The sequence below is a fragment of the Glycine max genome, chromosome 19 (assembly GCF_000004515.6).
Source record: "Glycine max cultivar Williams 82 chromosome 19, Glycine_max_v4.0, whole genome shotgun sequence".
NCBI lineage: Eukaryota > Viridiplantae > Streptophyta > Magnoliopsida > Fabales > Fabaceae > Glycine > Glycine max.
Window position 1 is genome coordinate 4,250,749 of NC_038255.2, and position 71,762 is coordinate 4,322,510.

The 71,762-nt window shown below is 33.0% G+C and overlaps 6 protein-coding genes, 1 long non-coding RNA gene and 2 pseudogenes across 11 annotated transcripts in view; 4 read left to right on the top strand and 5 right to left on the bottom strand.

Annotated features, from left to right (window-relative positions):
• Positions 1-11: 11 nt before the first annotated feature.
• LOC106797279 (receptor-like protein kinase FERONIA) lies at positions 12-6,647 on the bottom strand (annotated as a pseudogene).
• A 3,012-nt stretch (positions 6,648-9,659) lies between these two features.
• LOC100790235 (receptor-like protein kinase FERONIA-like) lies at positions 9,660-16,970 on the bottom strand. The gene is made up of 6 exons (NM_001254519.1): positions 16,859-16,970; positions 16,243-16,425; positions 15,890-16,188; positions 15,642-15,858; positions 14,548-14,692; positions 9,660-12,264 (listed from the first exon to the last, which is right to left on the bottom strand). Exons 1-6 carry the CDS (start codon positions 16,968-16,970, stop codon positions 9,660-9,662), a joined length of 3,561 nt encoding a protein of 1,186 aa, NP_001241448.1.
• Positions 16,971-21,103: 4,133 nt separating this feature from the next.
• LOC121174203 (uncharacterized) lies at positions 21,104-21,684 on the bottom strand. The gene is made up of 3 exons (XR_005890076.1): positions 21,604-21,684; positions 21,317-21,430; positions 21,104-21,226 (listed from the first exon to the last, which is right to left on the bottom strand). It is a non-coding gene; the product is annotated as an uncharacterized lncRNA (long non-coding RNA).
• Positions 21,685-37,149: 15,465 nt separating this feature from the next.
• On the top strand, positions 37,150-39,575 carry LOC100527159 (uncharacterized). 2 transcript variants are annotated; one of them, XM_006603618.4, is made up of 8 exons: positions 37,150-37,353; positions 37,462-37,583; positions 37,715-37,767; positions 38,069-38,132; positions 38,291-38,333; positions 38,423-38,470; positions 38,905-38,956; positions 39,068-39,471. In XM_006603618.4, exons 1-8 carry the CDS (start codon positions 37,261-37,263, stop codon positions 39,268-39,270), a joined length of 678 nt encoding a protein of 225 aa, XP_006603681.1. In that variant the 5' UTR covers positions 37,150-37,260; the 3' UTR covers positions 39,271-39,471.
• A 623-nt stretch (positions 39,576-40,198) lies between these two features.
• Positions 40,199-45,740, bottom strand: LOC100814858 (solute carrier family 25 member 44). 2 transcript variants are annotated; one of them, XM_014771423.3, is made up of 6 exons: positions 45,592-45,740; positions 44,362-44,708; positions 43,031-43,227; positions 42,393-42,531; positions 41,302-41,455; positions 40,199-40,554 (listed from the first exon to the last, which is right to left on the bottom strand). In XM_014771423.3, the coding sequence occupies exons 1-6, from the start codon at positions 45,623-45,625 to the stop codon at positions 40,520-40,522; spliced, it is 906 nt and encodes a 301-aa protein (XP_014626909.1). In that variant the 5' UTR covers positions 45,626-45,740; the 3' UTR covers positions 40,199-40,519. The 2 variants fall into 2 exon arrangements, with proteins under 2 accessions (XP_014626909.1, XP_003554927.1); XM_003554879.5 differs by having other exon boundaries at positions 44,362-44,743.
• Positions 45,741-47,124: 1,384 nt separating this feature from the next.
• On the top strand, positions 47,125-48,231 carry LOC100815388 (uncharacterized; annotated as a pseudogene).
• Positions 48,232-58,090: 9,859 nt separating this feature from the next.
• On the top strand, positions 58,091-62,725 carry LOC100815926 (protein COBRA). The gene is made up of 6 exons (XM_006603862.4): positions 58,091-58,352; positions 59,346-59,425; positions 60,086-60,542; positions 60,977-61,136; positions 61,228-61,514; positions 62,089-62,725. Exons 1-6 carry the CDS (start codon positions 58,262-58,264, stop codon positions 62,376-62,378), a joined length of 1,365 nt encoding a protein of 454 aa, XP_006603925.1. The 5' UTR covers positions 58,091-58,261; the 3' UTR covers positions 62,379-62,725.
• Positions 62,726-63,020: 295 nt separating this feature from the next.
• LOC100798678 (COBRA-like protein 4) lies at positions 63,021-66,105 on the bottom strand. Its single transcript, XM_003554908.5, has 6 exons — positions 65,856-66,105; positions 65,676-65,755; positions 64,670-65,126; positions 64,430-64,577; positions 63,814-64,091; positions 63,021-63,558 (listed from the first exon to the last, which is right to left on the bottom strand). The coding sequence occupies exons 1-6, from the start codon at positions 65,905-65,907 to the stop codon at positions 63,278-63,280; spliced, it is 1,296 nt and encodes a 431-aa protein (XP_003554956.1). The 5' UTR covers positions 65,908-66,105; the 3' UTR covers positions 63,021-63,277.
• A 5,287-nt stretch (positions 66,106-71,392) lies between these two features.
• LOC100800256 (probable tRNA (guanine(26)-N(2))-dimethyltransferase 2) overlaps positions 71,393-71,762 on the top strand; it is a 7,318-nt gene continuing 6,948 nt past the window's right edge. For all 3 annotated transcript variants that reach the window (XM_006603863.3, XM_006603865.3, XM_006603864.3), the window contains exon 1: positions 71,393-71,762. This exon is cut by the window's right edge and continues 1 nt beyond it. In XM_006603863.3, coding sequence (XP_006603926.1) covers positions 71,473-71,762 — 290 coding nt within the window. In that variant the 5' untranslated portion in view covers positions 71,393-71,472.

The following is a 71,762-nucleotide window of genomic DNA, read 5'->3' on the forward strand; positions in this document are numbered from 1 at the left end:
CTCATCGTCGTTCATGTGGACCACGTATTCTTTGAAGATGGTTTCTGTGTTTCGGCATTTAGAGAGGCATTGAAACCATTGAGGAAGGTGAATTCGTTGGATTGGAAGGTCAAGGATGCGTCGTTGCGGGAAAAGGAAAGGTAGTAATTAGCCAGGTAGAAGAAGAGGCGAATGAATTTGGAGCCTGCAGTGACGGGGAAGGAGTAGTTCAATTAGGAATGGGACAAGCGTGCAATGGTGAAGGGGACTTGAACTTTTTCATAATATTTGAATATTTATACAATATTTATAACATGGAGTTTGCAATTTACCTCAATTAATTTCAAGCTTAAAATTCAACAACAATATGATATCTCATATCCAGAGAGTATTTTAGGGAATCTAAATTTTTTACATTTTGGAAACTACTTTTCAAAATGTAAATTTTTTAACACCATTGGAAAGTATTTTTTTTGTAACATTAAATTTTTTGCACTTCTGAAAAATATTTTCCATAATGTGTTAAAATTATAAAAAGTACTTCCTGGAAGCCAATTTCTAGAAGAAGAAAAAAGGGAACACCAATTGTCTTTACGTTGCTCTGCGTTCAGTGTGTATTGATATGATATACTCACTTTCTCAATTTCTTTAAAAGAAATGCTAGCAAACAAAAAATGAAAATATCATATTCTAGAAGCATTTGTAGGAATATGAATCTCGTGAATGCATCAGCACTCCAATCACAGACCACAATGATATGACGAATCTTCCAAGTGAAGCAATTACCAATATCATGCCCAATTTGCCAATGGAGTCACTCCTCCAATTAAGGAGAAGTCAAATTTTCATAACGGAAAAAGCACAACCAAGCACTTGGTTTATTTGCAACTACAACATCACCATGAACTATCCTAAACAATACAAAGGTTGTTAAAAATTGACTTTCAGAAAGTATTTTCCATAAGGTTACAATTTTAAATCTTCTGTGTAAGTATTTTTTGGAATATGTTAAAAAATTTACTTCCAAAAAGTAATTTATGAAATGTGTTAAAAATTTAATATTATGAAAAGTACTTTCCAAAAAAAGGATGTTTTTGAAAGAATATAGAAAAGGAAGGTACATAATAACAATTGCCACCAAATACTCTGTTAAAACATCTACCATGTATAGTTTTTTAGATGAATTGTTTAACATGATTTTGTGAGGTCTTACAATTCCATATAAATTTAAACACTCTACATGAAATTTTACTCCAATGCTAAGGTTTTTGAAGTTAGTGATTAACTTAATTTTATGGGTCCTATTATGCTTAAAAATATTCAATTTAAGGTATAATTTTTTTTAAGCAACGGTTGCTTATGTAAGCAACAGTGTATAAGCAATGTCATGTCATATGCTCTAGTGAAAAAAATGTTAAGTAACATTGTTTAAAGTTAAACAATTCATGTAAGTACTCCCATTGGAGATGCTCTTATTAGAACCGGATCGCATAATCCATGCATATTGGGCCAATTAACACTCTTTGATAAATCAACCCACACAAAGAAAAATAATATACATAAAAGGGCAGTTTTAAAAATGCACTCCCTAAACAATTGTAACATTTTGTATTTTAAGTAACTCTTCCTTTCTTAAGTTATAGATTTCCTTAAACTATTTGTCACTAATTTCCTCTTTTTTCATTAATTCACTCGGTAAGGTAACAATACCAGCATTCTTGCATTGCTCTACATTCTCTTGCAGTTGCAGTGCAAAGTCCAGCTCCAAAATGACGTCATTCATGGAAGAAGGCCTCTGCATCCCATCCTCTGACAAACAACTCACCCCAATCTTGCAGAACTTTCTGAAGCACTCAAGTGCAATCTTCCCCTTCAACATGGGGTCCACAATCAGAGCCATAGTCCCAATTTGTTAACAACATCTGGCCCAATTAGCAAGTGATACTTGTTGCATCTCCATGGTATGGATCTGAGGCGGTCAAGTGCATAGTATCTCAAGCAGCGCTACTCCAAAAGAGTATACATCAGGCTTCTCAGTCAAACGGTAGCATATATAATACTCTGAATCCAAATACCCAAAGTTGCCTTTCACAATGGTGTTGATATGGGCCTCGAATGTGCCCGTGGGCCCAATACTTGAAAGCCCAAAGTCAGAAACCTTGGCCACCCACTTGTCATCCAACAAGATGTTCTTGGTTTTCATGTTGTGGTGGATGATCATGTGTTTTGCGCTTGAGTGAAGATAATGCAACCCACGTGTTGTCCCAATGCAAATCTGCAAGCATTGCTTCCATAAGAGAGAAGGGTTATTGGTGTTGTAGAGATGTTCGTGTAGGTTGCCATGTGCCATGAATTCATAGACGATGGTCATTTTCGTGTTATCGCAATAGCCGACAAAAATGGTGATATGATGGGGGCAGAGCTGTGATAGCATCTCGATCTCATTCTTGAATTCGCAAGCCCCCTATTGTGAACCCAGTTTGAGACGCTTGATGACAACAGGAGTGGAACCGCTATCAATGTAGCCCTTGTACACATGGCCAAATCCCCCGACATTGGCGATGAAGGCTTTGTTGAAGTAGTTGGTGGAACCATTGATTTTGATGAGGGAGAAGCGGCGGCAAAGATGGGACGGTTGCAATGATTGTGTGTGTTGGTTGTCTTGGTGGTTGAGAAAGAGAATGGAGCACACTTGGAAATTGCCCTCGAGAAGATGAATATAATGACAAGACAAATTATTATTGTTTTGGTGCTTCTGCTACCCTTGGGGGAGGGTATGAAGCTCTGTAGTTTTGAAGATATCAGGGTTATATTGTCACTGTAAAGAATATTGTAGCTAATGATTTTGAAAATCTTGAGACCGTTCAAGAATGGGCCGTTGTATTTTTATCCTTTGCACTTTTATCAGGTTGCAGCTAAAGTGAGAGATTAACCTTTTTCTGAATATCATTCGTAGAAATCATAATGATGTAGTCTCTGTGCACAGCCAGACTTTTTTGTTTTTGACTCCATTTCATAACAGAGCTATCACCAGCTAACTCAGTTCCTATGTAAATGATGAACATCCTCTCACCAATGTCATTAATATTCAGGTCAAGCTCACAAAAGTGGAGCTTGACCATGTAAACAGAGAAAGAATGAATGGGGAACTCCCAAGTCAAATTAAGGCTTTTGTTCAAATTGGTATTCCTGCACATGCCATGGGATGTTTTGTAAATTTCCTTTGGTGCCACATATTTAGGATTCACGGTTATGTTCATCTTACCATCCATGTCACCCATTAGATTGTCCCATAGATTTTGTGTCACTAAATATTGTTCATCATGACCAGCCCAATTCCTGAAGAGTCTCATTTTGTGGAGAAATTCCTTGTCCTTCTCTCTGTCACACCCTCTATCCCAACATGCATATAATTGGAAAAAAAACATATATAAAACATGGAATCTAATTAAATCAATTTTATTCAATAAAATCGTATGTAAATTCACGTGGGTAAAAGGTTCACATTCGCTTTATTATTACCAAACAATTTTTTTTTCAAAAATATTTCCAGCTTAAAACAAGGTCATTCAAGTTTACAAAGAAAAAACTCAAGTTAAGCAGCAGAATCAAATAAAGTAAAATGGTATGTTTGGAACATCATGCAATTAAAACAAAAACTCATGCCCCAATGTCATATTCTATCAGACCATTGTGTCTTGGCATTCTCCAACACAAGGTTCCTTAAAGTAATTCACCTAACCATTTGTTCTCATGAACACAAAGTTCGAAATCATCATAGGATTCAAACACAATAACACACGGGACGTAAGTTATCACATTCATAAACAGGTATAGATAAACGAAGGCGTATATATATAGTATAAATATCACAAGCTCAACTTAACATGATTCGCATCATTTCACCACTCATTGCATAACATTACTTGTCCCAAGTATTTAATCACAAACTCACATTCCACACCTCCACATTAATCACGTGTTCAGAAAAACACATCTCAAGTACAACACTATGTCTCACACTCATACAATTCATTACCCACCATCACATAGCAAGTCATAATGATCATTACACAGATGTTATGCAACAGATACACTAAAACTCAATACTAAATGTAATGTGTTATCATGTCAGTGAAAAACAATACTAAGGCGCCTAGGAGTACATAACAAGACATGTCACACAATGGGTATGTCAGATTACTCTTACTAAGTGAAATCATAATGTTATTAGTTAAGGTCACTCTATTTTATGAGAATGCTCTAACCATATGGGATCAACATAGGCTTAAAGGAGCACTCAAACCAAGTGTATTTACCTCCAAGGCCTAGGCTCCGAAGAATCTGTTAGGGTCTCACCTTCCTGATTTAGGTTTAACCCCTAAAATAACTTTTGCATGCAAACACTGCTTATGAATTATACAATACCCATGATCTTACACTTATTTTCAAACACGTTTAACATAATGTGTTACAATTTAACACCTCTGGTTCTTAACTTGGAACCCTACATTTTTTTAACACCTCATGCATTGCGCTATCATTTAACACCTCAGGTTCCTAACTTGGAACCCTACACTTTCCTTGTAACACCTCACGCATAAACACTTTTCTCAAGGTAAACACTAGTCGGATTATTGTATAATTCATAACTCAAAGCACAAGTAATATCACATCAAGTATTAACAACAAACTTATTCACAACCATATCTGATGTCCACAATTTAACACCTTCCAACGTCACAATCCACCATCACATGTTCACGTGTATCTCACAAATTAACATATGCTTAACTTGTTACTTATACTCAATCTCAATCACAATTCATAATATACAAATAGTATTACATATATAAACACACACAATATATAAATAACTAAACACACAAAAATTTTAATCATGAATTTACAAAGTGAAATATAATCAAACAAAACTGCACCAAAAATTCTCTAAAACTTTCAAAGAACCTTATAGTTGAATAGACTTTGGCCAATTTTAAAGAATAACAATATGAAACAATATATAAACTCATACTAAATATTAAAATTAAAATAATAATCGAGAATGTAATTTTGTTAGCCAGTTCTAATTCCAAATTATAATATCAATTTCAAACTATAAATAAAAAGACCCCTAAAAAGCACGAAAAGGGTAAAAAAATACAAAATCAATATCTCTCTCTTGCGATAAATCTCTTACTTAATTTCATCAATTCACGCTTATTAGAAAAGGTCCAATTTCTAGGTTTCACTCAACATAAGAATATATTAATTTTCCAACAATTTCGCATCGAAACATCAATTAGTCTATCAAACACATTCAACTCGTGAATAAAAAAATAAGAACAAAATTGAAATTCATAAAACATCCCAAAATAACCTAAAATTTATCCTCTGGGGATTCCTACACATGTTCATTTGAATCCCCAAACGTGAGTAACTCATCTCTTACCTCTAAGCAGGCTCACGTGTGTAATCCGACAGTGGTAGCAATGTCTTTAGTGGTTTCCTAAGATTCCTCAAGTTTTTTTCCTAGTTGTTCTCTTAGGGTTTTCCAGCGTTAGAGAGAAGGAAAAGGAATTGGAGCCTCAATTTCACTGTCTCCATGCGATGGACATTTCTCTCTTTACAAACATTATTTTAGAAATCCTAATAGTGAAAATGTGTAAAATTGAGTTCTAAAGGTGGTGTCCAAATTTCAAGGCAATCCAACGGTTAATGAATCCGGAATTGTAATTCTATTGCGACAGATTTGAGTGTATACGGGAAAAGGAGAGAGTTTGGGGAGAGGAAGAATGGAGAACAAATTTGGGAGGAAAAGAGTGTAGGAACGTATCCTAAATGTAAAAATTGACCTAATATGTCTCTATTTATAACTAGGATATCATGAACTTGTTATTTATTTTATTTTTCTTTATTTTATTAAAAAAGAACTTTATTTTATTCTGTCATTAAATAAATAAGCAATTAAAGCATTCTTTTATCTTCTAAAACATCATTTTACTCTATTCTATTTATTTTCTAATACTATGAAACTCTTATTTTAATTTAACTAAAAATTCTTTTCTCTCATTTATTTAATTTCTAAAAATTCTATTAATTTTTAAATAAAAATTTTTATTTATTTTACAAAAAAAACGGGATGTTACACTCTCATTTTGATTCTATACTCTGGCTCGAGCAATGTAGACCAATTCATCACCTCCTAGGGATTTGAATTTTGTGTAGTTTCCTGACATGTAATACAGATCACTTGGAATGGACAATATTTCAATTCCGTTGATGAAAGCGTTCGAGTTTGGATGTGATGGAGTGGAGCTGAGGGTCAGCATCTCATCGTAATTCACTTGTATCACATACTCTCTGAAAATGCTTTCCGTGTTTTCAGCTTCGGTTTCCATAGAGCTGTCAATACTGTCAAGGAGGATGAGTTGGACTGAACAGTGAAGGGGTGCCTCAGTGCAGGGAAAGGAAGGATAAGAAGCAGGGTGGAAGAAGAGGCGAACGAATTTAGGGCCAGAGGTGACGGGGAAGTAGTAGTTCAAAGATGTTCTAGTTGCACCACAGCTGATGGTGAAATGTTCCAGTGGCCTGTATTTGTATGCTTGGAGGTGTATGGAGAGGAAGAGAATGGTGACTGCTATGCAGGTGACACTATTGAACCTCATGGTTAGTGGCAAGACCCTTCAAGTCAGAGTAGTTGTGAAGATTTATTGTAATTGCTAGCTCGTAGTTGCTAGGAAGTCCAGGAGAAAGGAACCTTGAGAGTGTTTGCTGATCAAAGTAGTGGCATGTATACGTAGTTAATGATGGTTTAGTAGACATAGTTCCTTTTGGCATCCTAATTTGGGGGAGGGAGGGTTCCCTCATGCCCTACTGTTACTCTAAAGTCTAGGGGAATATTAGTTTATCATTTTATTTTATAAAATAAAAGTTTAAATATATTTTTTATCCTTAATAAATATTCGATTTTTATGTTTTTTTAATATATTTTTGTTTTGCATTGAATTTTTAATATAATAATATTTTTGTTTTGGTCTTTGACACTTATTTTTAGTTTATGATAAATTAATGAAATTTGTGTTTGCTCGATCCCAGGTAATTTTTTTTCATTTGCTATTAGTTGGAACTAAAGAAAAAATCATTAATTTATGAAAAAACAAACATAAAATTTGTTATTTATCATGGACTAGAACAAAATATCAAGGACCATAAATAAAAACATGTTATATTAAAGACTCGACACAAAACTGAAATATATTAGGAAATAAACACAAAAAATAGAGTATTTATTATGGATCATAAGCATATTTAAACCTAAAATAAAATAGAAATTCTAATGCAGCATAATGCTGGTATTATAATTAGAATTAACAACCCTATAATAGAGGGAAGGAAATGTGGATTGTGATGAAGAATAAGTATTGGATTCTAAGGCATGGCAAGAGCATTCCAATGTCCCAAACGAGAGGCCTCATTGTTTCCTCCATGGTTTGGTTGCCTTTGATCTTTTCTTCCTTTTAAATCATATCCAATTTTTTTAGTTACTGATGGGTTGCGTTGACAAACTTGGATGGCAGGAAAATGGGAAGTGAAAGATGGGGAAAAGCCTTTTTCCCCCCTTAAATTAAATCTTAAAAGTCAGATTTATCATGCATATAAATTCTGTATTCACTACATATAGATATTTATTCTCTGGTATGATGCCACTGCTGATGACTTTATAGATGTCACTGTAGGCAGTGAAGTGCATATGCTGTGAACAAGATTTATCATATCTATGCTGTGACCAATTGATTATATCACACTTGATGAACTGAAGATCTTGGATAAGCTATATCATTACTGCTCAATCAGGTAATTCTTTAAATCAAATCCTTCTTCCAGTAAAAAAATAAAAAATAAGAAAAATTGTACATCCTTGTGTGAAGGCACTTAGAGGATATTATATGTCTTGTTTATCAGTATGGTTTTGGTATTTGATTTTGGATTATTCTCAGGATATCCTCTGTTTGATTTTGGATTATCAGTATTTTTTGTTCTTATCTCTATTTTCAATGTACTGTGAATCTGTGATGTCCTCTCCTGTGTACTAATGACTAATGATATTGAAGGAAAAATTCAAATATGAAAGGGTAGACAAGGTCGACAAGAGTATTCATGATACTCTTGGTTCAACTGATCTATGGTGGTTGTAAAGACATGCATTTTTTTGGCTTAAATTAGCCTTTCTAGTTAACTGTACAAAGTCACTTCCTATCATGTATTTGTTGTTTGCAGATTTTTCAATTCTTCAAAACATGAGTTTGAACATGACACAAATTAATAAAAGAAAAAAAAGTTAACTGTTCAAACACTATCATTTGAATTCTCTTTATGCGGAAACTTTCAGTAATGAGATTGTATGTCAAGCGTGGGACTACTACTCAGATGCATTTGCAGAGATAAATCTATTGGAAAGAGTTCACACTCATTTCAACACATAAATGAGTCTAGTTGCATTTATGTACTGTTTAACTAGAGCATTATATTTTTCATGTTATGGTAGAGTTAACATGGATTCACGGAAAGAATCACGTTCAAAACTTCATCAATAAGGCAAAAAGAACATGATGTTGTGAAGAATTTGGAGCTGCAAAGTAAAACAATGATTTATCATAATGGATGTAGCCTGCAAATGGGACTCAGGAAGGGACTGAAGTTTAGTGTCACCATTTAGATTTAGATACTGCAAGTGTTTCATTAATTTTCATGTTACCAATGCTATTTCGTAAAAGCTTTAACAGTACACGCAAGTCAATATTTCTCAAGTTACAAGAGAAGTGTTCTAAGCTTTTGTAACTAGAGAAATTGACTTAGATCTATTGTAAGGTCTTGATCCCAAAATGGCACATGCCTCAAGCTTTTAGACATGCTTGTAGCATCAGATTTAACCATCGAGATTGTGCAATAGATCATGCATTCTGCAGTCTGCACTTCACTATTTTAGCTTTGTGATTTTCACACACGGTACCATATCAAAATAGCCCTTGACATAAATTCATTAATCTGAAAATGTTGTTAGACTGAAAAGTCAATGCCATAACTGAATTTTAATTTCACCTTAAAGAGTTAATATTTATGACTAAAAGCTATTTCTTCAGGTTAATTACCTCAAGGCGCTGGGTATACCAATGGTACGCATCATCAAGGAGTGTTGATTTCTCACTCATCCTAATTCTTAAATTCTCATATAGAATTGAGATTATAATCATATTAGAAAGGAGATAGCTGGGGAACAACGTATACAAATCAAATAGGAATAGAGAAGTGGAGAATGAGATGGGGACCTATGGAATTGAGATTAGAATCAAATTGAAAAATATTGATATCACTATTTTATGTGTTGGCACTTTTGATGCCATTGGAGAGACATCAATATCATGCAACTTCTAGGAAGTTAAAAGGCTTGCCACAAAATATAATACATGCTCATTCAAAGGTATATACTACCACCAAAGAAAAATAGGAAAACTTGATTGAGTTGCAGCATGTGTTTTTAAATCAAATTACAAGTTTCTTTTAAGAGAGGGAAAACTGAAAAGATTTAATTATTTGAGATTAATAGCTTACCTGCTGTCATCATAAGTTATCAATTATAAAAAGAAATCTACGGACTATTATTTACAATTTGTTATTTGTTACAATTTGTTTTTGCCCATGCCCCTCAACCAAGCAAGTATATCAATCCCTGCATAGCTATGCTCTTCGCTGGAACTACTTGTACTCACATTCACACTCACTGCACTACTACTCTTGTTAATATTAAACGTATCATCACTAATTTCCTCTCTTTTCTCATTAACTTCTTCAGTAATAACAATACCATCATTTTCGCGTTGCTCTGCACTCTCTTGTAGCTGGAGTGCAAACTCCAGCATCCAAACGACGTCGTTCATCGATGGCCTCTGCCTCCCATCCTCTAACAAACAACTCATTCCAGTCTCACAAAACTTCTTAAAGCACTCAGGCGCGATCTTCCCCTTCAATGTGGGGTCCACAATCCGAGACATAGTCCCACTTTGGTTACAGCACCTCACCCAATTAGCAAGTGACACCTGTTCTATCTGTGCACTATGGATTAGAGGTGGCCGAGCGCACAGTATCTCAAACAACACTACACCAAAAGAGTACACATCAGACTTCTCTGTCAAACGGTAGCGTTTGTAATATTCCGGGTCTAAATACCCAAAGCTTCCCCTCACAACAGTGCTGACATGAGACTTGTCCACGCCCGTGGGTCCAATTCTGGAAAGCCCAAAGTCTGAAACCTTGACCACCCATTTATCATCCAATAAGATATTGGTGGTTTTTACATCACGGTGGATGATCATGTGTTTCGCGCCTGTGTGAAGATAATCCAGCCCAAGCGCTGCCCCAATGCAAATCTGCAACCGTTGCTTCCACGAGAGAGGGGGCTTATCGGTGTTGTAGAGATGGTCACGTAGATTGCCACGTCTCACGAAATCATAGACCAAGATCATTTCCTTATTATCGTTGCAGTAGCCGATGAGAGAGACGAGATTGAGGTGACGGAGTTGCGAAAGCATGTCGATTTCATTCAAAAACTCACGTGCCCCTTGCTGTGAACCCGGTTTGAGGCGCTTGATGGCAACGGGGGTAAAACTGTCATCGATGTAGCCCTTGTAGACATGGCCGAATCCTCCCACGCCGATGATGAAGACTTCGTCAAAGTTTTGGGTGGCGGCTTTGATCTCGATGAGGGAGAAGCGGCGGCAGAGATCGGATGGCAGAGAGTAGTTCTGCTTGTTGGTTGACCTATCCTTGGTCTTCATAGCAGTGGTTCTCTTGCGCCACAAAATTACAACAAAAAGAATGACAACGGATATCAAAACAACCCCAGATACCAACCCTGCAATGACACCAATTATGGTCATTTGGCTCCCGCTGCTGCTGTTTCCCTTTGGGGCGGGTATGTTGTTGTGTGGAGTCAGAACTGGGTCTGGATTAGGTCCAGCAAGGTTGTTTGACTTGGCTTCGCTGATTTTGAATATCTCGAGACCGTTCAAGAACGCATCTCTATATAATGTTTTATCATCAGTTTGAGGATGCATTTGGAGCAACAGATTAACCTTTTTCTGATTATTATTCTTGGGAATCAAAACCGCATAGTTTTGATGCACAGGGAGACCTTTCTGTTTCTGGGTCCATTCCATAACATCAGCATTGTCTTCTGCCAACTGGCTCGCTATGTAAATTAAGAACACCCTGTCCTTGATGTCACTAATATTTGGATCGAGCTCGCAAAAGTGGAGCCTGATCATGTAAGTAAAACCAGAGTCAACGGGGAACTCCCAAGTCAGGTTGCTGATTATGTTCAGAGTGGTGTTTGTGCCCATGTTACGCGCTGTTCTGTATAGTTCCTTGGGTGCCACATGATCAGGATTCACCGTTATGTTCATCTTTCCATCCGTGTTAGCTGGTAGATCATTATTCTCTGGATTTTGCTTAATTAAATAATCTTGTTCATCACCAGCCCATTTCCTCAACAAACCGGTGTCGTTTTGTGCAGAGATTTCTTGCCCTCCGGCTTTGATTCTATACTCTGTTTGCAAGGCAAAGCTGGTTCTGAGGGTGTACTGCATGTTTCTTCCCACGAACTTGAATCCAACTGCATCCACTGTCGCTGATGTGTAATAAAGATCAGTTGGCATGGAAAGTACCTCAATTCCATTGATGAAAGCGTAGGAGTATGGTTTCGACGGAGTGAAGCTAAGGAGCAGAATCCCACCATCGTTGACGTTGACCACATATTCTCCGAAGATGGTTTCCGTTTTTCCTGCATCCGCATTTAGAGAGGTGTTAAAACCTTTTAAGAGGGTGAATTGGTTGGATTGAACGGTGAAAGAGGCATCAGTGCGAGGAAAGGAGGGGTAGTCGGCAGGATAGAAGAAGAGGCGAACAAATTTGGGGCCAGCGGTGACGGGGAAGGAGTAATTGAATTGAGAACGAGACAAGCGTACTGAGGTGTAGGGGACTTGTTTGACAGAAGGAGATTGTGTTGTTGCTTCAGTTGAAACGGTGTCATCTTGACCACCAGATAAGTACTTTTTGTGTATGTCCCCTGTCCATGTCCTTTCACCGTCGAAGGATGTCCCGGTGGTGCCGCAACTGATGCTGAAGTTGTCTTCCGGAGTGTACGCTTGGATGTGTGTGGAGAAGAGGAGAAAGAGGAATAATGCTACAGAGTTGATACTGAGGAACCTCATGGTTTTCGGTGAGACACTACAAGTCAGTAAAGTTGTAAATGATTTTTATTATTATTAGCTTGTAGTTGCTAGGAAGCATGGGATAAAGGAACATTCAGAGTGTTTCTTAGTCAAAGACTATTTGAGTGCAGTTGTGGAGGTGGTACTGAGGCACCTCATGGTAAGTGTTAAGACCCTTCAATTCAGTGCGGTTGTGAAGACTTATTCATTGCCAAGTCTTAGTTGCTAGGAAGGCCCGGAGAAAGAAACGTTCATTGTTTGTTAGTGAAAGACTATTTGAGAAAAGTCAAGTGTCAAAACAGGGGAAATAAAATATAGAAGACGGTGATGATGACTTTGTCGAAGGGCTATTTGGGTGATGAAATTGGCATTGTGCTTGGAGAGAGTGAGGTGGGTTGGTGGTTAAAATTAGAGTTAGTTTAGGCAGTGCATGGTGGAGGGCAAAACCGGAAACATGAAAACCAAATCAAACAAATATAACAATTGGTGGTTTTGGATATTTGACGAAACAATCATGTGATTCTAACTAAATTGAGGAATATAGGGGTTGACTAAGATTAATGTTTGCAATCTCTATACGTAAATGATATGATACTTACCTGGGAAGTACTAGTTCACACACACACAAAAAAAAAAAAAAAAATCTGGAAAATTCTTAATGCATGGCACCCATGCCTCCTCACCTTGCAGATACTTGACCAAAACAATATGATACAAAAATAAAGTAGAACTAACTATAACATTATGTTACTGCAAAACTCAACCACAACATCATTTGCTAGTGGCTGATCCACGTCAAAGAATCTTGCAAAACTGTTACTCTGTGTTTGGATGCTAGGGAGAAAAGAATATTCAGATTGTTTTTTCGTAAAAGATGAATGACGAGTTGAGAGAAATATTTACAATTTAATCATATTTTTATCTTGTTAGAGTTTTGATGTTATAAGTTAATTAACTAGCTATCTATTAGTTGATAGTGACTTGGTTTGAATATAAACAGTATCTTACAGTGGTTGATAAAGTGACATGTGAATTAAGTGGTTTCATTCTTCTTTTTACATAATTGATCTTGGATGCAATACAAAAGCTCTTTTGAGTAGATTATACTTTAGTAACTTAATTTGCAATAAGAAGAAATTTTCTTTAACCTCTTTATTATATATATCATGTTGAATATTGTGACAGACTGAAGTATTTTAGATTTTATAGTCATTTTCTGATTTGAAATTCTTTGTTTTACAGGTTTCTGTCCTGTTACTATTATCGTCCATGTTATGTTTGTATTCTTCTATTCTCTCTTTTGCATTTTGATTCCATTTTTTTTTACTGATTTGACATTGTTTTGGGACAAAGGTTATGTGATTTATTGACATTTTGTTATATTTTGTCTTGAAAGCAAAATGAAGCTTGCTCTGTTTGGTGCTCATAATGTTAACTAACACATGGCAATGGGTTGCTGTTACATTATTTGTAACCTTTGTTGTTGTCTTCCGGAGAAGTTATATGAATAAATTTGATTTTTTTGTGTTTCATATTCGTTATGTGTGTATATCTTTTCTTCTAAATGTATTATTCTCTTCAATTGTCTTCTAAATCACAGACTCCAATATCAGTCACATGAAAAATAATTGAGATCCACTGCATTTTTTTCTGAATAAATTTGAAGAATAAATAAGGATTGTGGGACATTCATCACTAGCATCACAATAGTTAAAGTAGGCTTAAACTCATATGTGCACTGGTAACAATGTGCCCTCACATATTTACATGTTTGCAACGTGCTTGTGTGTGCTTGTATCAGAATCTAATAATTTGTCTTTAAGAAATAGATCATCATATGGGTAGAGAGGAGAGAACCACTATGAGTCATACACAGATAAGCAATTGTTGTAGTTTCAAGGCTGTTATATTTTGATTTATTTGGAGCTGCTTATGTTATTGTCTTATTTCTCATTTATTATTTTGTCTTTGGTTGTTGTAAATGGTTTTAAATGCTAAATGATGAGCTGGCTGAAGTGAATAAGACAATGGTGGATAATTAACTAACTGACTATATATACACAAAGAGAGAATGTTTTTAAATTTATTTCTAATTTTTTCAGCAATCAAGTGTAACATAACTCCCGATAAAATAATAGGAATTTTAAGCAATTAAGAATGGAGCTGTAAGTTATTGGACGGGGAAATGCTACAGTAACTGAACAAGTAACACAGGCTGATAGCAAAAATGTTAATTCCAGACAACAACGTATTATAATTATCATTATAACTATAGCTATGCTCTCCGCTAAATACCCACTTATCATCCAACAGGATGTTGGTGGTTTTCAAGTCATGGTGGATGATTGTGTGCTTCGCACCTGTGTGGAGATAATGCAGCCTGCATGTGATGCCGATGCAAATCTGCAAGCGTTGCTTCCACAAGAGATGTGCGTTATTGGTGTCTTAGAGATGTTGGCAGAGGGTGCCACACGCCATGAAATCATAGTCAAGGATCATTAAATTGGATAAATTAAGCTGTTATACATCTCTATTCGTAATGCAATTTACTATTTTAGTTCTGCAAAGGAATTTGAAAGAGAAAAATAGATAAATTAGGTTCTTTCATGCGGGGACCAAAGTTAGAGTATACTAGTAGATACATGTATAAATTGAAATAATTAAAATTAAAATTATATCAAAGAGTGACTCAGGTAGGCTAAGTTCTCAATATGCTCATCTTCTAAATTTTCTTCTACAATAATATTAGATTTTCTTATCTTTTTTGTCTTTAATTAATCAATTTCATTTCTTGTTTAAACTTTCCTCTTGTTTGATTTAATTTTCTGTCAATTTAAATTAATGTTTTTCAACAACTTTTCCAAATCTTTTTCTTAATCCAATATTCATCTACATAAGTACAAACAAAGTCTATGTGATTGTGATATTCAGACTTGTGTTTTAACTTTATTACTTGTGGGATATTAGTTGTTAGTAGTTGGTAGTTGGTTGATATTAGCTATGTTAGTAGTTGGTAGTTGGTTATGGTTGTTAGTAGTTACTTAGCCATGTAACTGACTTCTAGTTATGGTTGTTAGTAGATAGTTAGGATTGTAACTAACTACTTCCTCTCTGTATAAAAGTTGTACCAATAACCAAACCAATAAGTGGCAATAATTCACTAAAAATTGTTTTCCAAATTCATTTCTTCTTCCTCTACTTCTGCTCTTCTTCCTTCATGCTTCCATTCGAATTTTTGAATGTTGGTGGTTTTCAAGTCGTGGTGGATGATTGTGTGCTTCGCACCTGTATGGAGATAATGCAGCCCGCATGTGATGCCGATTCGAATTTGCAAGCATTGTGTCCACAAGAGATGTGCGTTATTGGTGTCTTAGAGATGTTGGCGGGGGGTGCCACACGCCATGAAATCATAGTCAAGGATCATTTCATAGTTCTCATTGCAGTACCCGATGAGGAACACAAGATGAAGGTGGCAGAGCTGTGAGAGCATCTCAATCTTGTTCATGATATCATTTGCACCCTGCTGTGAATCTAGTTTGAGGTGTTTGATAGTGACTGGGGTGAAACCGCCTTCAAAGTAGCCCTTGTACACCTTTTTCTGAGTATTATTCTAGGGAACCACAACGGCATAATCTTTATACGCGGAGAAACCTTTTCTGTTTCTGTGTCCATCTCATAACATCAGCGCGATCATCAACCAAGTGGCTTGCTATGTAAATGAAGAACACCCTGTCACCGTCTATATCAAGATTGGGGTCAAGCTCCCAAAAGTGAAACCTGAGCACGTAAGTGAAGCCAGCATCAACGGGAAACTCCCAAGTCAGGTTGCTGATTATGTTCAGAGTGGTGTTTGTGCCCATGTTATGGGCTGTTCTGTACAGTTCCTTGGGCGCCACATGATCAGGATTCACGGTTATGTTCATCTTACCATCCGTGTTAGCTGGTAGATCATTATTCTGTGGATTTTGCTTAATTAATTAATCTTCTTTATCACCAGCCCATTTCCTGAACAAACCGGTGTCGCTTTGTGGAGAGATTTCGTGCCCTCGGACTTGAATTCTATACACCGTCTCCAGTGCAGCAATGCTTTCAATGCTGAACAGCATGTCGTGTCCCACAAGCGTGAATACAGTGTCAATTGCTGACATGTAATACAGATCGGTTGGCAGGGAAACTGCTTCAATTCCATTGATGAAAGCATAGGATCAGTTTGGTTGAGACGGAGAGAAGCTGAGGATAAGCCTCTGATCATTATCCACATAGACAACATATTCTCTGAAGATGGTTTCCTTGTTTGCAGCATCAGCGTTGAAAGAGGCATTGAAACCATCAAGGAGGATGAATTGGTTGGATTGAACAGTAAAGGATTTGTTGGTGCGGGGAAAAGAAGGGTAGTCAACAGGGTAGAAGAAGAGGCGAAGGAATTAGGGGCCTGAGGTGATTGGGAAAGGGTAGTTGAATCGAGAACGGGACAAGCGAGCTTTGGTGTAGGGGACTTATTGATAGTAGGAGATTGGGTTGTTGCATTAGCAGTAACGATGCCATCTTGGACAGATAAAAGCTTGAGTCTGTGTTCCCTGTCCATGTCCTTTCCCAGCCGGAAGATTTACTGGTGGTGCCACAACTGATGGTGAAACAGTCCACTGGGTTGTATGCTTTGAGGTGTGTGAAGATGGGGGAAAGGAGGAAGAGTGTTAAGGAGGTGATACCGAGGAACGTCATGCTTTGCGGTGAGAAACTGCAAATCAGTGAAGTTGTGAAGACTTATTCTGATCATTTTTTTTTTTCACCTACTATGATCATTGTTGTAGTAGTTGCTAGGAAGCACCGGAGAAAGGAACATTCAGAGTGTTTGTTAGTGAAAGACGACTGCGACAAGTCAAATGGCAAATATGTGCAGTTGACTTATTTCTAAATATTTTAAATTTCGACAAACTCGTCTGATTCATCTACGTATTAACAAATAATGTACTATTTTCCATACAATTCTATTTGGTATCCTAGCTACTTTGGATTTTCTCCCAATAAGGAGTGATGGAAGAGCAGCAGGGGGTCATTAGTTTGAATAAGCCATGCGTATATGTTATTGTCTTTGTTGTCTTTGGCTGTTATGTCCTTCAGATGACCAGAATCATATGTATATACGTTTTAATGTATTTCAATTAAAATATATTGACTGAAAATTTTCTAGTTTTTTTTATTGTCTTTTCTTCATAATATTTTTCCTCTTTGATGAATTAAATTCATTTCCTGACTGGAGATTAAAAAAAAGAGCCACCAAATCTGAGTTTTAGGAAGATAAAGATGGAGTCAATTCCACCTAAATTGCCACAAACATACATCTGGAACTTGAGACTGCGAAAGCTATACACAGTGAATACAGAATTCACAACGCAACTCTCAAATATGATGCCCTGTATGCCAATGAAAAATCATAAAAAGTTTGTACATTCTTATGTAAAGGCACTTAGAGGTTATATGTCAAAAAATTCGGAATGCAGTGGAAAACTATTGTATTATACTATTATTGGAAGGCACTTCCAGTTTCCCACATAACTTACGATGAAAAATTGGATAACTATTGTACATCCTTAATTGTGTGGAAAAATTGGAATGATATAGTGTTCAAATATGGAAAACTGGAAGTTGATGGGCTATTGGATTACATAAGGTTCAAATAGTGATCTTTGTTACGGGTGCAAATCAAAGGATTCTCATGCACTCTCTTCGAATGGATTAATAATCCTCTGTTATGTTTGAATGGTATTGCAAGGTGCTAAGGCTGTCGAAACTATTCCACTGTTAGTTGTTATTCACGTTGTAGGGTGGGTATGTAGGTGCCTCGGGTAGTCAGCAAATAAACAATTGGCTTAGGGATGCTCTGTCTTCTGGTTTTAGTTGTATTTGTGTTCTGTTGTACTATCTTTGTTCAGGTTAGGGCATTTTCTTTCATTTTTTTTTAACTTAAATATGTTTTTGATCCCTAATAAAAATTTAATTTTGTATTTAATTTTTAATAAATTTTTGTTTTGCGATGATAAAACAACCATTTTTTTTTATTCTTGATACTTATTTTTAACCCTTAATAAATTAATAAATTTTGTATTTGTTTTATGATAAATATTTCTTATTTGTTATTAATACATACTAAAATAAAATTTATTAATTTATTAGGAAGCAAACATAAAATTTTTTAATTTATCCAAGACTAAAACAAAATATTAAGGATAAAAAATAAAAATATTATTTTATTAGGGACTCAATACAAACCAAAAATTTATTAGAGGACAAACACAAAAATAAAATATTTATTAGAGATAAAAAATATATTTAAGTTTTTTTTTTTTTACAAAGTGTTGGGGGAGAGTCTTAATATATTATTCTTAGCCTATCAAAAAATTCTACACATGCTAATTGTTATTTGCAATGATGAGTTATTGTGGATGACTGTAATTATACTAATAATAATTATGTATGTTATATTGCGGGGTAAGTAATTATTTTGGTCCTAAATGGATGACAATTTAATATATTAAAAGTGTAAATAATTTTACATTTTCAATCAATTATAAATTATCATAGATTTTTGAAAAAAAATATATATTATAAAAGTTAATAATTTTTTATTATATCAACTAAAAAATATCTTTGGGTTAATACTATATAATTTTGTATATGATAATTCTGGCAAGGGTAATTGATTTAAAATTTCAAGGTACTTCAATTGGTACTATCACAATCTCCACCTGAGATCACAAAACATGCTTCCTAGCTTCCTGCACAAAACCTCCAACATAAGTCTACACATCAGTTTTGTGTGATATATAACCATCCAGAAAGATGATACCTTGGTCTGTTAAGTTCCACGTATTCCAAACTAACCTCCATGTTCTCCCTTGCAATTGTGATCTTTGCTCTAATTTCTTATTTTGATTGTTGAAATGGTCGACATCAATTTTCAAAGTAAAACATTTCTCGATCTCTACAAATGTGCTTTGACGACGTAAAATCCAACACCCATTTTGTTTTAGCAACTTCATCATTTGATGTCAAAAACAAGTCATCTACATCTTCAACACTTTTTACTACATTAGCTTGGAAGTTGGGGTCATCTTTATTCACATCTCTTAATTTCTTCAAGTCTTCCTTCATTTGTTTGCATCTCACTTACACATGATCATTCTCACCGCAATAGTAACGTTACATGTTACTCATATCTCGTTGATGACGCAATTATGATTTTGATCTTTCTCTTGCTCCATCATGTCTCCTTGAATGATTCTTCTTTCGCTTAGACTCCACTATGACTAGTGAATGGTGTTCATCATCAACATTTTCAGTTCTCATCATTCTCTCATTTTCTCTAAGAACGACGGTCATCTTATCCAACTTCAAAGTTGATCTTTCCACAAGCAACGTTTGAACCAAAGCTTCCCACTAGCAGGACCAAAGTTAAGATTCAGAATCAGCTACACCACCCAAAAGTTATTAAGTTCTCCCTCAACTCAACTCTTGGTGGTTTTGGCATTGAATCCCTTGGGGACTTCTTGCAAAACTCAAAATCTGCCACTAGGCACCAAATTCAGGGCCAAAAGAATGTTGCTTGATTTCACTGTATGGAGTATGATAGGTATGTTGGTTCCAAAATAGATGTAGTGTATGTAGTACACGAGCCACCCCAATGCAGATGTGGAGTCTTCGTTTCCATGACAAGGGAACAACAACATTGCTATTGTTGGTGTCATGCAAACAATCATAGAGGCTTCCATTAGGGACATAATCATACACACACAACAAGCTTGTCATTTTGTGCTCACAGAAATTAGTTTGAAATACATGGAGCTGGAGGAGCATCGTCCTATTACAGTACTGGATGGTTATCAGAGAAATTGATCTGATGTTTACTTGTTTGGTGTGGTTATATTGGAGGCTTAGTGCTGCTATGCTGGAAAGAAATGTGTTTTTTTTTTACTCTTTTGGAAGATTGCTACGGTACCTTGTCAAAGAAATATGTTCAAGGTCTATAATAAATTATTGAATTTTTGTACTTAATCCTTAAATAATATTTGGTTGTTTTGACTTTCCAATATATTTAAACTTTTATTTTGAATTTTCAATATATTAAAACTTTTATTTTAAGTCTATGTCAACAGTTATGTGATGTCAATCTTTAAAGTAACACATCATCACTCAATTAATGAAAAGAACTCAAAACAAAAGTTTTAATATATCAAAAACTCAATAACAAAAAAAATTATTTGGAATCCAGAACAAAAATTCGATCATTTATTATAAACTTAAACATAATATTAAGTCTTTCCCAATTTTTGTAAATATTCAAGTTTGTTCTTATATCACGCTAAAGTATCAAAAGGATCTAGTTTAATTAGTTGAATAGAGTTTGTAAGTATTATAAATTTTTTTATACTGACATAGTGTCATACAGATAAAAAAAACAAATCAAGTTTTATTAGTTACAAAGAAAATTTGTCTCTACTTAGAGCAAGTGCTCTACATAACACTGTCAAACAAGAAAGTAAAAGAATTGCATTGACACAATTAAGTTAGCACACTACAAGAAAAATGACCTATACCTACAGACAAAAATTGTCACTATAAATAAAAAATCCGTAGGTAAATGTATGATTGACTTTGTCCTACGGACGTTTCTTCCGTCAACTTTGACGGGGTGTATAATGACGGCTAATTGTCTGTCACTATAGGTTTTACCTACTATGTATAGTGTGTAGGTAAAAGTCATTAACTTCTACTTACATCTCCTAACTGTAGGTAAAAGTCTTTAATATGTATCTATCATCTTCAATTGTAGGTAAATGTTTAGATCTTAGAGAGAGCTTAGAACATACATAATTGAATGTGGGCAGTGCAGCAACCCAACGATCCTTCTAGCTCCAACTCCAACTAGCCTTGCCAAGTAGTTCATAATTACCTAGGCCTTGGCTAGAGCAGGCCCTCCACTATTTTTCATAAGATATTCATATGATTTTAATTAGAACCAAGGTGAAACATGGTAATGTGACTACAACTCATGATTAAGATTAACCTACCTGATGAGAGAAGGCATATGCCATGGTTCTTTCCCTCTTGACTGCTGCTTCTACTACTCATGAGGTTTGCCAATTGGATAGCACCATATTACTAAAGACACCAATAGCAATCACCTTTGCAAGCATCAAATGGAACTCAGCTCATCCACAAAAATTAGACACAAATTTCAATTCTTACTATAAAAATCACTGTCTATCTCTTTGTTGCTGGATATGTAAAATACTTAATTGTAATTTGTAAGTAATAACATACTGACAGACAACAATTATTGTGTGTACAAACTTACTTGTGCTCTGATTCATCTTGTATGAATGCATGAAGTGCCTCAACTGCTAGGGAGAATGACATAATCAAAATAAATAGTTGTCTACACAAGCAACTGAACAAGAAAATTCAAGATGTTAGTGCATATGATGTAATGTACCAAACAGGAGAAAATATTGAATTAAGTTTGCCATAGTTAATTCAAAACAATGTCATACATAATTCTTTTAGCCTCATACAAGCAGTAATTTAAAGACTCAACATTGTAAAATTCAAACCAAAATGTCATGTATTATCACTTCTTTAACAAACTAAATTGCCTTGGTAAAATATATATATCTTTGGGCAACTCAATATAGTTAAACATGCCAATTCAGAATTTTTTTTACCATTTATTATGCAATATCATTTAGCATTTTACAAGATTTTTATGAAAAATAGTTCTACATAAATATAAAAATTCTGTTTTGTGGATATTTACATTCGGGATAAAAATTACATGTCAAGTTGTCAAAAACCTCTCAAAAGGAATCAGACCTGATTTGTAATCAACTGTAACACTATAATCTCTACAACTTACTTTTACTTTGGTTCCAGCCAACATATATATCAGCCAATAGACCAGCATATATATCAGCCAATATATATATCTGCCAATAGACCAGCATCAATAGAGCATAATAGGTTGGACTTAAGTGCCTAATATTTTAGTGAAGTTAAAATATTTAGATTATGAAAATGTAAAGTTGATAAGTTTTTATTTTAAAAAATTATTTGCTAATTATATAAACAAATTGAAACTGAACTTGAATATTTTAATAAGAAAGATTTCAGATTTGAGATGGAAAAGAATGTGACTAAAATAGGAGACATTGAAGATAGCAATTATAGATGCTTCACAACACTAACAAAGGTGCCTAAAAAAATACCAATACCAGGAGAGAGAAAAAACAAACATAAAGAAAGAAATAGTAATTAGCTCTACTCAGCAGGCAAATATCATAAAAGAATGAAATAGTTGTTTTCCATCATCAGTGAAAAAACCGCACTTGCTCCGACAGTTTTTTTGTTCTGTACATTGTATCCATACACGATAATATAATTGATTAATAACAATGGATTTTCTTCCCAAAATTGGAATGACAGACATATATACATTGAATCGTGTTTCATTTGGCATTATATTATTTGACAATTTTCAAATAAAATGGCACTGCAACTTGTAGTAGGCTCCTGCAACCATATTTGCTAGAAAATTTGAGTGGAATAAAGATAACAATAACATTTTTTTTAGGGAAAGAGAACAAGAACATAAAATCATTTAATTGTAACTACATAATAAGCATAAGGTGAGAATAATTGGTAAACGGGTCAGCTCATGCTGTTTAAGATTTGTTACAAGTGATCCATATTTTAATTGGTCCACATTGTAATGGATTAGGCTAGAATACAAAATAAATTATTTTTATTTTCTTAATTTATGCCTGCTAGTATTCTTTATATTGATTATTACAAATATTTACTTATTTATTAACTCATATAAACTATTTTAATTTCATTCTATCATTTTTCTATTTAATATGTCATATCCTCCTCATTTTCACATCTTTTTGTAAATATAAATTTTTAATATATAATAAAAAATAAAAATGTGGACAGACATGTGTTTGTCTCTCCACTAGTTTAATAGGAAAAAAAAATCATTAGAGCAACAAAACTAATTAAATATAAAAATTAGACACCAATTTTAACAAACAGAACAAGATTGCAATACAAGCTGATTGTAATTTCAGATGTTTGGTTTTGTTTTTCTTTCGTCCAACTAAAAAAACACAAGCGGATTGTAGCCAGCCCGGCCCACTAGTCTCCTATCAAAGTTTCAGTTGTTTTAAAACGACGACGCATATTTTAGAATTCTACCTTTCGTATTGATTCAAACTGTATACTATATTTTAGACAAGTGCTTATTACTTTGACGTTTAGCTCTCATTGAAGGTTTTACTTTTAAATCTTAATTTACAATTCAAACATTTATTAGTTAACATAGAAAATATGAGATTCGAATACATGCATGTTAATTACTTGAAAATCCTAACATTCAAATAATCCCAAATTTCCAAAGAAGGAATACAGGTTGACAACATCTCTAAACAATTATTTTAAAAGTGTCAAGTCATAAACATAGTTTAGTTTGACACTAGTTTTAATTTAGCTTAAATTTAGTTCGGCAAAAAATTAAACCAATTTAAATTGAAAAAAATATGTATAATTAAATGAATGATTTCTTTAAGTATATTTTCCCCAATATCAATGAATGTTTCGCTCTTTATTATTAGAAGATATTTATTAGTTCAACAAATAATGTGAGCAACACCCCAAGATTCACTCATTTCATTCTTCTCTATTTTCGCCACCAATAATTCCAATTGCAAAAAGGCAACTTGGCATCCACAGACTCACACAAACATACATATTTGAAAACAGCAAGGTGACAGTTTTGTAAATTAAAAGTGAAAACTGAAAAGGAAAAAAAAGTAAACAAAATGAACTCAATAGCCTTTGGTTTGAAATATCTAAAGAAAAAAAAGAAACAAAATAACATCTGATTACTAATATTTGTTGGATTAAGTAAGGAGTCTAACCTGTATAGTTCTGAGTTTCTGTACACATTGATGAAGTTGACCTTAAGAGATGCTTCTATGCCTGCTGATGTAACTTCCAACATCCAGGTTGCAGGATTATAACCTTCTTTGATCTTAGGAACTCCTTGAATAGCCTACATCAATCATGCACTATAGTGAATATGCTAAGTTCCCAATGCTACAGAAGCATCATATGTTATATGTGTTAATCTTGTTTACACTAAATTCGCCTCATAGTACAGAATCAGATCAGAACAGTGGTGGCCTAATGGACCAGCATATATTTGCTCCCCTGCCAACTTCAAAAGTAACATCCATTAATGTAGTCTTACCGGCACCACTTACACCCATCAGAGCTGTTAGTACTCTTAGCCTAAAGACACCACTAACACCCTTCAAAAGTTCTCGACGTTCCTCAAAAACTCCTTGCTTTTTCATTTCCTACAATCAAATAAACACTCAAATATATTTTAAATATAATCAATACCATACAAATAGAAAGATTACATTTTTAAAAAAAATGTGTAAAGTAGCTGTGGCATGTCTAAAGAATATTTGATCTCATCAAATGTGAGAGATAGAGGTTGAAAAGGAAGAACCATACCCTTCCTTCCACTTTTGTTAGCTTTATCATCGCAGCGAACAAGCTAAACCATTATATATAGAGAGAGAGGTCATATTGCTTGATCCAATTTACGATGTCTTTTAATTCCTTCGTATTTCTTATCGCTCTCAAATTCTAATAAACCTTGCTAGACATAATTTCTCTTCACGTCTACAACTTTATTGAAATCTCCATTAATTTACCAATAATTAATGTTAACTAATCAGCGAGAAGAAGGCAATGGTTCTCCAGTATTTTGTCTCCTTAGCAAATCAAAGTTCCATTAAAATATAGACAGAAGACAAACATACGCAATAATACATTTTGGAAAGGCAAACCTAGAACAATAATTCAAGGAATCATATTACCTGATCTAATTTACATTATCTTAAATTTTTTACATTCGTATGGCTTAGATTGCAACAATTAATAAACGCACCACACCTACAACTTGATCGACTTTTCCTTTGATTTACTAAAAGTCTAAACTAAATAGAAAAAAAAAAAGACAATGATTCTAAGGATTGTGTCTTCTTAACAAATCAAAGATCCATTAAAAAACATACACAGTACATTACAGAAGCGTGGACCTAAAACAATAATTCAAGGAATCTTGTTGGGACAACATGTAGATAACAAAAGAAATTTTATACAAAAGAATTAGAACCAGTAAACAAAATGTGCATCTGCCAAAGGGCACTGGTAAAGCAGAGTCGCTAGATGCTTGCATATAGGATATATGATACAATTTTGGTATCTCGTTTATGTTAGAATTAATGTCTCATGTGAGAGGTATATGACTTAGTAGGGACTAATAAATAAATAATTAACGATTAAGGGTTAAATTATAATTGGGCTTAATAGGAGAAGTTTCTAGGGTTAACTGCTACTTGATGGGAGTAGTGGTTATAAAAGGGGCTTAATACCCACTAACGTGAAATAAGGTCCCCTTCCTGACCAGAAAGTGCTCTTTTCTCACCCATAGCCATCACGAACGGAGAGAGACAGAAAAGAAACGCACTCGTACGACTTAACCCTATCGTTTCAAGGAAATCAAAGTGCACTAGAGAGAAGTTCCTGAAGAGAAAGGTACAAGTCTTCCTATGGAGAAAGGTACACATCATTATCTATTGTTGTTTATTGATTGGCTCCTTGAAAGAGGGGAGAAATAAGATTTCACTTCCTTTGGCCTTTCTTTTCTGTCTCTCTCCGTTTGTGATGGCTATGGGTGAGAAAATAGCACTTTCTGGTCAGGAAGGGGACCTTATTTCACGTTAGTGGGTATTAAGCCCTTTTTATAACCACTACTCCCATCAAGTAACAGTTAACCCTAGAAACTTCTCCTATTAAGCCCAATTACAATTTAGCCCTTAATCGTTAATTATTTATTTATTAGTCCCTACTAAGTCATATGCCTCTCACATGAGACATTAATTCTAACATTCTCCTACTTGGCTCATGTGACATTAATAAACATTATAGACTAAATAAATAAATAGATTAACTAACATAATGCGCATTAAAAATTGACTAAATTGTTCTATACATTGGGTACATCATAATTTCATGATTAAGAATAAGAACCAATTCGAGTCATGGCGGTTGTACATCATCTAATCGACATAGTCCCTTCCATGTACTACAAATTAGTCTTCTCCTTAATATGACCATTAGTTAGGAGTACATAATTGGTCCAACATAATGTCTTCATTCAAGACAAAACCTGTTAACATTACTTTAACACAAACATGCATGCAAACATAGAGAACAGGTAATCAGAAACATCATAATTGAGCTCAGAGTGTCAGCAAAATTACATAAGGTGAATTACACTTAATGATCATCAATAACAATAATGCTCATACTTTCAACATGTTCTATAAATGTCTTGGGCGGTAATCCCTTTGTCAAAGGGTCAGCTATCATAAGCTTTGTGCTAATATGTTCTATTGACACAATTTGTTTTTGAAATTCTTCTTTCACGACAAAGTACCTCAATTTCATATGCTTAGCACCCTTAGAGTACTTGTCGTTCTTACAAAAAATATTGCTGCGAAGTTATCACAATACATTTTCAGCGGCCTAGCAATACTGTCGACAATTCCAAGCCCTGAAATAAAGTTCCGCAGCCAATTAGCCTGAATTGTAGCCTCAAAACATACTACAAATTCAGCTCTCAGATGCAACAACAACTCATGCACACAAAATTACTTTCATTTGTTTTCGTTCCATATCATTTCTAAGACATTGTGTGAGACTAACTTTGTCTCATTTCTAAATGAGAATAGGCGATGTTAAACACCTTTCCATCTTGAATCTCTCTAGCACTTTATCGATATATATACTTTCTGAGATAAGCCTAACAATCCTTGTGATCTATTATGGAATATTTCTATCCCTATCATATAACTTACCTCACCCATATCTTTCACTTCAAAGTTTCTAGAGAGAAATTTCTTAGTCTCGTGAAGAAGACCAAGATCGTTTGTTGCAAGCAAGATATCATCAATATACAAAATTAGAAAATAACCTTACTCCCACTGACCTTCAGATACATACATTGATAAACAGTATTTTCCTTAAATCTAAAGGAAATAATGGTATCATTAAACCTCAAATACCATTGGCAGGAAACTTGCTTTAAGACTGTATATTGATTTCTTTAGTATGCACACCATATGTTCATTTCCTTCAACTGAGAACCCCATTGGTTGGTCCATACAAACTTTCTCCTCTAAATCTCCTTTCAGAAAGGCGGTTTTCACATCTATTTGATGTAGCTCCAAGTCATAACGGGCTACTAATGTCATGATAATCCTGAAAGAATCCTTTCGAGACCAGTAAAATGTCTCTTTATAATCAATGTCATCTTTCTGAGTAAATTCCTTAGCAACAAGTCTAGCCTTGTAACGTTCAAGGTTGTCATGAGAGTCACGTTTAGTCTTGAAGACCCACTTACAACCTACTCCCTTACAACCCTTTGGTAATTCTACAAGGTCCTAAACACCATTATGTTCCATGGAATTTATCTCTTCTTTCATGGCATTTAACCACTTCTCAGAATTATCACAACTTATAGCTTGTGAAAACGAAACTCGATCATTATCATTAATGCTTAAGTTTGTTTCTGTTTCATGTAAGTATACCACATAATCATTCGAAATAGTTGGTCTTCTTTCTCTTTGAGACTTCCTTAATGCTACTTCCTGTGGTTCTTCCACAATGGGTTCATTATGTATCATGGGCTCATCATTGTGTTGTACTTCTTCAGTATTGTTTGTAGCAATAACTGAAGTAGTAATCACCTTACTGCTAGAGGCAAAAGCTAAAGGAACTTGCACTCTAACTTCTTTAATTTCCATTTCTCGTGGAACTGTACTCCCACTGATTTCACCGTTTTCAATGAACCTTGCATTTCCAGTTTCGACAATTCTCGTACTATGATTAGGACAATAAAACATATACCCCTTTGACTTTTCTGGATAACCAATGAAATTTCCACTGATTGTTCTTGCATCCAATTTTCTTTCTTGCGGATTATAAATCCTTATTTCTGCCTGACAACCCCAAACATGCAGGTGCCTCATACTAGGTGTCCTATTTGTCCACAGCTCAAAAGGTGTCTTTGGAACTGCCTTATTAGGAACCCTGTTCAACAAATACATGGCAGTTTTCAAGGCATACATCCACAAAGATACGGGTAAAGTCTAATTGATTAACATACTCCTAACCATATTCATTAAAGTTCTATTACGCATTTCTGATACACCATTTTGTTGTGGTGTACCGGGAATTATGTATTGCACACAAATGCACGTTTCTGAACAAGCTTAGCAAATGGACCTGGGTGTTGCCCAGTTTCATCATATCTTCCGTAATACTCATCACCTCTATCATATCTAATAATTTTCACATTTATGTCTAATTGCCCTTTTATTTCATTGTAGTAAATTTCTAAGGCATCCATTGCCTAAGAAATCTCGGGCAGTAAGTAGACATAACCGTAACGTGAATAATCATCAATAATGGTGATAAAGTATCTTTCCTTTCCGAAAGAACTAACATCTAAAGGTCCACAAATATCAGCATGCACAATTTCAAGAAGCTGAGTGCTTCTTGTAGCTCATTTTTTTGTATGTTTTGATTGTTTTCCCTTAATACAACCCACACAAATATTTAGATCCGTAAAATCTAGATAAGGAAGAATTTCATTCTTTATTAATCTTTCCATCCTTTCTCTAGAAATGTGACCTAAACGTTTATGCCACAAGAAAGCAGATCGTTCATTCACTAAACTATGTTTAGTGCCAACATTATGATGTAGAGTTAAAACAGTTTCAGCATACAAACTGTCTATTTCCAATTTATATAAACCATCACAAGAATACCAGTACCAATGAGATGATTATGCTTAAATAAATTGAAATATCCATTACCAAAATTAAAAGAGTATGCAGTAACTTCAAGTTTAGATAATGAAACTAAATTCCTAGATAAACTAGGTACATAAGGAGTTTCCAGTAAATCTAAACGATGTCCAGTGTTGCGTTTTAAACAATAAGTTTCAACTATTTCCACTGGAGCTTTCACTTCATTCTCTATGAAAATGAACTTCTCATTTGGGCTTATGGTTTGGATTGTAAGGAATCTCTGCATAGTATTAGAAACATGAGTTGTACATCTAGAATCAATCCACCATGTATTATGGGGAACTTCAGTTAAGTTTGATTCAAAACATACAAGAGCATTGAGCTCACCTTTCTTTTCGAACCAAGACTTACGCTTTGGGCAATCTTTCTGGAAGTGTCCAGATTTTCCACAAAAATGACAATTATTGTTCTTTGATGCTTTCTTCTGGATTTGCACAGGACCGTCCTTGATCTTTAATGGTCCTTTGCCTTTATCATGTTTCTTTACAAATCTTTTTCCAGCTCCTTGATTCCCTCGGTGGCTTACATAATGGATTGAGTGACTTCCTTGATTCTTAAGCCTCGTTTCTTCCTGAACTAACATACTGTGCAATTCATGCACATTCCATTTATCTTTCATGGTATTATAGTTCATTTAGAACAGGCCAAACTCAGACGATAATGAGTTTAGAATAAATTGAACAAGAAAGTTCTCATTCACAGCCATTATATTCCCAAGGTCTTAAGTCTTGTTGTAATGTTTGTCATCTCAATGACATGTTCATACATAGTACGTGAACCATCAAACTTCATGGTGGTCAATGTACTCATTAATGTCCCAGCAACAGACTTATCAGCTGTTTGAGAGCGCCCTCCCACTAATCACATAAACTTTTTAGCACTTTCGATTTTAGGGAGAGTTGTCTTAATACTGTCTGCAACAGTCATTCTCATCAACATTAGGCTGAGTCTGTTAGATCTTTTCCAAGTTTTATAATGAACTTTCTCTTCATTGCTACTAACATCAATAATAGTAACAAACTTCTCTTCCAACATACCAAGATCATAATCCAAAACACCGAGGTGAAATTGGACTTGCTCATTTCAGTCAGAGAAGTTAAGCCCATTAAAATTGGCTCAGATGATACATAAGAATCCAATGAATTCAAAACATGTATTGCATAATAAAATTCACATAAGTGTTTTGAGACATAAAATACATGTCATACATATGATTCATTCAGATAACAGTCAATGTATATTGATGTTCTCCTTTGGGTGATACATCAACACACAACATACAAACATAATGATGCTAATAAAATTTTAACATTAATTGACAATTAAATATGCACCAATTAGTAATATCTATTTCCTTTGGGTATATAAATAAAACTAATGATACACACAAATCGCCTACAATAATATTCATTAATTATAAGAACAACTAATCAACCTTTGGGCAATCCATAAATGCCTTATAACAATGAATTTCAATTACCCATAAGCCAACAGTCATATAATTTAACATCCATTATTCTATGAGTAATTGAAATAATCCTTAATTTGGAATTAAATAACCTTACAAATTTGGCCACTTTGGTGACTAACAAATTTAACATACATTTAATTCCAACCAAATATATATGGCCTGCACATACTTATTGCTATTAACAATTCATAGCCATTCCATTAATTCCATTCTAGGCCATAAAATAATTTTCACATTTATTATAAGACATAAACTTTCAATCCTTCAATAATGTTCAACAATAACATTCGAAAGAAAAAGAAGGCAGGTGGGATTGCAAATAACAAACAAAGATTGCAAATAGCAATTTTCATAATATTCATTCATCCTGCAAGATATTTGGTACGCGTACGTTTTCCTTTTTGAAAGCATTATAATTCAAAGCAATCCTACGTACGCTGCGCAGCTTCTAAAAAAATATAGGAATTAAAGATAACCTATTGTTACAGCCACGCAGCTTTTCAAAATAAAACAATTCGGGATGGCGGAAATTTTTTTTGCTTTTCATTCCCTTTCTCCAAAATGTAATTTCCAAAAATTCTACAGCTTTCATGGCTTTCCTTCTCATGAAATTTTATATATCTAGAATTTCATACTTTGCAGCGGAAAATATAATTAACACGAAAGGCACGTTATCAAAACATGTAATTGAAAATACATGTAACATAAATTAAAAATCCCTAAATTTCATAATTAGGATTTATGCATAATTGGGAGAAATTAAATCATTCTTGGAGAATCATAAATTGCATAACACATGCTCTGATACCACAAGTAAAAAAATTCTTAAGGGTTTCCTAGACTATCAATTATAGAAAACCAACAGGATCTTGAAATCTATGGTTCTCACAAACAATCAATAAACAACAATAGATAATGATGTGTACCTTTCTCCATAGGAAGACTTGTACCTTTCTCTTCAGGAACTTCTCTCCAGTGCACTTTGATTTCCTTGAAAGAGGAGAGAAATAAGATTTCACTTCCTTTGGCCTTTCTTTTCTGTCTCTCTCCGATCGTGATGGCTATGGGTGAGAAAAGAGCACTTTCTGGTCAGGAAGGGGACCTTATTTCACGTTAGTGGGTATTAAGCCCCTTTTATAACCACTACTCCCATCAAGTAGCAGTTAACCCTAGAAACTTCTCCTATTAAGCCCAATTACAATTTAGTCCTTAATCATTAATTATTTATTTATTAGTCCCTACTAAGTCATATGCCTCTCACATGAGACATTAATTCTAACAGTTTAATGTCATGGAAATTTGTTAATATCCTTTGCAGGAAGCAGCATGCTCATCTGTGGATGGAAAGCAGCTGTTAGAGCCATCAAAAACAGCTTCAGATCCCTTTCTCGGGAAATTTTATGAACGTATGACGGTTTGCTTCAACAGCAAATGCATGATCATTTTAGGTACCTATATGACAAGGAAAATCTTTTTCCGATTAGGGGAATAAATTAATTGGTTGTTTTTCTTGTTTTCACCCAGGTAGTTTATGGAGGTATAAGCATTATTCTTAGATATGCAAGCACTTTTTTATGGCTTAGGTAGGTGTGTGGAGGTGCCAGTGCCAAGCTATTCAGTATAAAAGCATTATCTGAATATGTTTATCTTCATTATTGTTTTTTTTATCGATTCTCTTAGTGTAGGTGAGTTTATTTGATTTGATTGTCTCCAGATGTTTGTATACCTTTTGATTCAACTATGACAATTGATTGGTGTATATATATGCATGATTTGGATGGTAAGTGTGTTCTTGGCTATGATGAGGTGAAAATGGCTTTAATGGCTAAGGATCTTGTAGTCGATCGAGGGTGATACCGCCATCGAAGAGTACATAACTGGTTCAGCCAATGAATTCAGTGACGCATGGCAAATCAAAGTGGTCTAGTGGACCCTTTAGTGAAGCTCTTTGGTAGTGCCCATGAGAAGCTTTTTCTTCTTTTGCTTAAGTTTTTTTACGCTAAAACTTTGAATGCATGACTTCGGTAATAGTCTTTTCCTCTTACGCAAAGTGAGGATGAGGATTAACAGTTCTTTGATCACATCGATATCACCAAAGCGATGATCAAAATGATGATCAAAGCAATGACAAGGGTGTTGGCAAGCCAATGACACCTCCATTGTAATATTGCCAACCTAGGTGTTCAGTAGACTTGAACTTTGACCACCTACCACACTATATTGATTGACACCATTTTGTTCATCAACAACATAATGTACAATCACCAATCGGTGCACTCGAGGTTGGCATGACCTTCGATGAAAAAGCACAATGTATTCGAGCAGTTAAAGAATACAACATCATAAATCATTTTGATTGCGGAACAATTTACTCTGACCTGAGAAGGCTAAACTTCGTGTAAATTACATGAAAATGGTTGTACATGGAGTTTGGGTGCATGCAATTCAAAGAGGCATAACAAATGGATTATCAAGAGTATTAGAGGTCATCACACTTGTCTCGTGCCAATGCTCAGACAAGATCGTCATCAGCTCGACAAACACGTCATAGCACAAGTAGATGTTTAAACATAATGGCTTTGCATATTGCAAACCCATTGTAGAAGGGGAGACAACTTCAACTTGGGGTTTTTTTCTAAAGAATTTGAGAAGACATGTTACTCTGCAAATTAACATTTCTCTCATTTCAGACCGACACCCCTCAATTATAAGTGCCTACAACAACCCAAGTAACTTATGGGTCCAGGACACATCCCATTTCTTTTGCCTACGCCACATTGCACAAAACTTTCTTCGCGGTAACTCAAACTACAAACATTTAAAGAAACCACTCATGTTGGCTGGTAAGAATCTATTATATTTATTCGTTAAACTTTTCTTTCAATCAAATTTTATAACATAATAGATTGATTGAATATTTACAGGTTATGCATACACGGAGAAGATGCATTGGCAACATCTTGGGGATATCCGTGCGAATAAGCCAAGTACAGCTGAATGACTTGATCAATTACCGAAATAAAAATGGGTACAATGCTTCGATGAGGGGAAACGTTGTTTGAGTCTGTTAATTTCATGTTCAAAAACACAAGACATTTGCCGATGTCATCGCTGGTTGAGGAGACGTATTTCAAGATCGCACAACTCTTTGCTAATAAAGGTCGACAAACTCAGGAATGATCAACTCCCGCTCACAGTATTCTAAAGTTGTCTTCGATGCTGCAATGAATAGTGGTCAACAAGAATCTAATACACATATTGTAAATGAATTCGATAGACACAATCACACTTTTATTATAACAGAGACTCAATCCCCACTTCAAACACCAAGACCACCGGGAAGGTTTAGAGTAATGTTACAATCCCAAAAGTGTGATTGTGGTGAATATCAAGCTAAACACTTACCGTGTTCTCATGTCATGACTGCCCTGTAAATCTGTCAATGTTAATCCCATGACCTATGTGTCGATGTTATTCACTTTACAACACATTTTGCACATCTACGAAAACTCCTTTGGTTTACTGCCACACGAATCAATGTGACAAGAATATGAAAGAGATCAATGGGGTCCTGATCCAAAGAGAAAGAGGACTACAACCCGTTTCAACTCGCATTCTTACTGAGATGGAGGAAGACGAAAATGAACGAGCAAGTAGAAAAAAATGTGGACTTTGCCGGCAACATGGTCATAACAGAAACAATTGTCCTAACATATCCTCATCTTAAGTTTTTTCCTTAGCCAAATGTAATTGTTTAAATATTTTATTGATAATGCAGTATAATATTCTTCTATAAATAAATTGTTAAAACCTTTAGTTTTATCATTTTTAATTAAATCTAATGACATAAACAAACTAATTATATTTAGTAAAATAATTATATTAAAAATTTTAAAATTTTTACTAAAATAAATATATTATTATACAAAATTCAAATTTTAAAACAAATATTCACCAAAAAAATATCTTAAATAAATTAAATAATGTAACAAAAATAATTAAATTTAATAATATCATTTTCTTAATAACAAAATTAATTTAATCAACCCTTCAAAAATTAATTTAATAAATAAGTAATTTTAAAATCAATTAAAAATAATTTTATATAAAATAATATTTAAATTTTATTAAATTTTAATTTATAAAAAAAAAAGATCAAGAAGGGAAGTCGGGGTGGCCAAACCCGACTTTCGTGAAGCATCCCTCAACTAGTGTAGTTTGGGAAAAAAAATATCAAAGTGGTGTATATTGGGTATTTTGAGGAGAGAGAGGGTGCATGTTGGTAAAAAAAAAAACCCTTCTTTTTCACCTTTCTCTCTTTCGCCCTCTTCCTTTTCTTCCTCAAACAATTTCGTCCTCCTTCCTCCAAGACCTTTTCACCAGAACCCCTACCCCAATCCCAAACACACCATCCATATAAGGCAAAGAAAACCCAAATTTGAGAAAAGATCTGTCAGTGAAGGGAGCGTGGAGAAGATCGCACATTAAAGCCAAATTTGTAGGCTTGCTAACAATGGTGGCCTAGGGATCGTAGTTGGAAGTCGCAACGATGGTGCGACAATGGTTGTGGCGCACTCTAGTTAGGAACTTGGTTGTGGCTAACCTCGAACCTTCTCAAACCAAAACGATGATGAAGCTAAACTTACCCAATAGGAAGAACAATGTCGTTGTGTTGCTGCAGCCCACCTCGATCCCCTTCAAATTGCAAATCCACCTTTTGTTGGAAGTGGTGAAGCTCATCGAGAACGTGCTCACTAGAACCGTGGAGTCGTGGTTCTTCCTTTTGTCTTCATTGCAACAAGTGGACTTGGCCAACAACACCTTCATGGGGTGCAGATCTTGAGGCCACTCACGGTGCATTGGGGAGGCAGCAGCAGCAGTGGCAACAACAACCTCATCACGCTAAACTTGGGGTTTAACAGAATTTGAGGCTATGCACCCGCAAATCTCAACGAGTATCCTTCGTTGTCCTTCTTATCAATTTGGTACAACACACTACGTGGTGCGATCCAATTGGAGAACAGATAGATCAAGTCCATGAAGAGGTTGTTCCTCGACGAAGGTTGAGATCTATTTCTTTATTAAAAAAGAATGAGATATGTTTTGGAAGATGAAGATTAAATGGAGAAGAAGGTAGGTGAAGGGGTTGGTAGATGACTTAGAAGAGGGTTTTGAATGTTTAATTTATTTAATTTTACTTTAATCGATTCTGGTGATTTTTAACCTTCAAAAATTTTTAATTTGATTTTGAAACAAATATTAATGATTTTTGAGCCGCCACAAACCACATTATTAAATATTTAACGAACACTTCATCACTTAACTGAAAGTCGAGATTTAAAATAAAAATTTTCAAATATCAGGGAACAAATATAAAGGAAAAATTTATCAGGGATCAAACACAAAATTTGGATATATATCAAGAATCAAAAACATATTTAAGTTTTTTATAAATATGATCCGTCAAATTCTTCCCAATAGATGAATGCATGTAATGGCTTTTTAATGTGATGGTTTCTCTCCAAATCTTTTCAGCTATGATCTTTTGTCGCAAATCATTTATTCTTTCACTTTTTATTTTTAGTTTGTTTTAAAAAAAATGTATTTATAGTAATTTTGATAGACTAGTTAGGGTGTCAATGTAATGATTATTTTAAAATTGGTTTGGACAATCTTGGAGACATTGGCCTTTATTTTGTAAAAATTTCTATTATAGATAACTTTTAGAAATCTAATTTGATTATTTGTAGAAATTAAAAAAATGATCTCATAATTTACATAGTCAATTGTTATTGATAAGAAAGAAACTTATCTTTTTAAACTCAAGTTTGAGCATTGGGGTGGTAAAATTCAACTGGATCCCTCAATTATTAAAAAATTTAATTGAATCCCTTAATTATTAAAAAAAATCAATTAGGTCCTCTAATTGTTTAAAAACACTACAATCTTTTCATTTTCATCAACTACGTTACTTTGCTTGTTTTAAACTAACAAAAATGATAAGATTATAGTGTTTTTAAACAATTAGAGAATCCTATTGCACTTTTTAATAATTGAAGAATCCAATTAAACTTTTTAATAATTGATGAACCCAATTGAATTTTTAACTATAATTAAGAAATCAATTATATAATTAAGTCCAACAACAACAATAATAATAATAATATAGGGTGTAAAAGAGGTTTAACTTATAACACAATCATGGGGTGTATATAAAAGAGGTTAAAAGGGTATAATTGGCAATAAAAAATTTAATGAGAAGGAAGGGGTGAATTTAGTAAAAAGGAGCAGTACTTAACAAGACCCGGATATCTCAGCCCGCAATAGACCAGTCCATTGGACCCGAATTGACTGTTTATAGTTTATACATGTAAGTACCATCAGTGATTACCTCAGTAAACATGCAATTAGCCAATTACCCCCACTAAACATGTTTTTAGCCGCAGTTAAAAAGTGATTAGTGGTTCAGGAATGTCTAATAGTAAACGCCGCTTGTGAATAGCAGAAAGAAGCAGTTGTAGTTGTTGCAAAGATGAGTAGTAGCGGCGCCAAGAGGAGCGGTCCCCCAAAGCACCAGAACAAGTACGCTTGGAAACCCAACGCTGGTCGCAAAATCAACGAAACTGTCTGTAACACAAACCACGCCATAATTCTATCATTTTGATCAAACCAATAATCATATAAAAAAAAGAACATTTTGAATATTATTAATTGTTATTATTCACATGCGCAGGAAGTTGGAGGAAGATTCAGACCCCTCTCTGAGATCACTGGGGTGTGCCCTCGTTGCAAGGATCAAATCGAATGGAAACGACGTTATGGAAAGTACAAGCCTCTTCTTCAACCAGCCAAATGGTACTATTTTCTTCTTTTTTTAAAAAAAAAAAAAAAAAAAAGTTCTCATCTTTATTTCATGAATTAGATTAGATTAGATTGAATTGTTATCTTTTAGCTTTTCGATGATTAATTTTTTAATTGGGTTGCAGTCAGAGATGTTCCAAGCGTGCTGTACGTCAAGCTTACCATAGCTTGTGTCCTGGTTAGTATCACACTTGATTTATTTTGCTTTTTTGTTTTTATTTTTAGGGTTTTGGTAAGTGGGTGGTTTTGAAATTGGTGCAATGCGGGAAAAAGAATAGATTTTTGGAGTGTGGAGGTGGAAAGAGGAAAAGGGTATGTGTTAAATTTGTTGGAACTTGAGAGTGAGCACATGATGTTTGTGAAAAGTGCTCTGAGGGATGTATGGAATAATACCATGATAAAATTAGTTGAGAACTGAGAATGGAATTTGCCTTTTGTTTATGAGTGTTGCTCATTCATTGGCTTTACTGTCGGTGTAGGTTGTGCCAAGGAGCATGGTGTATGCGCAAAGTGTTGTTGCAATACGAAGCAAATAGTTGGAAGGTTGTCTTTCTCACATTTGATGGAGCATTCAGTTTTTTGTTTGTATTTGTAATGACACAAGTTTTGTGCTAAATGTACACCAGTTAGAATTTGCTGACTCCAACACTCGTCAAAAGAAAAGATGAATCTGTATTGATGTGTAATTTTGTTTCTTGTAGGGATATATCAGAAGTTGAGGCTGAGCAAAAGATGCTAGAGGAGGTTTCTTTTTTCTATGCCCTTCCCGAATGTTACGCTTGTTCTTCTATGCAAAGCAGAAACTCGTAATAATACTAGTATTTTTGTTGCAGGCCATTAAGAACTCTCGGGAGAGAGAAAGGAGATCCTTATTGCGTGCTGTAAGATACTAAAACTAAGGCTATTCATTTTTTTCACTGCCTATCCTGCTTCTCTTTATTCCCTAACATAATCGGTCTAATCAATTTACACCTGACAGCATTTCAAACAAAACATAGATTTGTATGTTTCTATAGAACATTTCATTTGAAAATCACATCACCAAGTTGAGTTTATTACACAATGCTGGTTTATGAAGTTTCTTGTAGAACCTGCTGTTGATGCATTGCATATATATTTAATCACATAATTTCTTTTGAGTTTATATTGGTATTCTAAAGATAAGCCAAATTCTATATAAATGATGGTGTAAGCCTGTAATGCATGATTCATTCAGCATTTATGGCAAGGCATTGTATATATTGTGTTTGTTATACTGTCCTGTTCCGCAAACATGCATGTTGTTGATAATTCTTCTTTCTACTATTGCTATCAGATGAACAAAGACAAAACTAAGAGTTCAAATAGTGTCCCAACAGATACTAAAGGTAACAAAGTTGGACAATTATTTCCAAATGCATCACTCGAAGACTATGCCATACTGAATAGAGTAAACGTGGAGCATGATGATGGTGCAATTTGTAATGATAAATATGTAGATAACGAGGGTGAAGTTTGTGAAGATGAAGATAACAGTGATGATGAAGATAACAGTGATAATGAAGATTGTGATGAAGATGGTAACAGTGAGAATGAAGATTGTGATGATGAAGATGGTAACAATGAGAACGAAGATTGTGATGAGAATGATGACAAAAATGATGAAAACATTCCTGATCATACCAATGCCAAAAATGAATGATTCAGGACATGAGTATTTCAGTTTCCTTTAGAAGTTCAAATTACAATTCTGATTTCTTTGCAGACTGTTTTCGGCGTATTTGGGGTTGAATGCAAATTTTGGTTAAGTTGTATCTTTAGTTTGTTCGCCTATGGGTGGGTGCCTCTTGTTTCATTGTATTTAACTTTTGAAGTATAATCTTTGTTATTAATTTTTTATCCACTCAATGCTACCTGATTCCTGCTCTGTTCTGCCGAGCATGCCCATCAGTTTATTATTAAGTTATTAGCTTCATTTTGAGCCACATGGATCTACTTACCGAACCCAAAAAAAAAAACATCTTAATATTGGGATACTCTTAATGATTGAGTTGTTTTAGGCTATGTTGGTTAAAATTTTAAATTTAAGGGCATTTGAGAGAGCTTATTTAAGTTTATAAGCTTATGTCCTTTCTATAAGTTCTTTTTAGCATATTTCGGTAAGCTTTAGAAGTGCGGCAAAATATACTTTTTTAAATTATTTCAACAAGTTTCTCTGTCATGCTTGTGAATAAATCCTTAATCCAATGGCATACTTGATTATGCTTTAAAAAGGTTAAATGTGTTTTCAGTTCATGTAAATGTTTTCTTGGTTCTTTGTTAATGAAAATGTGTTAGGTGTTGTTCTTGTTCTTCACAAAAAATCCTGCCCTATTGGTTTCTTGTTTATGAAAAGAAATAACGATCACAAATGTCACATTTTTTATAGATACTAATAACACATTATTTACCATGACTAAAATCATATGATAATTAGATGACAACTTTTGCCAACTTTCAATAAGAAAACTGTCAAAGATTATCTTACACACTTTGAAATTGTTAAGAACTAGAAAAAGTATTTTTGAAGGTTAAACACTAAAGTATACGCGGTCGGTGGAGAAAAATCTGAGACAAGCACACATTTAGCGTGGGCAGAAAAAAAAAATCTGATTGTAACTTTTTGCCTCCTATTGTACATTATCGATAACAATGTTGGAAAAGAATACACCTATATCCGATTTAATCATCGAAAAGAATGAAACTAATTTTCTAATACGAAAAATTCCATATCTATGTATGCAACGATTATTTCCTAGATGAACAATCAGTTAACATAACTGTCTGCTTAAAGTTCAAAACCTTTTAAGCAGCAAATCTGATTATGTCCAGCAGCAAATCTAGGGCTCAATTGCCATTGTGATTTATGAGCATATTCTTTCCAAATTTGAAAAAGACTGCCAGTGTACAGATCAATTGCCTCCTCCATCTTTTGCACACAAGCGCTCTGAGTGGAGCATTGAAAAAATTTCAAAACGAGTTAAAATATTTTCATATAGAATAGAAAAGGTACTATAATACAAGATTAAAAAGTGTCAAACTCGTTTAACAGACAAAATCATGACACAAACCAAATAACAAGTCTACGGTATCTTAAATAAAAAAGAAAACAAAATAAATTATCTTCAAAAAGGACAAAAACTATACATTTATTTTTTGCATAATTCTCCCTTGAGTGTCCATAAATTTAAATAAATAACGGTCCAAGGTTTGACTAAAATAACACTAATCACTAGGAAAAATTCAATTCACAAAGGTTTCGGATTCTTAAAATTGTGGCTTAAGAAAACGACCATCCCTTGTGAAAACTTCAGATGATATTTCAGTCATACTTAATTTCAGTGAGTCAACTGCCTGCAGCCTAGAGTGCACCATAAAAAAGTAGGAGATAGTCTAAAAGTAAAAATTCTTATTTGGCATGCAGATAACATTAAGATGTAAATGCATCGTAGACAGTGTATAACATACATAACAATATCATATAAGCAGTGCCACAAGATTTACCAGCAGAATTGACTACTTAGCATCCATAATTCAGAACTATGATGGTGGCAATATAAAATCAATAAATAACTAAAACAAGGATTATTAGAGTTAACAAAAAATTACATAGTTATTTCAATATTTAAATACACCAAACCAGTATAAACAAACAGGATTATCAACACAATGAAATCAGAGAGCAAGTTCTTACTCAGATATTCATAAGCCAATATCATTGAAGTACCCCATGCTGACGTGCTGAAAAGTCTTGGACCTAATCCTCTATATACACCTTTCCAACCATCCTCAGCGATCAAATCTTTAACAACTTGTTTTACAGGGATTTTCTTTTCAAGTCCCAGCACCTGTACAGCAAGCCATTGAGTCAGGAAAATTTATTAGGCAGTGGCAAATTAAATGAATATGAATGAGATTCAGCATGGAAAATGCAATCACAATATGATATAATAATCATAAAATGATATTCCAATTCTTCCCCTTTGCATTGTCATCTTTCTAAAAAATGAGAACTTCAACAATCACCAAAACTTACTGGAGTAATACATATATTACTATCTTTGCATCCATAATATCAAAGGCTAGTTAAAAATCATATATGGCATTTATTAGGCAACACTATTTCAAAAATTTTAATAAATTCAAATTTTGTAAATCTGAATAAACTGGTTTATAAAAAAGACACTAAATATTTTGAAAAAAGTTAAAATCACCGAAAAAGTTGCATTTGTCAAAAATTCATACTAATACACAACTTTTTTAATTTTTATGTAAAATATTATAATCCACTAAATAAGGAAAGTAATCGTAATAGATAATCTAAAATATTCTAAGATGCAATTAAGATATTTTTGGATATTTCCATATTTTCTAACCCAGATGATAGAGTCCAATTAAGTCAAAATGAGTAAATTTTAAACTTGATTTATGGAGAAAAGCTATAGAGTCAAAGGGATTTTGGTTAAGAAGAAAGCAAACTATATGGAACACAAATTTAAGATGCAACAGTATTTTGGAGGTGACAATCAAGTATCAACCACACTAAAAGTTGAATGGTTTAGTCATTTAGGTATCTTGGGTCCATCTTATGAAGTACCAGGGTGACTGATGGCAGATGTCAAGCATATAATTAAAGCTAGATAGATGAAAAGAATAGCACAAGCAATTTTTATGTTTCTTGTGAATTTATCAAATAGAAGAATTAGCATCCACACTACACTGATGACCAAAGAATACAAACTCGTGCAATAGAAAAAAACGTGTGTTCAACAAGGTTATGAATACCTGTAATCGTGTCTTGATAGTATCCAATGGGTTTGTAATGCAGGATGCAGTAGCACCAGCAATGATCCCTCCAGTAGCCTGAGCAAAAATAATCTTTGGTAGACTAGGAGTATATTCCTCACTGTTATCTCCCAAGAATCTGCCAAAGCAATCAGTGAAAATGATACTTAATACCAGATAGTACGACAAAAAAATGCAGAAATAAAATATTAGTATGATGTACTGAAAGTTGACATAATCTAGGATAACAACAAACGTAAAGGATCTTTATCAGATGTTTTGCAGTTTTACCATGTCCTTGGAATACAACAAATATACACATCTTTAACTTAAAATGAGCTAATTTTGAAATCAGTACATTTATTATAATGAACATTTACATAGATGATAAAACAGAACCTAACTAATTGATAGATTGCAAAAATTTACAAGTTCTTTCAATACACTCATATTACTAATAGCATAGTACCCTAATGGTGTTGGTTAAACATCAGAAAGGAAAATATGTCAAGTTAAACATACAATTTTCTATGGATATTCAGTTTTTCTAACCATTTGATAAAGTATAATATAAAGGAAAAGGTAATGCAACAATAAACCAGCTTTAAGACTGCAGAACAAGCATCATCATGTCTCACCTCCATAAGTAGCGTTGACTTGAACCATAGCTTGCCCACCATACAACATTAGATGGTACATAAGTCATGACAGATAGACCAAATCCTCTATATAATCCCCTGATGCCATCAGACCTTAACACCTTACGAGCAACATCCAAACCCCCACTATATTGGGCATGGCCTGATAATCCTTGCACCATCAACTTTTGGCTAACCTAATATCATTCAATGTAAAGGTAGTTAGAGTTGGCATATAAGATGAAATTATATGAAAATTTAGATAAGAAAGGAGAAAATCGCCATACTAATTAAATTGAATGATAATGGAAACTAAGAATAACAAGATATTAAATTGATACACAGTACTATAATGTGATACATACAACATACAAAGTGTCATACTAATATTAGGTTCCAAATCCTACCTACCTAAGTAGATAAAGAAAAATATGGAAACCACCTCTAAGAAATCATTTATCTATTAAGGATTCTAAGAAATTTTTATAACATATAATAATGATATTAAGAAATATTTTCCAGATGTTCTATTAAGGATTCATTTATCTATATTTCAATAAAACAAAAAATGTTTTATCAAAAGTAAGAAAAAAAAAACATGATAAAATATTTTTTCTCATTCATCTGAACATGTCATTAACACCCTTCCGAAAAGAAGCAATATATGTATGGACAAAATAAATTGAAAGCATATAAATTGTTACTTGCTAGTAATTAAATCAGGTGTCATGCTCCAATAAAAAAAACAGAATACAATGTAAGTCAGCAGATAAAGCACAATACTACAAAACCTTTCTTTCAATCCTTAAAACATTTCTGATACATGAAGTTTATGGAACTAAACAAGTTGGAGTTTGACTAAAACATAAGTGTACAAAATAGTGTTTAATTTTATTTTTTTAGTATAGAAATAGTGATTAAACATAAAAGAATATAACTAATACAACTTACAAAACCATATGCAAAAATAAGTACAAAAACACTTTTAGAGCTAAAATAAAATTGAATTGCAACAGACATCTAAAAGAACATCAGTGTATATATTCCAAGTTTCAAGTTAAAAACAAACTTAAAAGATTGTTGGCCAGCTTGCACTGTCTAACTATAACAAACTTAAAAGATTGTTGGCCAGCTTGCACTGTCTAACTATAACTAACTTAACAGATGTACGAATGTACCACAATAAGTACAAGTATCATATACAGCCATCAGTAAGTCCAAAAGAAGATAATTTTAAATGAAAAAAAAAAAGAAGATAATTTTAAATTTGAGTATAAAACTACAGACACATGTGCTCAGCAGCTCAGGTTAGGCCAATTAGATTTTCATACCACATCAATTGGAACAAATAGAGTTTGTGACAAAAATGATGATGCCATGCCTGCAATTCCATTTGCTATGGCAGCCTGAGTAGTTTCAGATAGTCTAAACGGCTCCACCACCCTGAAGGAAGCCACCTTGGTTGTCTCTAAGGCAGTGAGGAATATGATTCTGGTAGGAATCGCTCCAATGATAACTGTACCAAACCCTTTATACAAACCAGGGATGCCATCCGTTTTAAGTAAACCTTTCACAACAGAAAACGCACTTCTCTCCAAAGTATCCTTTGAGGCAACCTGCAGCCTAGTTTTCACAACAGAAACCGGGTAGAGTGCCGCTGTAACACCCGTGAAGAGTCCTGCTCCCACAACAAAGAACTTCTTTTTATCTAGCCTACAAAAATAAGTGGAACTCACTAAATATATAGAACTTCAAGACACCAAGTTCATCATCCATAAAACACATTCCTAACAAATAAATCCAATATATCTAGAATAAACCACCATTTTCATCCTTAAACTATTACCCTCTTTCCTAAGAAGTCCCTAAACTAATAAAATTATTTAAGTAACAGTGTAATAGCCCTGAAGTATTGAACATTCATTACATTATTCCCTCAGTTAATATATTTCAGTAAAACTCAAGGACCAATTTAAAGGATTTTTTAAATATTTGAAGGACTACTTAACATGATTTTTAATACTTTCAGAACTACTTAAGCAGTTTTTTTTTCTTTCTTTTCTAGGGACCACTTAGGAAAGAGAGTAATAATTCAGGTATGAAATTAATGGTTTACTTTACTTACTATAACTTCAATCTCCGCGAAGACCCAGTTTCCACAAATGAAAGATTCATTGAACATATCGTAATATACAAGAAAAGAAAAAAGGTTCTTGAGTAGGAAAATGAGAGCAACGATCCAATACAAGCAGCGCAACACAACGAAGAATCTAGAATCTTGAATCTTGGTAGTTCAAATACGTCTTCGAATCGAGCAAGCATCAACACTTAACACTACATTTCAAGCTCGCAAGCATTACCTCTCAAACAGTTATTAACACATTTTCATGTATATCACTTCGAATTCGAGTTCGTTTCATTCAGGATATATACACAGAATCTTTAAATCTTTAAGCAATAGTTTTTAGTCCACACTCAATATGAACGCGAACGAAGTTGGATTACGCAAACGAAAAGCTAAATCAGAAACGAAGATAAGATGGAGGAGGAAGTGAAGAAACCTGTCCCAGTTAATCTCGGAGGAGGCCATTGCATGGATCGCTTGGAGCTAGCTGCGGACTTCGAATATCGAAGAGAAAGCGAAGCGAAGAAAGAACGAAACTGAGAAGAAAGAACTAGACGAAATGAAACTCAAGAAATGAAAGCAAAGAACCTTCTGTATTTAAATATGAAAAAATTACATATAATATATTGAATGCTTGTATTTTGTTTTTCGCTAAAATGTAATTTTCTTTTTCTTATTTTTTTTAATGTGTAATTTTAGTTTTTATTTTTTTAATTGAAATATTTTGTTTTTTATTTTTAAAATATATGTGATTTTAATTCTTTTTAATTAAAATATTTTATCTTTTACTTTTAAAAAATATGTGATTTTAGTCTTTTTTATTAATTTTTTACTTGACTATGCACTTTTTTAAATTTTTTTTTATAAAGAATTTAAATTTTTTAAATTTTAAAACAGAATTTTAAATAATTAAAAATGTGAAATTTTAATTTCCTTCTGAAACGTAAGAAATTAAAATTCTTCTTCTATAGACTTTAATCTCCCTTGAACCAACAGTTCCCCCATCCCCTTCAAACCCCACACCCTCCATTGTCGTCGTTTCACGCGACTCCACGTGTCCTCTCCCACCTCCCTCACCCTTCCCCCAACAGTGATAACTGTTTGGGATAAAATAATGAAGGAATTGTTAATTTTTCTCTTTCATTTCTTTCGTTTTGTGTGAAGAATTAAAATTTTAACATCATTTAAGTTTTTATACAGAAAGTGTTAAAAGTTTGTGAATTTATCGTGCTTGGAAAATGATCGCGTGCTAAGCGCGAGAATATCGTCATACTCGTCAAACGTGGCAATCATGCTTAGCGCGAAGGATGCGTGAAAACCAAGTTGAGTTGCACTTGTAAAAGAAGGAGAAAGAAGAAGGAAAAAACACACAAAAAAATTCAAGAGAATACAATTCATTATCGAAGACAAAGGTCAAAAGTAGGAGAAGCAATCATTATGAGCCACTCATTCCCTCCATTCCCTTTCTTAATTACCCCCTTTCTAAATATTACTCTCTTGCAATTGTAAAACTCCTCATGTGACAATTAGAGGCTAAAAACTCTTTTTGTTGGGAGCTTAGCAGCCAATTGTGTAATTTCTCTTCCTATCAATCTATGAATATTACTTTGTCATTATCCTTTTTTGTGCTTAATTTTATTGTTTGTGGCTTGATCATCCATTTGCATGGTAAGTTTTAGGGATATCTTTGAGAATTGTTATTCTCTAATAGAACTGGGAAAGGATATCTAAGGGTGTGTTTGGTTTGCATTTTCATTTTTTGTTTTCATTTCATGTTTTCATTTTCTGAAAACTGTTTTCATTTTCAAAATATTAGAATTCTGAAAATATGTTTGGTTTGACTTCTTGTTTTCTGTTTTCATAAAATAAAAATACTGAAAATTTATGATATATTGACTTCTTGTCTTTTTGTATTTTTAAATTTGCTTAAAATTACATTCATTGTCACTGCAATTTCATTTTACCCGAAATGAGGTTTCTGTTCTCAACTGAAAACACTAAAAACGAGAATTTATTGTTTTCATTTTCTAGTTGTTTTCTGTTTTCATTTTCACTGAAAATGTTTTTAGAAATCCAACCAAACACATTTTCATCACCGTTTTCTGTTTTTAGTGAAAATGAAAACAGAAAACAACCAAACCAAACACCCCCTAAATAATTCATCACGAGGGATAGATTGATTTTATTTAACTTGTTATACATCTCCATTCTTAATGCAATTTAATTATTTTATCTCTTAAAGGGATTTAGGAGAGAAAATAAATAAATTAGATTCTTTCACTTGAGAGATCATGATTAGAGTATATGAGTAAATGCGAGTGAAAATTAGAATAAACATAAATAGACAAAAATCATTAACATTATATCAAGAGTAGCTCTGGTAGGCTAAGCCCCCAACATTCTCATCTTCTGAATTAACTTCTGTAATAATATTGGTTTCTCTCATCTTTTTTGTTTTAATTAATTAATTCTTTTTTATGTTTTTTTTTCTATCTTGTTTAATTTAAATTAATTTCCCGCCGATCTATTTTACTGTTCTTTTCACGACCTTTTAAACCAAATTATTTATTGCTTGAAAATTATATATTCACCTACCTAAGTACAAACAAAGTCTTTGTAGACTCGACACTCGGACTTTCGTTTTACTTTACTACTTGGGACAATTTGGTGTACTTGTCAATTAAATCAACAGTGAGACCATATTCTTTGTCGGTGGGGCCAGTACCGCGACCTCGCAGCGAACCTCCTCCCCGATTTCACCCTCTTTTGGCTCCCCCTGACCCTTGTTGCGGTATCACGCGCCATGTACATGTGCTACAGGTTCACCAACCTTCGTGTGACCATGATCTCAGACCTGACGGGGCAGGACCACAAGGACTTCAGCTACAATGTGATCAAGGATGTACAGGTCATGTCGAGCTTCATTGGAGAGTGGGGTGACGTTGTCATAACGCTCAAGGATGGCACCAAGGTCGATCTCAGGAGTGTCCCCAAGTTCAGAGAGATTGCCAAGTACTGCCTCACCATGACTCAAAACTCCCTCGTCTTGAATGAAACTGGACCCAAAGGCTTTTAGGTCCAAACACAAAATTTTGAAAATGAAGAAATTTAATTTCTTTATCCAAAAATAGAATTTTAAAAAATGAAAGAATCTCAATTGAAGCATTTGAAATTCTTAGAATTTTAAATTTTCTTATCCAACCATACTCTAAGGGAATTAAAATCACAAATTTGAGAAAATAAAGGAACAAAAATGACATTTTAGGAAGGTATGGAGTGTCCCTTCCCCCTAATATACATAAGAAATATATGTTTTTTTCTTCTTTTAACATAACCTTATATATAGATCTATGTTTATGTAAATTTTTGGATAAATATTACTTTTGGTCTTTTATGTTTTAATGTTTTGGTACATTCACAAAAAAAGAAAGAAAGGAGCAAATAAAACTTTTGAAAACATAAAATACTAAAATAAAACTTTTAAAACATAATATACCAAAGAAAACAAAACACTAAAACATAATGGATCAAAAGTGACATTAAGTCTTTCTTTTAGGAGCCACAGTCAACTGTGATTACAAGAGTTTCTGTCCTTTTCTAAATTATTCTCATCGTGTTGGAGAGCCCAGAGGATGAAAAAAACCCTAATATTAGAGCAGAAGATCATGCAAGCGAAGATGAAAGGAAGACCACAACAAGAGATTGAATCAAATGTAACAAAGGGAGTGAAAAGGGGGAAGAAGTTTAATGAAAGGGAGGAGGGTGTCTTGTAGCCGTGAGAGGAGTGTATTCTTGTGTGGGGAGTGTGCAACGATGTGAGGGTAACAATAAGGTTTGGAAGAAAAAGGTCATTTAAGTAATTGACTTTTAAAAAGGGAAAAGGGAGTGTGTACTTAGAAAAAAATGGGAGTGAATATAGCAAATTCTTATAAAAAAAACTAAATCAATTATTTTTAAGTGAGTTGTTGTTAGTCCCCAACAGTTTTGCTAGTCACCCCCACCAACATTTTTAGTTTCCAAAAATACCCTTCCCCACTTTGTATAGCAGCAACATACTTTCGCTACACTTGGGTGCAAAAAATATTGTGCAATAGAAGTTGTACATTACACAATGGAATTGTACTTTTGTTGTGTAAGTTTTAATTCCAAAAACATTGCACAATGGAATCATGATTCTGTTGTGCAAGTGGGGGTGCGAAAAAATGAACAATGGAAATATGATTCTGTTGTAGTTGTACATTTTTTTCCGCCCCTATAGTGCAATAGAAGTATGATTATGTTACATAGTTATTATGTTGTACCATTTTTTTTCTAAAACGGAAATATGCTTTTGTTGCATATTGTATAGTGGAATCATAATTTTGTTTCATTGTTTGATAGAGACAAACTTAAGTAGTAAAACAAATTTAATAGTTTTGCATAGTTGTTGCATTATAACATCCCTCATGACTCTTGGTTAAGTCCCCCTAAGAGTCACATATGTCATCTGAATTATGAATGGATAACATCTTCAATGTACATGAATGGACTTCGAGGGAATGGATCCATAGATACTGATTAATCTAGCAAGCTCACATGCATAGGGTAGACCGTCAGTAACTATAAGTGTTCAACCACAAATAGAATTGTTAGTACCTACGTTGTCAAACCGTTTCAACACATAGAAAATTGTGTCTCATGCTTCTCTTGATACAAAGTCTCAAATGTTCCTATATATTGGGGTATTAAACCTTTGCTCAACCCCATTTATATTTTTTTCAAATGAATCCTTAATCATCGTATGTTGCAATATAAGCATGTTATTCATTGCATTCCAACAATTACACAAATCTCTCATGCTATCACGAAGCAACATCTTCAATCTCGCATGTGTTCCTTCAACCCTATTATGCAACAAATTGTAATGCCAAAAAAGACTTAAATGTTAAAAATAACCAATAATGTCAAACTAATTAAACAATTCATCGAATTTGTGTACCTATTTGTTGTTGTGTTTCCAAGATGTATAACCCGATTGGCCCATGCTTGTACAAACTTCTCCTTAAAAGGAGTCAACCATGTATTATGGACATAACCAACAAATACTATAAAACATGCGCACAAGTTAGCAAACCTTTTCAAGCATTCATTATATGATTCTTCATTTAAAGATTGCAACAATAGTTCCCTAGCATTCATGACATTTTTCCACTCTTCAGCCTTACCCACGTGCCTTTTCATTTTGCCGTGACATTCTTTGTAATGTGGAATAAATATAACGAGTTGGTTGAAAAAGGAAACATAATCTCCAATGCATTCATTAAAGCAAGATCCCTACCAGTGATAATAACTTGAGGCAACATGTTAGTCGTCATTTACGACTAACTTTTGTATTGAAAAGTTTTATGAAATTTATGTCTTTTCCCCAATTTATGGTTCTTTTTGTAGGTTTGTACATATTTTTATGTTTAGTTTAATTTTTGCTTAGTAGATACTCCCTTTATTCTGAATTAATGTGGTTCAACTTCAGTTTCAGGTGAAAAGATGAAGAATAAAAAGGTTGAAGCAATTGGTGTCTTGCTAAGCAAGGCATATGCGCTTAGCGAGTAACATCCGCTAAGCGGGACACTCAGCTCGCTTAGCAAGTTGGGAGAATCTGGAAGAGAATATGCAAAGCATGCACGCACTCAGCGTGCCATCAGCTCGCCCAGCGAGTCATCTATCTCTTCTAGTGCTCAATGTGCCTGGCTCGCTAAGCCAAAATTCACTAACTCTCGCTTAGCGCAAAAATGGCGCTAAGCGAGCCTTCAAGGACAAAAAGCCCTTAAAAGCTAAAGTTGGCGAAAAAAGAAGAGAGCTTTTAGGAAGAAAGCAATAGAGATATACATAAGAGACGCAGAAGAGGAAAACAGGGCAAGGAAGCACCAAAAACCTCAGCTTTCAAGAGGATTCTAGGTTTTAGAGTGATTTCTAGGTTCCTAGAGGTGGAGGAGACATCCCCACCATTGTGTAATCTGAATTTTGCTTCCAAAACCCCCTATTGTAGCTTAAAGGTGATAACTTGTCATGGAAGGCTAAAACTCTTGTTGGGAATTTCTGCTGAGCCTTGATGTAAAATTCTTTACTATCTATTTAAAATTGTTTTTATGTGTTCATTGCTTCTATCTGCATTTAATTCTTACATGCTTGTGGACTGATCACCCATGTGTGTGTAAAGTTAGGATTTTTAGCATTGGAAAGTGTTTTAAATCCTTAGAACTTGATAGGGCAGACTAGAGAACTGTATGTCTGGACACAGAGTGCAGGGATTTAGTTTCCAATATGATGTAATCTTAATGCAATTCATTTAGGCTAAGTTCGACGAGGGATCCGAGAACGAGGTTTAAATAGAATTAGCTCATTCATGCGAGGAATCGTGGTTTGGGGTAGTTGCCCTCAGCATAGAACACAGAAACAACCTTAAATAGAGAAAAATACCTAATTACATCAAGTTACTCAGTAGAAGGACCCAACATTTTAATCATCTGTTTATCTCTCACATTTAGGTAGTTAATTTTGTAGTTAACTTTAGGGTTATAGAAAATATCTTTGCTTATTTCTATTTCCTGGTTTTATACAAATGTCTACTTATTGAATGAACGCTTTTTTGAATGAAACAAACTCTCTGTGATTCGATACCCGGTTCTTACCGTTTTATATTACTTGTGACTCAGTACACTTGCTGATAAATTTCGCAGTAGTGCAGACTGTCAAGGGAACACAACACATTATCTTTTACAAACAATCATTTCACCTCACTTAAAGGCCATTCAAAATCATTTGTTCTATTAGAACTTAAATTAGCAAAGGTAACAGAGAAAGTCATGTTTGTTGAAGTGATACCAACAATTTTCAATAGCAGAATACGATATTTGTTTCTCTTGTAAATTGTATCACAAATCAACAGTGTTGGAAATGAATTCACGAGTTTGATAGAATCTGGATGTGTCATAATATATCTCTTACAACATCTTCATTGTCTAGTTGTTTGAACTAGTAAACTATTCATCACATTGTATTTCTGTTCTTGGAACCCTTTGGTCGCAATGATATATTTCTTATGTTCATTGTATATGATTTTGATGGTGTTGATATTTTTCTGATTTTGATCTTTGATTATCAACAAAATTTGATCAGGCTTCACCATGTTTTTGGTCAATTGGTTAACCATAGTTTTTTTTCACTGCTTAAACTAACATCATATACACAACTAAGCAATGTTTTCATCAATTTATGGTTATGAAAACCAAAAAGTACAATAAGCTTCCACTCTATGGTTCTTACAAACCTCCCATTTAATTTAAAAGTGTACACACATTTTTTGCTTCCAGTGGTCTTGCACACTAACTTGTCTTAGTATTGTTTGTACTTTTTTCTCCCATTTTCGCAACCCAATACAACATATGCTTTTCTTACTTCTTACTTTTGAATCACAATCACAAACCCATGATCCTTTACCACACGTCGAGTCCAATTTAATAAATCACCGCACTCTTGAAAATCCTAAAAGAATAAAAAAAAATTATTCAGTAGCAAAACAAAGGCTTCACAAAACACAAACATATAAAAGTCATGAAATATGCATCATTAGTCATGAAATAACTGGAAAAAGTCAGGATAGTTAGGATGTGAATGCATATCAATGTCATCACCACCCAGATTTTCATCATTATCATTAGCCTCTACTTCATATGCTTGGTCGGGTTGGTAAAAGAAACCTTGGCTTCCATCATCCATATTTTCCCATTCAGTTGACATTGTAACGTCATCAAATGTAATAGTATTCCAATCAATTGACATACAAAATTAAGAAAAAATTGGTCTTTAAAAAAATTGCTGCAAAATTTTCAACACAATGGAATCAATGAAATCTTGATTCCATTATGTTGCATAAATTACAACATAACAAAATCTTGATTCCATTTTGAGGCAATTTTCCAACACAACGGAATCACAATTTTGTTAAAATATCAAGTAAAAAAGTAAAATACTTGATATAGAGACAAGTTTGGATTGTTTGAATATAGAGACAATTTTCCAACACAACAGAATCATGATTTCGTTAAAGATTTTTTGGGTACAAATTTTGGTAAAGTTATGAATTTGATATAGAGACAAGTTTGGATTGTTTGAATATATTCTTCATAGGTATTGGTCAAGGATCATATTTGATGAAGAATTGGTGATGGTAGCTCCATAAATGTTTGGACCCAACCTTGGATGCGAGCATCAACAAGCCCATATATCACTTCATCTACCCCCCTCAGCCTTAAGGATCTCAAAGTCAGTTCTCTCACCAACCACCAACAACGATGTTGGTGTCAAGATGTGCTACAACAAATTTTCAATGACAATGACCAAATAAATGTTTTTGCCCTGCCCTTGATGAACAATGAAGTCCATGATAAAATCATATGGAGATTAAATGCAAATAATGAGTACAACGTCAAATCAGCTTACCACCATCTCTTGGAAATAATAGTCCAAAATGACCACTTAAAGGTAGTTGGAAATTCAAACCTCGTCTGGAAATTACAAGTTCCACCCAAGGTAAAGTATTTCTTATGGTGTGTTCTTAGAAACTGTCTTCCTATTCATGTTAGGCTCCAAACTAAGGGAGTCATGTGCCATTCTACTTGTTACTATTATGACAATTTCGAGAATGATTTCACATTTTCTTCGGTTGTGGAAATGCCCAAAACACATGGGAAGCTACTGGCTTTGGAGTTTAATTGAGCCAGAATTCTACCAAGTTGATTTCACAAGCAAGCTAATCTTCAAGCTCTTGGAAACCAACAATTCCAATCTCCAATCAATAATTGTTATGGTTTTGTGGTGTATTTGGAGAAGATGGAACAAAAGCTATGGAATGAGGTAGACACTACTCCAAACATCTCAATCTCTCTCGCTGTGCAATTCCTCCTCAAATGGAGCCACAATTGAAAGACCTCTCAACCACCGAGAGCAATTCAAACATTTGATGCACACTCGTGATGGACAAAACCGCAAAAGGAGTACCTAAAGCTCAATGTAGATGCGACACTCTTCACCAATGAGAACAAGTCTGGTATTGGTCTATTTGTATGCAATGAGGAAGGAACATTTTTTAAAGCAAAAACAATGCAAGATTCAGGAAGACCAGAAGCAAAGAAAGCGGAAGCATGAGCCTTGCTCAATGCTATAAAATAGACACAAGAGTTAAACATCTCAAAGGTTATTTTTGAGATTGACTATAAGACATTGGTTGGTAATTTGCAAATAAATCAATATGGTTCTTCTGAATATCACATGATACTTATTAAATGTAGAACAAGGATGATAGTTATTTCAAATTCAATGTTGAGTTATGCTAGGAGATAAGCAAACTAAGTAGCTCATTCCCTTACAAGAACTTCTCAATTTAATGCTCGTATTCATGAGTATGATTGTATTCCAAATTATATCTTGTCTTTGATTCATAATAAAATAAAATAATCTTGCTTCTCTTTAAAAAAAAAATCATTCTTTTATTATAAAAAATGTGAAATTACTTGACACATAGAAGCTAAAGGTTAATATCTTAACTATAATTACTCATCTTGAATTAAAAATTATATCTAACCAAAAAATTAAATGAAGTTACAGAACAATAACAAATGAGACAAAATTTTCAAAAATAAAATAAAAAATATCAAGTAAAATATAAATAAACTAAACATAAAAAAACTTAATGTACTTGAAGATTTAATAGACATAGATACTTTAATTCTTATATCCTATCAAAATTTTGACATAATTTTTCCTATTTTTCAATTTTCTTCACCCAGTAGTAACAAATCCCAGACTCAGCCATTGCTGATAAGCTCATCAAGGGGCCCCTGTTGAGGGAGCACCACTATGCAGCTATTGTTAATTAACCGTATTAAAACCATGTTGAATATGGATTGGCAAGTGCAGATTGCCCATGTGTTTCTGGAAATTAACTAATGTTGTGACTGATTGTTTGGCAGCCAAGGGTCATGCCATCCCTATAGAATTGCACATTTTGGAATTTCCTCCAGTAGAACTATACGGTTTGGGCTTAACTCATTTCAGCTTTATTTTGTTTTGAAAATAGCATTTTAAATTTGATTAAATGAATGAGTAAGTCAGAAAATGATTTTTCCTGATGATTGAATTAAATGAATAGCAAATTAAAAATATCTTATTTTACAAACAATGTATTAACCAATCCCCTACTCTCTGCTTAGTGGGAATTTAGGTAGTATGTATGAGAAGTTATGTTAATAGGTTGATCTTCATTATCACCATGGTAAAAAAAATGTATGTGTTATAAACCGTAAGCATACATACATTTGTATTCAAATATTTTCAAAATGCTCGAGTTAAGTTTTTCTTTTTTTTTAAAAAAAAAATACTTGTTTAGATAAAAAAAATCAGAAAAATCTAAGATTTGATTTTTGAACTAAAATAATACACAGATAAGGAAAAGAAATACCTTTAATGATATGAGGCTATGTCTAGGTCTTATAGAATTCACCTTGATTTAGACATAAAAAAAAAATGACGTTGATTTAGGTCTTGGAGAATTGATCTTCGCTATTTTTTCTCTCTTTTATAACCATAATTCTTACCTAAGAATATGTCCAATCTTGAAAACTTGCTTAAAGCACATGAATTATGAATGTTTGCGATTGGCTGCAACGTTCACCAGAATATAATTAAGTTTCTAAATCTTTTTAGACTTCCGTCAACAACATCCGTTCAGCCAACTCTATGAAAAACTTTCATCATTAACACTAAGTACTCTATGGTGAATTTTTTTATCTACATAATAACTCGTTCTCAATTAAAAATTCTTTAAAGAGATTTTAGTAGGTTTCAGGACTCACTTAATTTGAAATATTCTTAACGCATACTAAATTTAAAGACTGTTTATATATACATATTAAATTGGGCGATGAAATATATGTAGAAAAATAAAAATAGGGAGATATATATGAAATGCAAATATATACATTAGGTCAATGCATATGGTCATATGGGTGTGAGTTAAGACGTGGGAGTACGTGGATTACTCATGGTCATGTACTCATGTACGTGACGTAACATGAGACTCATGAAAGAGAGTGTGCGAGGTAATGACCTTCACTTGAGGATGATGATCGAATTAATCCTGTAAAGTATAAGGTTGGTTATATTATATACAAGGTTAGTTACTTTAGATAATTTTTTAAGTATTCATAATAGGAAAAAATAAAAAAAAAATAAATAAATTTAAATTTTTATAAGTTAAAATTAATTAATTAATTTTATTTTTTATAGAAAATATTTTATTTAAATTTTTAAAATTTATATGTATAAATTGATTTTAATTGATAAAAAAGTCTGATTCATTTAATTTTATTTTCTTTTTATATAAGTATTTATACAAAAGTTTATTTAAATAAAGCAACAAAAATTGATTTATATGTACTTTCAGTATAAAATTCTTTTACGGACATTTAATAAAATTTACTGTACCATATTAATGAATAAGATGGTATAAAAAAAAGTAGATTTTTATCGAACTTATAAGAGAAAAAAATATCTAAAATTTATTTGGAGTGTAAAATAATTTTATATTATAATTTAATTATAAATTATTATTTGTATGATTATTTTTAAAATAATTTTATAAAATTAATAAATTTACCATTCATTATGATTTATGATTAGAAGAGAATGTAAGATTATTTTATATTATAAACATATAATATTTTTTCTTCTAAAAAATATAAATTTTTTTGTGTTCATTCCTTATGTAATAAGTAATGTCTAAACGTGCAACTAAAGTTAAAAGTTTAGATCGAAAGTGATGCGCACTTGGATTATATATAAGCTCTCCCTGAGCTTCCACCTCTTCATAGAGTCTGGTCCCAATTGCTAACTTGTTTGAACAAGACTCAAGTCAAGAGTTTGACGCAAGTAATCAGCGTCTGTAAAGCCATTTTTTTCAAACGCACTTTTCGCAATTTATTTTGAATGTAATTAACTTAGCTGTCTGTCCACGTCCCATTCCACCGTATGCCTAATGCCTGCGTTTGCTTCCGTGTATCTTAAGAAGGAAGATTTTGGAAGATAAAGAAAATTATATGTTTTATGTAAATAATATTTTTTTAATATAACAGATTTTACAATGAAAATAAATTATTATTATTATTTAAAATTTTAATATATATATATATTCACTTGATGTAAATTGTAATCCTATTGGATTAAAAAGATATTCACAATATTCTAAGTTTTCAACAATTTATAGTTTATATATAAGGTTAGAAATTGGAATAGGAGGCTCAGCACCCTATTTTTTGGCATGGTTACCAAGATTTAAGTTTTGAAATTCCAAAAGTATTTTTCAGTTTTCTACAGTAATTTTTAAATTATTTATAATACACTCTTACTATAAAATATTTTTATGTTATTATCTACATATAAAGACCATTGAATGTTTTAATATACATATTTTTATACTTATTTTATCTTTATAACTATATTCATGATTATTATTTTATCCCTATAATAACTATTATTTTCAAAAATCGCTCACTAATTTCAGTTAATTTTCTTTTATTTAAAAAAAGCAATTAAGCATAATTATCTATTTCTCCATTTATATTAAAAATGATAAAAATGATCGATCAGATTTTTTAATATATTATAAATTAATCACATATAAAGTTAGTAAATAGTTCGTATTAATAATTAATAATATGATAAATAAGTTAAGTATTTATAAAATACAAGTATATACCTATAAATCATAAAATTATTTAAACAAACAAAAAGTGCAAAGTGGGCTGAAATTTCTAGAAGTTGCATTCCTTTGCTCTTAAACAGTGGGATTTCAAAGCCCACGATATGTCAATACACACAACACTTGCCAACTGGACACAATAAAACAGTCATCAGCTTCGGCCGCGTAATTTTTTTCCACACACAGACTCTGTCTCTCTCTTCTCTGTTCTTTCTCTTTTTGTTCACTTTCACTCTCTTCTCTCTCATACACACAAACACAACAACATCAACAATTCCGAACACCCCAAACATTCCCTTTGTTCCTAAGAAAAATGTTTTTCCGTTTCAGCTCCCCCTTCGCGATCCGATCCTTCCTCAAATCCCCTCCATGCATTCTGCTTTTCGTTCTCTTCTCTTTCACAGGTTCCTGCATTCATGCGTGCCTTTTTCTCGTTAAAGTTTTCGAATTTTTGTTTGTTCTATGTTTTCCTTTGATGGGGTGTCGTTTTTTTTTTTTACTTTGTTGGGCGCGGAATTGTTCGCGTTGTTTTTGGTTTGTGTTTTTTTCCTTTTTGCATGGCGTGGACATCACGGCGTGTTGAATTGGAACGAGTGTTTGAGATTGATGGCACGCTTTGTTGCGTGATGCATGGTGATGGGTTTTTGTTTTCTAAAATTTTGAAAATGGGTTAATGGCGTTTTTAGTTTCTGAAAAATGGGTTTAGTTTCTGATTTTTAAAACCATAAATTTTCGTCTCTGTATTTGTGAAATGCCAAATTTTTGTCCCTAAAATCGTACGTTTTTGTTGCTTTGGGACTAAAGTTTTATGGTTTTAAAAGTGGTGGCTAAACCCAAGATGGCGCATTTTTCATGAACTAAAACCACTGTTAGTTCTTTTGAAAATTTTGATCTTTTCGTGTTGTTGGTGGCTTTTCGTGTTGTTGATGATGCCAGTGATTTTAGTGGGGCGTTTGGATTCCTTTGTTTTTTCTTGCTTGCTTATCTAATTTTTGGTACCATGGAATGAAATTGATATTCTGATTATCTGTCTTGATATATAAAATTCTGGGTAAAAATTGATATGACATTGAATTTGCATGGTATCAAGTGAGTTTTTTTATCATGGTGATTGAATATGTAACAGTGAAGTAGTACGATTTCGTGAACTAGTTATTGACTTGTAGAAATTTTTGCTTGTTTGCTTTCTTTGTTCATTGCTTTAGCAAGTCCAGAAATTTGTGTATCTCTCATAATTTCTATCGTACTTTTCATATGTATCACCACTTACTTTGTTGTTTAATAATGCCCAGTATGTTATAAGAAGCCTTAGGGGTTCATTGATTACTTTGCCAAACCCCTCTCCCCTTCATATATTAATTTTAATTTAATTTTGAGTTTTTCTGTTTATCTTTCAGAAGCTTATGATCCACTTGATCCATATGGAAATATCACAATCAAATGGGATATCATAAGTTGGACCCCTGATGGTTATGTTGTAAGTACTTTCTTTTACAGTTTCACCTATTAATATCTGAAGCAAATCATCTGATTTACAATTAAACATGATGGTCGTAAATGTTTTTGGCTCTTTTTTCTCTCTACTAGTTAGGCACAACTTTTGTGATGGATCTGCATGTTCACACCAGTTGCATCTCATATGTTCTATATCTATTCTTGCTTGGATAATATAACTTGCTTAAAGGTTTGAAATACAAAATCATTTTGTTCCTAGAGAAATGAAAGCAGTAAGTTCTCAGACACATTCTTTATTATAAAGAGAAATTCATGTGAGTTGAGACCCCTTAAAATTGTGTGGGTCCCACTTTCTATTTAATGGGATACAGTGCCACATGAATTTCATTCAATTCAATAGTAAAGAAAGTGTAGTTACTTGTTAGTATTGTTCTTATTCCAATCAGGAATATGACAGGGTTTGAATTTCAAATTACACTTCACTTGGAGCCATTTTTTATACAATATTCAAATCTGTGCTTAGCATTTAGTACTTCATATGTAAGTTGTAAAATTATTGAATAAACTCAAGTATATAGATGAGTGTATTTATATTAGTGACTAGAGCCATTTAAAATAAATTGAGTTTATTTTTGTTCAATCATTAGTTATTTCGATGCCTAAGAAATAATTGAATGGGCAGGCTGTTGTTACAATGAACAACTTTCAACAATATCGCCATATCTCGGAGCCTGGGTGGTCGCTTGGATGGACATGGGCGAAGAAGGAGGTAATATGGAGCATGGTGGGAGGGCAGACCACTGAACAAGGGGATTGTTCAAAATATAAAGGAAACATCCCACATTGCTGTAAAAAGAACCCTGTAGTTGTCGATTTACTTCCCGGAACACCTTACAACCAACAAATTGCAAACTGCTGCAAAGGCGGTGTACTCAGCTCGTGGGCACAGGATCAATCCAAGGCGGTTTCAGCATTTCAAGTCAGTGTGGGTAGTGCTGGTACCACTAACAAAACTGTCAAACTGCCAAAAGACTTCACACTGAAAGCGCCAGGACCCGGTTACACATGTGGGCCGGCAACAATTGTGAAACCAACTCTATTTATACAACCAGACAAAAGGAGAGTGACACAAGCACTCAGTAAGTTAATGAAATTTTATGTTCATTTCCACACTTGTCAGTATAATTATCTACTTGTAGTTTTTGTTAGTGCTAAAATCTGGTATTCTGGTAATGTTTTAAATCTGGTCTATGATCCTACTCCATAAGTACTTCTAAGAGAAGAAAATAAGAAAGTAAAATGAATTGCATTTCTCTTACAAGCTAAAATCAACTTACGCACTTAACTTTTATAAAAACTCTCTTATCTATCTTCTCCTAAAGTTGAGGTGCATAAATTGATTTTAACTTATGGGAAAACCTCAATTAATGTTGCCTTTTTGCTTCCTTTTCCTATAAGTACTTATGGAGAAGTTTATCCGAAAAGGGTCCAAGTTAACAGTTGTTCTGAGTTTTTAGTTCCTACTAGCAAGATCCATCAACTTAGTTTGACCCATTGCTCTGATTTATGGCAGTGACATGGAATGTAACATGCACATATTCACAATTTCTTGCTCAGAGAACACCCAGTTGCTGCGTCTCGCTTTCATCTTTCTATAACGATACTGTTGTACCCTGCACTACATGTGCATGTGGCTGCCAGGGCAACTCATCTCAATTAGGGGAATGTGTAGAGTAGGTTTTTAATACTCAGGACACTGATTTTTTCCTAAACAGAAAGAAATGTTATATACTTACATTTGTCCTTTTTTTTGTGTCATTACAGTCCGGACTCGTCACCACATTTGCAATCAGTTGTTTCCAACCCTGGACCTGGAAAGAGTAGTATTACACCTTTGGTTCGATGTACTCGTCATATGTGCCCAATCCGAGTTCACTGGCATGTTAAGCTTAACTACAAGGAGTACTGGCGTGTCAAGGTCACTGTTACTAATTTCAATTACGGGATGAATTATTCTAATTGGAATTTGGTTGTTCAACATCCAAATTTCGACAATCTGACCCAACTTTTCAGTTTCAACTACAAATCAATTACTCCCTACGGATCAATAAGTAAGTGTGGCCTTTCAAGGACTTGCAATGTTAGAGATATAAAATGCTGATGGTTATTTAACTTAGTTGAATATAGTGTGTGACAACCACTCCAAGATTATGAAGGGGTTGTCGAATTTTTCGAGTAATAAATTTATTTATTACTGTCCCTAGGTAACAAATTAAGAGTCCAACTTCTTGAGAGTGAGATTACCTTCTATTGTAATCTCTTCTTTAAGATGTCTGGCTTCACTGGTGACTAACACTTCATTTGCAATTTTTTTGTTCCCAAATTTCTATTGTATGTACTTGCAAACTCTTTTGAATTGTTATATATATCTTTATAATTTTATATTTTTTTCAAAAAAAATTACCTGAATTAATTATGTATACATCCCTTGTAATTTTAAACAATTTTCTTTTAATTTATATTTTAAAATTTTTACCTACCTTTGCAATACAAAATACTTGTTAATGACATTCTAAACTTCCTTGTCATAAACTGTATGAGCAACATATTCTTATTTTCACCATAAATAACATGTATTTTTGTAGAGGCGCCAAAATGATTATTGATCTAAGTTACTTTTAACAGATGATACAGCAATGCTTTGGGGAGTTAAGTTCTACAATGATTTTCTCATGCAAGCTGGCCCTCTTGGTAATGTACAATCAGAACTACTATTCAGAAAGGATAAATCAACTTTCACTTTTGACAAGGGTTGGGCCTTCCCTCGGAGAGTCTATTTCAATGGCGACGTTTGTGTGATGCCGCCACCCGATTCTTATCCATGGTTACCTAATGCTGGTTCCAAGCAAGAGGTTTCCCTGCTTGCTTTGGTGATGTCCTCTTTGGTAGCCTTGGTATTATATGCATATGCTTAAAGTTTCTAATAATGCCACACTCATCAAAAGTCTTCAGTGTGACAAGTTTTGACTCAATTTTGGGACACCAATTTGGAATTTGAACCAAGCCAGGGTAGGATATCCAGTGACAATTCAAGAGTAGCTCAGTTCTCCTATGATTTTGTTTTTCTAATTTTCAGCATACGAGGAAATTGAATTTGCTAATATATTGTTATTTCTGTCTGTTATAAAATGTAATAATGTATTTATTGGTTTTAGATCCATAGTTACAGACATGGTGTTGTAAGTATAAGAAATATATAAAGGTACACAATGATGTAATTCATAAAAGCATGACTGTATTAGACATGAGAATCGTTTATTGATTTATTCTTTCCAGCCACCTAATTACATTATGAGCGTTTATAATCTGACATGTTAGGTAAAATATTTATATTTAGTCTCATGTTGAGAATCAAGAGATTGATTCTGAATCTGAAATTGATTGAGTTAAAATACCATAAAAGTCAGTTTTTGAGTTGGATCTAATGTTAAATATTGGGTTTTATTATTTTGAATAAAAACATTTAAATATTAATCTCTTTTCTTTAAAATCATTTTTAATCAAAATTAATTGTGTAAATGCTTATTCAAATACATAGTAAATGTTGTCCAAATAAATAGAATAAAAGATATATGAATTATTCATTATGGCATTGGAGTAATAGCATCATCAATCTATGATTCAGACAAAATCACTGTTGAGATTTACATATTAGCATCCCCTTTGGTGCTCACATGTCAGATAAAACACAGCCATGAGATTTGGCTTAGTGTTTCCAAAGAATTTGAGTATTCATGCCTATTGTCACGTTACCATTAAGAAGGTATACATGGTTTCAAAAATTTCACAAAATTCTGACACAATATGCACCAATTCACCAAACTGCAAGCAAGAAGAACAATAACAACATGAACGCAGGGAAGTTAAGTAGGCTTGCAGGAGCAGAGTTAGGGAGAAAAGGGTAGGTGTCAGGTGGTGGCAGCATGCATTCATCACCATTAAAGTAAACCTTGCGAGGAAATGCCCAACCCTGCTTGAATGTGAATGCATCCTTGTCCTTCTGAAGAAGCAACTCTGATTGAACATTCCCAGTTGGTCCAGCTTCCATTAGAAGATCATTGAAGTACTTCATGCCATAGAACATGCCAGTATCATCTGCATGCACAATAACAACATGCTTTAATAGTCATTCTTAAAAGTTGTTGAATTAATTAGCATTGAAACCGGTGCACTGCACGAATTTTGAAAAGAAAAAAAAAACAGTAAAATAATGAATAACAAATTGAGTAATTTAATAAAATAAATGAAAAAATTCAAAAAACTGTCCAGCCGACATGTGGCGATGGCCAGACAGTTTTAATAATATTATTGATAATAGAAGCTTGAGAAGATTTATTTGGTGGCACTCACTTATGGATCCATAGGGAAGAAGTGGCTTGTAATTGAAACTGAAAACTTGTGTGAGATTGTTGAGATTTGGATGCTGAACAGCAAGAGACCAAAGGGAGTGATTCATTCTGTAATTGAAGTTTGTTATGGCAACCTTGACTCGCCAATAGTCCTTATAGTTAGTCTTCACATGCCAGTGGACCCTGATTGGACACATGTGATGAGTGCACTGCAGCAATGGTTCATTGTCTTTCTTTGGAGTGTGAACCCCCACCATGCTGAGAATTTTGGAGTTTCCCCTGCATACCATACCAACAGTGATTAAAGTTAATGGAATTTCTCTCTTAGATTATAGAACAATTTATATTAACACTCTCTGAGATTTTTTGAGATTGTACATGACCCTCTTGCTATTTTAATGTTTCCATCAAATCCCTTATAGGAGTACATAAGGTAATGTATTTCTTGGATAAAAAAGGGTGTCACTATAATATTTTTCAAACAATTAAGAAAGGTTAGTATAAGGGTAAAAAAGGAAGGAAAATTAGGAAAAATTTGACGAAATCTCAGAGAACGTCAATGTAATTTACTCTAGAATATATGTTAAGGTCATCAATTTGCTATATATCAGACTTACTTGACACAATGCTTCTTGTTCTGGCAGCCACATGCACAAGAGGGACAAGGGGTAATGGTTTCATTGTAAAAGGATGACAAAGATACACAACAACTTGGGTTCTTTCTTGCCAGAAACTGTGAGTATGTGCAGGTAACATTCCATGTCACTGCATAAGAGAAAAAAAAAACGAGACTTTAAGATTTGTTGAAGATGAAGTTAATGAGCAAAAATTGAAAATTTTCAAGTTAGAAAACTTACTTAGTGCTTGAGTCTTGCGGCGCTTGTCAGGCGTAAGAAAATTGGTGGAAGGAACAATCTTTGCAGGGCCACAAGTGTAGCCTGGTCCTGGAGCAAAGAGAGTGAAGTTCTTGGGAAGTTTAACTGTCTTGTTTGAGGTACCAGCTTGGCCTACACTCACTTGGAAGGAAGAGATAGCTTGTGAAGGATCTTGGCCCCATGCTGCCACTACTCCACCCTTGCAGCAGTTTGAGAATTGCTGGTTGTAAGGTACACCAGGGAGAAGGTCCACAACTGTGGGAATTTTCTTGCAGCAATGAGGTATGTTGCCTTTGAACTTAGAGCAATCTCCTTGTTCTGTGGTTTGAGCTCCTATCATGGACCAAATGACTTCTTTCTTTGCCCATGTCCATCCCAAGGTCCATCCAGGATTCATGATGTGCCGAAACATTTGGAAGTTGTGCATTGTTACCACAGCCTGATGGAAAATACAAATAGCACAAGTCAGTTGATTTCATACATGGCTGCAGGATTTGATTTGATATCTAATAGTTACATATTTTGGTAGTTTTTTTTGTTTAATATTTGATTTAGTTTCATTCATGCATTTTACTGTTGTGCAATAAATTTCAATGCTAGCTAACAATATTGTGACATTCTATTTGATCTTTCTTGGCATCAATGACAACCATGTCTAGCTATTTGTTGGAATTTTGTGTGACTTAGTCTTAGTGCGTGTTTAGATTCAAGCTGACTCTTTCAGAACCACTTTGAAATGTCAGATAATGTGATTTTAGGTAAATGTTCACATGTTTAGTTTTACATTGAAGAATTGATTTTGAGTTGAAATAACTTTAAGTAACTTTTGCATTGAATAAAAAAATTCATCTTAATTTTCCTACTAACTTGCTTTTAGAATAAAAACATCCAAACATAAGTCACATAATTTCAAAATCAATTTTTGCATATGGACACCTAAACACACACTTAAAAAAAAGAAACAAGTAGAAATGCACTTTGTGCTTACCACATAGCCATCTGGTGTCCAAGACATTAGATCCCATTTGATTGTTACGTTTCCGTTTGGATCCAAAGGATCATAAGCAACTATGATACAAAATAAATCAAAAAATTAGCAGAATGTGCATAATGCAAGTGTAAGTGAAATTTAAACAAAATCAGCAGGTAGTGAAGCTTTGTATATCACCTGCACAAGAGAATAACACAAGAACACAAAGAGCTGAGACGACAAGCCTCATTGTCTGAATATGTGTTTGATGTTACCAACTGCTACAATTGGCTCCAAGACACCTTCAGTGACAAAAGTTTTTAAGATCTAGAGTTGTTAAGTAGCAAAATGCTATATGGCATTGATAAATGTATAATAATATTATAGAAGATCCTTCCAGGGAATTCTCTAGGGGTTCTAGTTATGTCTCACCTAATGGTTGTTATGAACCTACACATTTTTATTGCTATATATCACCGTCTCATACTTGAGATTTCTGTTTAAGTTTCCCTTTCTTAAAGCTACCGCTACAGACCAGAACAGACATGTGACAATGAACATAACATAACACTTCAACGGTTGTGTTTGAAAGGGAAAGAAAATTCCTTAATCAAGGAACTTGACACAGTGAACATAGAAACAAGGTTTTTTCAAAGAAAGGGAAGACTTTTTTGAAAGTATATTTTTTCCTTTTGTCGTTTGCAAGTGCAATTTTCTCATTTATTTCAAAATTCTCTAATAGTGACTGTTGATTGGAACACAGAAAGGGTTGAATAAATTTGGTTAGAGACGAAATAAAATGGTTTTCTTATACCTAAGGATGTGAGATGCATAATTATGGGTAGATATTTTCTGGGCTAAGTTGTATAAATTCTAAGATTGTCACATTTCTTAAATTTAAGATTTCATATCAGGACGAATTTTAAGGTGAATCACCTTTTTATGTTTATGGTCTAATTTAAAAATTTGAACTAGCCTAAATATATTAAGAAGTTCCTTTTAAAATAAAATCTAGATGAAAATAACATATCTTTAAATTAATAAACCTAAACTAATATGTAAGTCCGTTTAAGTTTTTAATTAAATTAAAAATATATAATTTTAAAATATTATTATTTATTTAAATAGATTGACCTATTAAACCTAAAATGCATTTTGAATAACTTAAAATTTAACTTTCTTAACTAAATGGTTTTAAAAAAAAAATATTAATGTCAGATTTATGCAGTAAATATATCTCATATGAAAAATAATAATATTAATAACCCGTGTATATATATATATAAAAATAAATAAAGGGGGTCTAACCTGATGAGTGAAAAAAGAAGAAGAAAGGGGTCTAACCTAGTGGAGGATTCACATTATAATCAAGGGATGCAAAATGCATGCCATCATTTTTTAAAAGTTATATTAAATATGTATATTTTATTTCCTTAATTTTGTATATTTTAGTTTTTATTCTTAATTTTTACTTCTTTAATAATAATTATTAATTTTTTATTTTTTAAATATATTGCTCCCTAATTTAAGATCCTAAATTCGCCACTCATTAATCCATCTATACCCTTTTGCATATGCATAATTAATGAAAAGGCATCTAATAATTAAAGGCTCTTCCCTCATCTATTTAATGCATCTCAAAAGTTACTTATGATAAAAATGTGAAATTATACCCCTCGTGTGAGCACTACTTGGTCATATTAGATTAATATATGTTCCTGCACTGGAACTTACCAACCAGTTTTGTGATCGTAATCTTTATGGTCTTGCTTGCTTTTTGTCTCTGCTCTGAGTCAGAAATGAGTTTGAAGGAAGCAAGCAACGTTGGGACCGTTAGTGAATCCTTTTCCAATATATATATATATAGGACACCCTAACCACTTCATGTATCTGTAAGACCTCCAAATGTGAATGCTTCAATAGTAAATTTTCTCAAGTACCATACCACTATTTTTCAGTCTTTTGCCACTTGGCTTATAGCTCTCAATTTCTTTGTTCATGAAATTTTGATACGCAACTTTACAAATTAACTTCTGTATAATATATGTGTGTCTCGGTTCTATCATTCCTCTTTTCACATCAATTTTTCAAAACTATTGATATAAAATGTATTTCTTATAGTAGTGTATCCCAATGTAAAATTCTATTTAATTTATTAGTTCTAAGAATGTATATGATTTAAATAAAATGATTATTTAATAATTTTATCATTAATAAATATTTATTTGTTTTTAAAAAACATTACATTTAAATCCTATAACTATTTTATTAAATTTATTCCAGTTTAAATAGTATTTAACTTATCAATATTATATGAATGTAGATAATTTTTGTTTTCAATTAAAAGATTTACTTGTAACTTTTTTTTCTTCTAATTTTGCAATAATGGCTAATGTGAAAAAATTTAAACTGATTTAATTATATTATTCTTAATCTAAATTAATTATAGGAATAAAAAATAATCATAGACTAACCTAAACAAGCAAGGATGTGAAAAACAGAAAGAAAGAAAAAACTAAACATATACAACAATCAATAGAATTGGACTATTTTGTCTAAGCTTATTTCTTAAATAAAATGAACAATTTGTAAGGTTCTTTGATGTGTTTGCCTAAACTATTTTTACTTACTTAAAATAAGTGATTTTTGTTGTTCCTAAAAAGCAAATTTCATATGCTTCTAAAAAAAACACTCATTAAAAAAATTAAGTTTAGTTTTTTGATCTAACAACTAAATTGGTTTGGTCTAAATTTTTGAATTTTTGGAACACTCAAATTTGTGAAGAATGGCAACGACCTAAGGTTTCTCTTTCTCTGGCGGCGGTTTGAATGGTTCTGGCTCAAGAAAAGATCCTCCCGATGGTGGAGGTGGTGGAAATCCACCAATTCGAAAGTCCTTTCACAATTTGGTGGTTGGTCCGAGATAACTTCCTAGTCCACGTCCTAAAGTGAATCTTATATTCAACAAAATTTAAACTAGCAAGCTAAGGATTAAGTATAAGGGAGGCAATCCCATGAATATTCCTCCTAATGTGAGGAAGTTGCAAAAACTAATGATGAGTTACACAATGATTAGTTAGTTGTTAAAATGAGATCTCCAAAGAATACTGTTAAAAAAAACAAAACGAAAGAATATTTGGAAGGTAAGGTTATCAAACTCGAGGGTGTAAACTTGTAAGACTTTGATAAACTCTACTTGTCAACTCAACCGGTAGACTTGTAAACGTCTATTTTATATAAAAATAATAACAAAATATTTATAAATAACATATCAATTAAACATTTCAACAATATAATAAAATAAAATAATAAATCATAAATTTCACAATAAATCATTTTAACTCGTAGACTTGTAGTAATGGTAGATCATTTTCATTAAGGATTTGATGTCATTAGAGAACAAGGATTTGATGTTATTAAAAGTGATTTTTTTATTCGAGAACAACACATTAAATGAAGGTATGTTGAATATTAAATACACAGAAAACAACCCAAAATGACTTATATTTTGATATAATTTTTTTAACTTGCTGACTCGGTGGTAAACTCAAGAATCTACCTAATTTACTTAGAATTTATAAAATCTATTACAAATAGAGTTTACACACGAGTCAACTTGCAAAAGGTAAGTGAACTCATAAACTCGTAAAAATTAGCAAGTTAATTCAAGAGTTTGATAATCATATTTCTTAGTAATGTGTAAATGTTCATCTAAGTCATATATCTCACTTTGTTATGTATAATTAGAATAGACCAAATTAATATGATAAACTAATAGAAGGATCAATTTGGTCAAATAAAGATAATTTAAAGGATTAAATTGATTTTTTTTTAAAAAAAATTAAGGACAAAACTAAAACCTAAAATATAGATAAAAATCAAAAATATATTTTACCTTTTTTTTTGTTAGAGATCTCATATATCTTTTATGAGAGATAATTATGATAAAGCCAAATAATAGAGATATAGTCAAAATTAGATGATAGTGTGACTAATTATAAAAATTAAAGTTTATCTAAATATATATAATCATATTAAATTTCGTATAAAATATTCATAATTATGTGCTTTTTTAAAAAATAGTTCAAGAATATATAATATAAATTAACTATATCTACACATAAGACAAACTATATATTCTTTTTTAAGGACCTAAGATTACAAATGTCTATGGCTAGATTCACACGCCAATAAAGACCTTTATAAATTCATAATAAAAATTTATATATATGTTAACCATTAATTTTTACAAAATGGTTTTATTAATTGTTATAAAAAAAACTAATAAATCAAAATGAATTATGTTACTCATTTGAGTATTTTTACAAGAATGAAAGTCAACAACAACTAAAGATTATTTAGTTTTTAGATTGTTAGAAAGTAAAACAAAAGAATGTTGTGGTTTGAAAATAATAATTATCCTAAAAGTTATTTGGAGTAGACTTTTGGTATTCGATTTATCTTCTCAAGATTTATTTGATTATGTGTCTAGATCCATTCACTCGAAGCAAGAAGCACATAAGAGGCTAAAAAGCAATGCCAATAACAACAAAAACCAGAGGAATAAGCAAAGAAAATATATAAAGAATAATAACATGAAAAAATTGCATTTTTCAAAGTTTAAGTTGTTAATTCGTTATGTAATATTTATAAACTTGTCTCATTTGCAAAGGTTAATAACAAGTAGTCTTTTACATTAATTCAATTGATTTAATCATTCCATTAAATCTCAAATTAATTGATATATATATATATATATTAATTGATTCAAATTAATTAATTATTAAAAAATATATTCATCATTATCTTAATAATTCCATTAAATATTAAATTAATTGATATGATAAATATATTAATTAATTGATTCAAAAATATATATTCAATATATTTTTTATTAAATAATATTTATATTTATATATTATATATATGCGTGAGTGGATGAGATTTTATCTTATCATATATTTTCATTTTTTTAACACACTTTCTTTTCTTATGTTCTCATTTCTTATTTGATTATAAATTTTCTCATTTTATTGCCTCTTAACTTTCTTTGCTTACCCTAGGTTTTGATTTGTATTTTTCTCCTATAAAATTAACTTTTTCTTCCTAGAATTAGCTCTTCTATATATATAATCATTATGATCATGTAATATATATCCTTTTCTATTTTTTTATATCATTTGTTATGGAGGTTATTAATTTTGATTGGAAATCGACAATATTTCAATAATGATAATTTTTTAAAACATGTGCATATAAAAAAATTAAATATTTATTAACATATATTATTAGAATTTAAACTAAATAATTAATAATATATTAAAAATTCAAAATAATATAAAAATCATCATAAATTATAAGAAATAAATTTAATACTAATGCGAGACACTAAACGCTAGACTAGTTTTAGTTAAAAGAAAGTAGGGAATCACACTATAATCAAGGAACATAATTGTCTAGAAAAAAATGTGTATACGATAGAATATTAATATATATATTTTTTATATATTGTTATAAATTATTATAAAAATTAATAAATTTATTAACGAAAATTTACATTACAAGATGAGTAGTTACTACATGTAATATATTACTCTTTTAATAATATTTTTTTTTTATAAAACAGACTTGTTATTTCTGTAATTTATTTATTGTTTTCAGTAATTTATTTGACTTTGACCTGAAGCGGTCAGTGAAGAGCTGATAGGGTTTAAGGGGAAAAAAATAACTGTTTAGCCAAAGAAAAATTGAAAAAATTGGCAATAGGGTTTTCAGTTACCCCCGTTTTGAAAGCCATGTATATATAAACCATTGCTATGCTCGTTACGCACTCCCACGTTCTAAAACTGCAATCGAAGCTCGATACAGCAGCAACTAGAATTGGAATAAACCCTATTTCTCTTTTCAAGGGTTTTTGGTCTTTTTTCTGCTCCAAAACCGTAGAACAAAAAGCAGAGGAGAGGGAGAAGGAGCAGACCCTGAATTTGTTTTTGCATGATATAGGCAGAACAATGTCTTCAGATCTCAGTGATTATAAAATCATCAAGGAAGGAGAAGCTGAGATTCTTATGCACGCAAAGAATGAAGTCTTCTATAACAAAACTCA

What these genes read in the sequence shown, in the direction of transcription:
- LOC100790235 (NM_001254519.1), bottom strand. Translation starts at nt 16,970, where the DNA reads ATGACGTTCCTCGGTATCACCTCCTTAACACTCTTCCTCCTTTCCCCC. An exon ending in TTTGTTCAGGAAATGGGCTG is followed by an intron (nt 16,189 to 16,242) that starts GTGATAAAGAAG and finishes ATGATCTACCAG; the next exon opens with CTAACACGGATGGTAAGATG. An exon ending in AACATCCTGTTGGATGATAA is followed by an intron (nt 12,265 to 14,547) that starts GTGGGTATTTAG and finishes ACTGACTTGTAG; the next exon opens with TGTCTCACCGAAAACCATGA.
- LOC100527159 (XM_006603618.4), top strand. Translation starts at nt 37,261, where the DNA reads ATGAGTAGTAGCGGCGCCAAGAGGAGCGGTCCCCCAAAGCACCAGAAC. An exon ending in ACGAAGCAAATAGTTGGAAG is followed by an intron (nt 38,133 to 38,290) that starts GTTGTCTTTCTC and finishes TGTTTCTTGTAG; the next exon opens with GGATATATCAGAAGTTGAGG. An exon ending in GGAGATCCTTATTGCGTGCT is followed by an intron (nt 38,471 to 38,904) that starts GTAAGATACTAA and finishes TATTGCTATCAG; the next exon opens with ATGAACAAAGACAAAACTAA.
- LOC100814858 (XM_003554879.5), bottom strand. Translation starts at nt 45,620, where the DNA reads ATGGCCTCCTCCGAGATTAACTGGGACAG. An exon ending in AGTCAACGCTACTTATGGAG is followed by an intron (nt 42,532 to 43,030) that starts GTGAGACATGAT and finishes TTGCTTTGGCAG; the next exon opens with ATTCTTGGGAGATAACAGTG. An exon ending in CTATCAAGACACGATTACAG is followed by an intron (nt 41,456 to 42,392) that starts GTATTCATAACC and finishes CTTGCTGTACAG; the next exon opens with GTGCTGGGACTTGAAAAGAA.
- LOC100815926 (XM_006603862.4), top strand. Translation starts at nt 58,262, where the DNA reads ATGTTTTTCCGTTTCAGCTCCCCCTTCGCGATCCGATCCTTCCTCAAA. An exon ending in GAGAGTGACACAAGCACTCA is followed by an intron (nt 60,543 to 60,976) that starts GTAAGTTAATGA and finishes GATTTATGGCAG; the next exon opens with TGACATGGAATGTAACATGC. An exon ending in CAATTAGGGGAATGTGTAGA is followed by an intron (nt 61,137 to 61,227) that starts GTAGGTTTTTAA and finishes GTGTCATTACAG; the next exon opens with TCCGGACTCGTCACCACATT.
- LOC100798678 (XM_003554908.5), bottom strand. Translation starts at nt 65,907, where the DNA reads ATGAGGCTTGTCGTCTCAGCTCTTTGTGTTCTTGTGTTATTCTCTTGT. An exon ending in CCGCAAGACTCAAGCACTAA is followed by an intron (nt 64,578 to 64,669) that starts GTAAGTTTTCTA and finishes TCTCTTATGCAG; the next exon opens with TGACATGGAATGTTACCTGC. An exon ending in AACAAGAAGCATTGTGTCAA is followed by an intron (nt 64,092 to 64,429) that starts GTAAGTCTGATA and finishes TATGGTATGCAG; the next exon opens with GGGAAACTCCAAAATTCTCA.